Raw genomic sequence first — 72,089 nt, forward strand, 5'->3', positions numbered from 1 at the left:
TTTTAGAGAAGAGGTGTCCAGAGCCGGCCGAAGTGGCCGTGCGGTTAAAGGCGCTGCAGTCTGGAACCGCAAGACCGCTACGGTCGCAGGTTCGAATCCTGCCTCGGGCATGGATGTGTGTTATGTCCTTAGGTTAGTTAGGTTTAAGTAGTTCTAAGTTCTAGGGGACTGATAACCACAGCAGTTGAGTCCCATAGTGCTCAGAGCCATTTGAACCATTTGCCTGCACAAGTTGTAATCGGTAGGGCTTGTACAACAAACGCCGTCTCAGAACTTTCCCAGTTGGTTGGGGTATTCCAAGTTCTCGACTGGCTCTATTGGTAGACTTACTGGGACTGCGCACGAAACTTTCTTTAATTCGTCGGTTACCATCCTCTGACACCCACCGTCGGCTTGTGTTTTTTCCTTTGCACACACTCCCAGTCTGTTTAAATTTCTTAAACCAACGGCTAATGCTTTTGCGAGTTGATCGTTGAATACCGAATTTGGTACGAAATGCCCGCTGCAGTGCAGTTTGCGACTCAGTTTTCGCGAATTCAAGAGCGCAGAAAAATTTATGCTCCACAGTCACCATCTCACAACTGATAGTGAAACGGAATGACGGCCCTACTGCCGAATGAATTCTACCGGCCGCTTCTGAAACCATCATCACCCGCCCGCTGCCGACCGCCAAAAACTTTGAAACCTCCTCTTGTCAGTGGTACTTAAATACATACGAATTTAGAATCCCTGTATTTCAACCTGTCTGGAAAAATTCCTTGTGCTAGTGATACAATACGTATTATGTTACTAAGGAGGTTATTTATTAAGTTAAAACAACTTTTTAAAATACTATTTGAAATTCCATATGAGCTTTTACTTTTTAGAATTTTTATAATTCTATTAATTTCAGTGAAGGAAGTTGGTACTCCTTCTAGTTGCTTAAAATTCTGTAGAATGACACGTTCAGTATATTTGCATGCTACCTCAACTGAACCATTTAGAAAGTGAATGTTAAAGTACATGCAGCTTGTGAATTATCATTCACAATATAGTCGTTTACTTTAATTGTTATGAAGACGTGCGAGTTCACAAGACAGTTGTTGCTGGGCTCTCCCCAGGTGCGGATGTTCGTAGGCGATGTCAGCTACGGGTTTGAGGGTAGTAGTGTGCAACATCGGTGTTCCGATAATGTCTGCTGATGTGCTCCTACGATATGCAGAGTGTTGAGCATATCCGTTGTGTGACAGGGCACAGATGTGAATGTGTTTGTTGGGAACAGTTGTGCTAAGGCAGATCTCGGTCCACTGGATTCCTAAGGTTTCGGAATTTTGTATGTAATAGCGCAGCTCAGTTGTGGCGTTACACTGCAAAAATGCAACACACAATACAAGCCATTCATACTTGTCTCACCAATATAGTTTCTGCCGTTCCCTACAATCCATATTCCTTCATACTGGATATCCAGGCATCATTGATTTAGGAGAGGATAGGACAGACCAGTGTTTTGTAGGTGTGAAGTACAGTGGAGGGTCGCAATCCCATGTTCAGATGGTTAGTGGCTGCATTCCGTTGTGAGCTTTCTGTTGGGTGATTAGTAGGTGAGATTCCCACGTTAGTTGCCGGTCGAGGATTAGTCCACGATATTTCAGTGAATTTGTTAAATGGACAGGATGGATACAAATAGTGAGGCAAAAGTAGTGAACACGGTAACTATATGTGGTATGTACTCTAATTATTGCCTGGGTCTTGAAGGGGTTTATCTTCAGAAGGCACTGGTTAAACCAGGGGTAAAATTGTTTAAGACGAAATCCGAGGGATCGTTGAGATCTCTGGAGTGTTGTGTAGGTGGTTAGGAATAGATTGTAATTAGCATACTGAAGGAGGTGGACTGGAGGGTGTGGTTTTGGCACATCACAAATGTAGAGGAAATAAAGGAGAGGTCCTAGCCTTGGGACACACCTACGGTAGTATAGAAGGTGCGGGAACTGGTATTATTAAGAGTGACACTGGGGCAGAAGACAATCCACTAGGCAAAAGTAGTTAATTCGAGGTCAATAGTCTGAAGTCAGAACAGGAGACCAGAATGCCATAAATGGTCGTATACTTTTTAGAGGTTGAGATAATTGTTAATTTGATAGGATAGAAAGGTGTGTGGGTTGCAGGAATTGGTCATTAGGAGTGATGTAGGAACGGAAGCCACACTGTTTCTCAAGGAGAACTAGTTGTTTGGTCAGCTGTTCATGAATGTGTTGGGAGAGGATGGATTCTAAGCAATTACTAACCACCAAGTGCGATGGCGCAATGAGAGCAAATACTGCTAGGAGGTGTATTTGGTTTGAGGGACAAGTACGATTCTGGAGGATTTCCACAGTTCAGGATAGTAAACTGTCGAAAGCATCGTGTTGTATAGAATCGCAAGCGTTACTAGGAATGAATAGGGACATTCATTTAAGTATCTGTAGTTAATGCTGTATTGACCAAGAGCAGTTTTGCGTTTCTTTGAAATACTTGTTTTATGTTACGTGCTATGATGGGTGTATTCGGTTGTATCTGTGGAATGTTGCTCAAGTATTGGAAGCTGGAAGCATGTGGTGGGATAGTGTAATCGGTACTTTGATGGACTGTAGGGAACGCGAAGTAGTCGAAATGAACGTCATTACGTGAAGAGAGATAGGATGCAAATTGCTAAGTTTGGCTCAGCCCGTCAGATAGAGATTCGTTAGGTTCGTTATAGTGATGAAATGGATAACAAAGAATACAGGTGCTGCCTTTGAGTCAGTGGAGCTGGCCGTTGTGGCCGAGCGGTTCTAGACGCTTCAGTCCGGAACCGCGCTGCTGCTACGGTCGCAGGTTCGAATCCCGCCTCGGGCATGGATGTGTGTGATGTCCTTAGGGTAGTTAGGTTTAAGTAGTTCTAAGTCTAGGGGACTGATGACCTCAGATGTTAAGTTACATAGTGCTTAGAGCCATTTGAACCATTTGAATCGGTGGAAAATTTTCCAATACTTGAAGGAGTTAGTGGAGATTGTAGTGTTAGGTCTTGTCCGTGATACAGGCGTTTTATAGCGTCGGGTAACTCCATAATTTCCAGAGGCGTATGAGTGTTTCCTTGTTCCGAATCTGATCTGCAGTAAAGGGTAGTATAAGCGACAGGACGCATGTAGGAGGAGTCTGTGGAGGGAGAGTAGAGCGGTTAGGATGAACAGTGTCGTTAGGGACATGGGTGGATACAGAGTCTAAGAATACCTGCTGAAACCAGGAAGCAGTAAGAGGTACATCATCGGGGTGTTGAAACATTTGTGGCTGGGGTCTGATGTAGGTGTCTACAGATTCCCATTTGCCACTACAGTTGGTGCGAGAGCAGTAACTTTGTGTTGGCTACTGAGATGAGGTTGATGTGGGGATTTGGTGTGAGGCGAGGGGGTAGGAGATGGTGATTATGATGGATAGGTCGTCACGTCCAATTGTATCTAGGACGCCTCTGGCGATATGTCCGACGAGGCTAATAGATGCTAGAATGGCGTTTGAGATTATATTACTTTCAGGATTGGTACGTCGTGGGATTGAGTCTAAGTCATATTGGACGACTGCTGGAGTTCTGCTGGGGATCAGCTATAAATGTTGATTCAGTGGCAGTAATGTGGATGGACAAGGCTCGATCTATGTGGATGAGGAAGTCATAGGGGATGGGATGATGAGGTCAGAGGTATGAGATGGCACAGGAAACGGTTGAGATCTTTAAGAAGAGGATAACAACAAAAGTTTAGTGGTACTATTGTATAATTGTTGTGACCAAACAGTAATGTTCTTTCGGTGGCCGAAACAACTCTGTCTTTGGCCAGGGGAAGAGGATTATCTGAATGATGTAGTACAGGGCCGCCGACCGCGTGCCAAACTTCACATGAGCATGGTGTGCGGGCCAAGGACTGGCCTGTCTCGGCGTTGTTTGTAACTTCCCGGAAGTACTCGGTACCGCGCGACATATCTTCTAGTTAGTGTTCGGGTGTCGTATTTTTCGGTCAGCACAACTCTTAACATTTCGGCAGTGCTGTTTAAAATTCGCTATTTGTTTATGGTATGAAGCAAGTTCACACGTTCAGTGAATTTTTGCATGAAAATGGACAACCTAGCGATCTGTCGTCACTAGCATTTAATAATGAATGGGAACAACGGAAGAGAGGGATGAGATTTCTCAATATCTGTAATGCATAAGCGACAGGTACCGCAGATTTGCCATGATACGATATTAGAATACCATGCAGAAAGAAGGAAGGAAGGAGACTGCGTTTAACGTTCGGTCGACATCGAGGTTATTAGAGACGGAGCACAATCTCAGATTGTGTTATGGTTGTGGAAGGAAATAAAGCACGTCCTCTAAAAGGAACCATCCCAGCATTTGCCTTGAGCGATTTAGGGAAATCACGGAAAATGTAAACCTGGATGTCAGAACAGGGGTTGGAACCGTCGTCCTGCCGAATGCGAGCCCAGTGTGTTACCCACTGCACCACCTCACTCGGTCCATGCTGAAAGAATGTAAAGATCTAGTTGACAAAGAAAGAGTAACGAATTATGATTGGCAGACTGAACTCATTGTTCAGTACATCAAGAATCACTTTGTGCTAAATTTGCAGACATTGACCACGTGAAGAAATAGGTAGTATGAAATGTGAAATTAGTAAAGTCACAGGCATTATGCCACTACCAGTGGCAACAGTTTTCAATGGAACTGAGTGAATAGTATGGCGACTTCATGTATTACTGCGAAGTACGTTGGTTAAGTCAAGGGGAATGCCCGGAACGATGCTTCGATTTAAAACTCGCTATTGTTGAATTTATGAAGGAAAGAGGAGTGCAGGAACGACAATTAGAACATCCGGAATTGGTTGCAGACCTGGCATTTTAAATGGATGTGACTGCACACTGCCCACATCAAGACATTGCAAGCTGAGAGGCAACTTCTGTTTCGATGGGGATGCATTTATAAAGATAATCGTGTTACAGAATGTACACATTCTGAGAAACAAATTCCAGTTCTCTAAGCTTACTGGCGTTAAAGAAAACACTAAGTTTGAAGAATTCTTTGTGATCTTGAAAGAATTACAAGGATAGTCTCCTTAACGTTTTCAGGAGACTGTCAGCCTTACTTCCGTTTTCGAACTGTTTGCGAGACCATTTGCTGTTTCACTTGTAAGTGCACCTGTGCATGTGCAGATGTAACTGATTGACCTTCAAGGTAATTCTAGTTTTAATGAAAAATTCTTTTTACGTTAAAACTGTCCAGGACGTCTATACTGAGTTTCTCAGATAGAGTTTTGCGTCTCTCCTTAAGGAGGTTGCAAAATAGCTCCATTATTTTGATTGACATATTTGTGTGAAAAAGTTTTTTTTTCAGTTACGAAACTAAATAAGTTTCTGTTATGTGGCAACCTAAATGTGAAATACTGTGTAACTGTCTGCATCTGTCTGTATGGCTTCAGCGCGCCAAAAATAATTAAACATTACTGAAAATTTGTTTTGTTTCTGACCGATGTTGTTGAGGAATGTGAAATATAAAACCAAGTTGTATGTAGTGCGCCTACGTTGCCATTTAAATGCAGCACGTTTGCAGATTTCCCCTCTTCCCCGTCCTCACGCTGCAACAGCGTGGCGTGGTGGTGAGGTAAAATGTGCAGCGACGCTGAGCGCTCTAAAATTCATGCCCAGGCACGGCCTGCGAACCTAAATCTTGCCTGTCTCCGATATACTAAGAGGTTTGCATTGTGTGATAGGGTTAGGGGAACATTTCATTTAAAATGAAGGCATGGATTTTGTGTTGGGGCAGAGTACGTATAAATCGAGGTTTATTTTTTGGAAATGAAGAGATATTGTGGAACAGGATATTTTAGTGCTGTGTACTATGACATGTGATTGGTACACAGCACTAAAATATCCTGTTCCACAATATCTCTTCATTTCCAAAATGTAACCTCCATTTATACATACTCTGCCCCAACAAAAAATCCATGCATCGAAAACACGTGATGAAGAAAATGAAAAATGGAAAGGCCCTAGGGGCAGATCAAATCCCAATAGAAGCATGGAAAAGTCTGGGAGAACAGGGAACTGATATTCTCTGGGATCTAATGCAGAAGATCTGGAAAGGAGAAGCATGCGCGGAGAAGCAGTATACTGGTTCCCATATGTAAGGGGGAAGCGGATATCCAAACCTGTGGCAATTATAGAGGGATAAAACTGATTTCCCACACAATGAAGATCTGGGAAAGGATAATTTGAAGAGGTTGCGTCTAGAAACTGAAGTATGTGAAGAACAGTTTGGATTTATGCCGGGAAGAGGAACAACCGACGCAATATTTGCACTAAGACAACTGATGGAGAGGCTCAGAGAAGCCCAACTGCATATGGCCTTTTTAGATCTTGAGAAGACATATGACAGTGTGCCGAGGCAAGAAATATGGGTACGTCTGAGAAGTAAATGCCTGCCAGAAAAATATATCAGTGTGGCAGAGGACATGTATGAGGGTGCAATGACAGAAGTCAGGAGCAGTGCAGGTGCAACAAAGGCATTTCCATTGAGAGTAGGACTACATCAGCGATCTACTCTGTGCCTATATCTCTTTGACCTTGTCAAGGATGTACTTGTCAAAGATGTGGAAAAGAGGCAGTATGGAGCATGATGTTTGCCGATGATGTTGTAATCTGTGAACCCACCCAGGAGGTACTTCAAGACAAGCTTGAACAGAGGAGAAAAGCTTTAGAGGAAAGGGAAATGAGAATTAGCAGGGTGAAAACAGAGTATATGTGTACAAAGGATGCCAAAGATCTGTATATTAACCTGCAAGGAGAACAAATGACGCTGGTCAAGAAATTTAAGTACCTAGGCTCCTACATGCAATGTGATGGAGGACATCACAGGCTAAATAGTGGATGGATTAACTGGAGGAAACTGAGCAGAGTACTGTGTGATAAGAAGTTTAGCTGCAGAATGAAAGGAAAGCTTTACAAGTCTGTGGTGAGGCCTGCGATGCTGTATAGCGCAGAAACTTGGCCAGTTACAAAAGCCCAATAGAAAAAGATGGAAGTGACAGAAATGAGAATGTTAAGGTGGATGAGTGGGGTGACACGAAATGATACACTAAGGAATGAGTACATCAGGGGAACAGTGAGAGTGGGGCCCATAGGGAAGAAGATCCAAGAAAGTAAGCTAAGATGGTATGGATATGTGCAGAGAAGGGGGAAGTACTACATGGGGAGAAGAGTTGAAGACCTAGAAATCGAAGGATCAAGGAGAAGAGGAAGACCGAAACTGAGATGGAAAGACAAGGTCGCAGAGGACCTACGGGAGAAAAGATGACTCAGAGAAGAAACACTGGATAGGCATTTATGGGAGAGGAGGATCCAGCAAAGCAACGCCGACACGGCATGACGAGGGAAAAGGCTGAGCTGATGATAATGATGATGATGATGGCCATGATATGGGATTGTGAGAGGCGTTTATCTGAGACCAAGCTGGGCTTTAGATTAAACTACTGAGGCTGTTGAATATGAAGTACTTCTGGTTGTGGGAGTGGATAGCTTGCGTGTTTATATGGAAGTGAGGGGGATTTCTTGGAGGATGTGGGGTTGTTACAATGGATGGAGGTTTTGGAGTAAATCATCCTGAAATTTATAACATGTTCAGCAGTAGGAGTAGGGTATAGGGCACGGTTTGATAAATAGAATTACCGTGTACTGGACCAGGGCTCCAATCCAGGATCTTTGTTTTGACAGGCGAGTGCTCTACCGGCTGAGATATCAAAGCACAACTGATGACCTGCTCTCATAGGTTTACTTCTGCAAGTACCTCACGTCTTACGTTCCTCACTTCACAGATGCTCTCCTGCATACCTTGTGGGACTAGCACTTGTGGAATAAACGATGTTGTGGAGACATGACTGAGCCACAGCCTAGGGAATTGTATGTGGGAGAACTTCTGTAAAGTCTGAAAGATACGAGATGAGGTACTGGTGGAAGTAAAGCTGTGAGGGTAGGATGTCAGTCATGCTTCGATAGCTCAAGTCGGAGAGCCGTTTCCCATGAAAGGCAAAGTTAAACGTTGAAGTCACGGTGCAGCACACTGTTTTAATCTGCCAGGAAAGATTCAAATCAGTGCACATTTCGCTGTAGATTGAAAATTCATTCGGGAGTAGAATTATCAGTGGGATACTGCAGAACATATGGGGTACGATTTGTCGCTAGTATTGTAAGTAGGAAGGGACTTGAGGGAAGAGCGTTGCTTAAAAAAATGGGAGTGTACAGCGTGGGCAGATTTGTGGGTTTTTGCAAACAGCTGTGAGGCGATCATTGTAGTAAAGAAGATTTTGGCAGTGGAAGGACTGAGGAAGGGATTTGGAAGACTCAACTTTCTGGTGACTATGATATATCAAGGCTTCCTCGTTGAGGAAATCTGTTGTGGAGATAGATTCTGTTAAGCCACAGATGGGGTCAGTGGGAATAAGATCATTGTTGGTGTGGAGGGCCAATATGATTTCTGTATCAGGATAGGAGTTCAATTCAGATTCAATTTCCTGCTATGTGTCTTGAGGTTGACTTTTGTAATCGCTGAGGGACGGTGGGAGGATGGCAAAGAGGTCGGTGTCGTTTGGTCCAGCAGCATTTGTGTGAGATGCTAAAGAGTCTTTGGGATCAAGTAGGGATCTTGCGGAGGAGGTCAGTATCCAAGTAGGGATACGGGGATGTAACTAGGACTCAGTCTTTCCTCATGGTGATCTATTATATTTGTAGGCTTGGAAGATTTTTGAAATTTAAATGGTAAGGGATATGGTTTTGTTGAATTTTGAGTCTGGGCAGAAGAGTATGAAGGTGTTAATGTCAGGGGAAGATGTTTCAGGGGAAGAGTAGTGTCAAAGTACACAGCACTGCCTGGTTGAATTTGTTAGTGACTGTTAGATGAAAAGATGGTTGTTCGATGGAATGTGGTGGGATATGCCGATTTTGAGGATTACCTGTGGGTTGTGTAGGTTCTTCAGCATGGGTTGAATCAGTTGGTGTGCTGCAGCTTGTTTATGGAATGTTCGGCATAACAGGCGTTGCTACTTTTGCTCGGCAGGTTGTAATTCATGTTGCAATGGCAGATGTGGTGGCTCATGTATCTTGGCAGTAAAAGCAATGGAAGGGAGATGCTGGAAAGGAGGGACATGCGCGACTTGTGGTTGTGGTGGAAGAGGAAATAATAGTCGAATAGGATAAATGTAGGGTGGTGAGTGAGAGGACATGCTCCATGTAGTAACAATGGCAGCAGGAGCTGGAGAGGTATGGATTGTTGACGTTGTGGGAAGATATACGATGGCGGATGGTGATGAGCGTCGTTGTGTGACGTAGGTAGCTCCCGAGGCAAAGCAAATGGGGATGGATACGTGATGCTGCGGCTTTGTAGGTGACGAGCAGGTGGCCTGCAAGAAGTGTCGACACACTGCCGAGGCGGGAAGAGAATGGAGAAACACTCGGCAGAATCGATGAGGCGATTGACGTGGCCCACAGGTGTGCAGCAGGGAGACGAGACGACACTCAGTCAATAGCTAGCAGCAGCAACGGCAGGACGGGAAGACACACAGACGGTGGAACGCTGGTGATGGGAAGAGGAGACGAATGCCGAGAAACTGGCAATTAGCCAATTAGGAAATCCAAGCATTAGCACTGGCAGAGTGCGTATGACTCACTGTGGTATTCCACCTATCGGATGAATCCCATGTCACTTTTCGGCGGAACTTACATGGTGACCGCGAGCTCTAATTGTCCATCAGAATACTGTGCGTGCTACACTGGTGTTAATGATTGTAACACCTCCACTTAGCGGTGAAGGTCCAGTTCCACGTTCTCTGTTGGGCTCTCAAAGTCGTTGAGCTGGGGTAACAGAGCCTTCTCATGAGATAGTTCACCAGGAGGCTATCGGCAAATTTCTCATAAATTCCCCCTCTGGGAATTTTAATGCACACTATTCGGTAGGAAGTTCTTATAACACCTGCCTCAGAGGTCAAATTGGTGGGACTCTCTTGTTAGCAGAAGATTTATGTCTTCGAAATATGAGCCAGAACACACATTTTAGTACTGCTATAGGGGTGTTCTCTGCAATCAATATTTCGTTATGTTCACCCAATCTTGTCCGCAGCTCGTGGTCGTGCGGTAGCGTTCTCGCTTCCCGCGCCCGGGTTCCCGGGTTCGATTCCCGGCGGGGTCAGGGATTTTTCTCTGCCTCGTGATGACTGGGTGTTGTGTGATGTCCTTAGGTTAGTTAGGTTTAAGTAGTTCTAAGTTCTAGGGGACTGATGACCATAGATGTTAAGTCCCATAGTGCTCAGAGCCATTTGAACCATCACCCAATCTTGTGCACGCTGCTCAGTGGGTAGACGTCGATGATCTACATTCCAGCAACTCCTTTGCGATCTGGATACACCTGCCAGAAATATTTGCCCCCAAAACACTGCCGCCAAGGTGGGTGTTCAGCAAAACAAACCGGATGTTGTATAGCCAGCGAAATTGCAGAGTTTGAACATAAAGACAGAGTCCAGCAATGAGAGGAAACATCACCAGCATGGTCCACCACGGCCCTGACGTACTCTTTCCTAGGTCCTCAGTGCAGCCATGAAGATAGCCTGCTTAAAGAAGGGGGGAGGGGAGGGCAACATGTTGTTTCGTAATCAGGGACAGGCATATAGACCTGCAAATCTGTTTAAGGTGAAGTGGTCAACATTACTTCTAAACCTCGGAGCCTTTCGAGTTGAGAGAATAAAATGCCGCTGTACTATAAAAGAGAGCAAGAAAAAAATCGTAGAAGGCATTCATGAACTTTACAAATCATTCCACTAAGTTGTCCATTATAAGGGAGACCATAAGGAGGATTTCAGGCAAAGGTGCAAGATGACCAACTACTGCCAGTATTCTCCACGCTAACAAAGAACTGCCCAGACGAAACATTTCATTCACACAACGGCTACCGGCAGACAAGGTTCACCTTTACGTCAATATCGACTGATCACTGAAAGGGATGGTGTTCACTTCAGTTCTGCCAAAGATGAAATTTACAACCACTCTTCCTGAATGTGGGAGCTTAAGTCAGCATTGTACTTAAATGGAAACGTCGGTAGATTCCTCCTCAATCTTTTTGATTTTCTTTTTGGAGAACGACAATTCTCTGATTCATGAAAGGAAGCTATTTTAATCTCTCAGGTTGGAGCCAATCACCACTTTGGTTTATAAAGAGGCCCGAAGTTCTTTCAGGTGTAAAGAATTTTAAGAAAGAAAGTACGTCTAGTTTCGTCTTAAAATCCTTTTTTACAATAATGGACTCGTTTTATGTACTTTCTAGTACGCACACAAACAGTTGATTATAAGTGATGATTCCCAGGTACCATTTTAAGGACTCTTATTTGCACAACACATGGTAGCAAAGTTCACCATAATCCAGAGTCTCAGTAACAAACTGTAAGATCGTCCTGATCTAATATTAGCATGACGCAATCAAAGTCCAAAGTGACGTTGGTCGCGGTGGTCAGTACTAGGCACAGTACACGGTTTTAAGTGCACTGATATCTAGTGGCATCTGATCCATGGTAGGGCAGCGTCGGAGGAGGAGGATGTGAAGCCTTCGAGGGAGATGGCTGGCGGTTCAGTGTGGTTGCTGCGTAGTGTCATCCATGATGGAACGATGTCGCGGTACGGTGAAATTCCAGTCCCCGGAGCTGACGGCCAGAGCTTCGACTGGAGAGCAGCGGAATAGCCGGCATAAAGCGCCGAAGGTGAGCGTGTGCTGCTTGCTAGTGATCGAGACTTGTCTTACGCAGGCCGCAAACGGAAGGGTATCGCACATCTCCCGGCAAACACGTGACCATCAGATGCAACGAAATACCTGCGATTGCAGGGCTGCTGTCGCCGTTACGTGCGCCGCTTGAAGGCGATACTGACACCTCTGGTGATACCTGCTACGATTTGGCATACCAGCAGGCGACTTATTGTACATCAGTAGTAATTTGTCCAATACATTCTGGAAACATCCCCCAGGCTGTGGCAAAGCCATGTCTCCGCAATATCCTTTCTTCCAGGAGTGTAGTTTTGCAAGGTTCGCAGAAGAGCTTCTGTGAAGTTTGGAATGTAGGAGACGAGATACTGGCGGAATTAAAGCTGTGAGTCGTGCTTGCGTAGCTCAGATTGTAGAGCACTTGCCCACGAAAGACAAAGGTCCCGAGTTCGAGTCTCGGTGCGGCACACAGTTTTAATCGCCCAGGAAGTTTCACATGTGGACTGCTTCTCATGGCCGGCCCATGTATGTCTAGGGTGTATGGAGGAGCGCCTGCAGTACTGGATGAGACTACCCGCTAATCGAGGGTGCTGTGCCGGAAGCAGAAGGGGCCGGCGAGCGGCCACTTATAAGAACAGAAGCACTATCCGAACAGGTCCCGGAAGACCCAACGGTACTGACCGACTGTCGTGTCATCATCAGCCTATAGGCGTCACTGGATGCGGATATTGAGGGGCGTGAGGTCAGCACACCGCTCTCCCAGCAGTTGTCAGTTTTCGTGATCGGAGCCGCTACTTTTTATTCGAGTAGCTCCTCAGTTGGCCTCACAAGAGCTAAGTGCACCCCGCTCGCCAACAGAGTTTGACCGACCGAACCGTCACCTATCCAACTGTGACTCAAGCCCGAGAGCGCTTACATTCAGTGATCTTACGGGAACCGCTGTAAGCATTGCGGCAAGGCCTTTGGCATAAGAACACAAGCTCTACAATTTTATTTCAGTGTACATTGATGGATCTAAGCAGGGGGGGTGGTACATTTAGCTGCTTGGTGGTTGTCACTGGCCGTGTTCTCAAGATTCGCCTACGAATTGAATTTATGATTTCTATCGCAGAGATGTATGGGACCCTGAAGACACTGGAACTGATGAGGTGTGAGAGAGCGAAGAATTTTCTCACATTCTCTTTTGCCCTCAGTGCACTAGAAGCCGATTTCACAGATCCACCAACTGGAAAAAATGTTTCAGAGTTTTCGTGACTCCATGACCCATCTCCGTGACCACAGGAAGACAGTGGTATTTTGGTGGGTACCAGGAGACACAGGAATACATGGAAGAAGAGTGTGATGGTGTCGCAGACAAGGAAACTTGTCGTGCGCACATTTCAGAAACATGTGTTGTTCCCTTAGAACCCTTGTCCTACCAGTTGAGCAAGAAAGTCATAAGCCATTAGGAAGCAAAGAGAGTGAAAGTATCGGAAAGTAAGCTGCAGAATGTGAAACCAACTATCCATCCGGGTCAATCCTCCTTCCTGTCACAGAGACGTTATGAAGCGACACTGAGCTGTCTCTGTATAGGTCATTGTCATGAACCATAGCTTTTTGCTTCAATTAGATGACCCACCAGTCTGTGGTCTTTTATATTCTGACGAGAGGATCGAAGTATATTTTAATGGGGATGTGTTCTCTATTAGAGCCGATTAGAAGACGAGTGTGGTGCTCGTTTTAAAATTTTATGAATTGTCTCCAGCTTAAACTATTAGGTAGGAGGTTTTAGTGTGTTGCAGAGTGGCGGACACATCCTTTCTTGTTTAGTGATCAGCCAGCAACATACGAGGGCTATTCCGAAAGTAAGGTCCGATCGGTCACGAAATGGAAACGACTATGAAAATCCGATAAAGCTTTGCACAGATGTGTTGGGTAGTGTCTCTAGTATAACCCCAGTTAGCATCACGTCGCTCTTCTCATTTCTGAGCTCGCAGTGAGTGCGTAAAGATGTCTAGAAAATAGTGTCTGCCGCCAAGTACGGGGGCCTGGTGAGAAATTTCTCCTGAAGCTATGCAGCTAACATTACATAACTGTCGTGCTGTTTCGTCTTCAAGACAATTCTCAGCCGAATTCTGCAGGGGCAATGAAGATGCTCCTGCATCGTTTTCAAATGGAAATGTGAGATTACCCACAATACAGCCCGTAATTGTCTCCCTCTGAGTTTCAGCTCAGGTCACATGAACCGCTGGTTATGAAGACAACATTTCGGCACAAGACAACGAGCCGTAGGCCAGCGTAGAGAATTGGCGGAGAGCACTGGCGGCTGCCTTCTATAGCGAGGGTATGGGAAAGTTGGTACAACTCTACGATACACGTCTAAGTCGGGTCGGCGACTATGGAGATAAGTAGCTGCAAGGTGTATCTAACTGTTGCAAATAAAACATTTTTGATTTTTACCGTGGTTTCCATTTCGCGACCTATCGGACCTTACTTTCGGAATAGCCCTCGTACACTCCTGGAAATTGAAATAAGAACACCGTGAATTCATTGTCCCAGGAAGGGGAAACTTTATTGACACATTCCTGGGGTCAGATACATCACATGATCACACTGACAGAACCACAGGCACATAGACACAGGCAACAGAGCATGCACAATGTCGGCACTAGTACAGTGTATATCCACCTTTCGCAGCAATGCAGGCTGCTATTCTCCCATGGAGACGATCGTAGAGATGCTGGATGTAGTCCTGTGGAACGGCTTGCCATGCCATTTCCACCTGGCGCCTCAGTTGGACCAGCGTTCGTGCTGGACGTGCAGACCGCGTGAGACGACGCTTCATCCAGTCCCAAACATGCTCAATGGGGGACAGATCCGGAGATCTTGCTGGCCAGGGTAGTTGACTTACACCTTCCAGAGCACGTTGGGTGCCACGGGATACATGCGGACGTGCATTGTCCTGTTGGAACAGCAAGTTCCCTTGCCGGTCTAGGAATGGTAGAACGATGGGTTCGATGACGGTTTGGATGTACCGTGCACTATTCAGTGTCCCCTCGACGATCACCAGTGGTGTACGGCCAGTGTAGGAGATCGCTCCCCACACCATGATGCCGGGTGTGGGCCCTGTGTGCCTCGGTCGTATGCAGTCCTGATTGTGGCGCTCACCTGCACGGCGCCAAACACGCATGTGACCATCATTGCCACCACGGGCAGAAGCGACTCTCATCGCTGAAGACGACACGTCTCCATTCGTCCCTCCATTCACGCCTGTCGCGATACCACTGGAGGCGGGCTGCACGATGTTGGGGCGTGAGCGGAAGACGGCCTAACGGTGTGCGGGACCGTAGCCCAGCTTCATGGAGACGGTTGCGAATGGTCCTCGCCGATACCCCGGGAGCAACAGTGTCCCTAATTTGCTGGGAAGTGGCGGTGCGTTCCCCTACTGCACTGCGTAGGATCCTACGGTCTTGGCGTGCATCCGTGCGTCGCTGCGTTCCGGTCCCAGGTCGACGGGCACGTGCACCTTCCGCAGACCACTGGCGACAACATCGATGTACTGTGGAGACCTCACGCCCCACGTGTTGAGCAATTCGGCGGTACGTCCACCCGGCCTCCCGCATGCCCACTATACGCCCTCGCTCAAAGTCCGTCAACTGCACATACGCTTCACGTCCACGCTGTCGCGGCATGCTCTGTACATGGCAGTGATTATTCATAAGTGCAATGGTGCTCAAGGAGTTCACACAGATACTGTGTTGTACAAATGCTACTTATAGTTCCAATTGTCGGTGATGCTGTTTTACAAGCCAGTATATATATGAGGGAGTGCTGAAAAGTAATGCCTCCGTGCTTTGTGAAAACTATTAAAGGTTTTTAAATAAAATAAACGTTTTTGACATTCTACATCTTCAGTCTTCATGTCTACATATCTGTAGCCCTCTGCCGCAAGAGGGCTCCGAATTGTAGCGTGTAACATTTCTGTGAGTAACATAGATGTCGGTGGATGAGAAACAACATGCTGCAATCAAGTTTCGAATTCGATGAGTTCACTCATACATGGAGCACCTTCTCCTTCGTAGTGTCGAAGCGGTGCAAGCAGAGCTGAGGCAGTGGCTCCGTCAACAAAGTTAAACATTATACACTGACGGTATCAACAAACTAGTCTCCCGTCAGGAGAAATGTATTCGTCGCTAGGATCACTATGTTGGGAAATAAATATTTAGACTAGAAGAATAAAGGTGTACAGTTTTAACATAGTTTGCTTTATTACAAAGGTTTAAGAATTTCCACAAAAAGCCACGGAGGCATTAAGGCATTACTTTTCAGTACGCCCTACTAAAATCAGTACTTTTAATGGCAAGCAGCCACTATAGAAAGTTTCACACCTACGAAGGATGCTATTTCGTGCTCATAAAACAATTGACGCTCGTAAAATACGCTGCCACCTCTCCCTAAAGACTTGTGTAAAGAATTTCGCTTTCTCAGCTGAGTGGTCATTGCGTCTGCCTCCCACGCAGAGGACCCGGGTTTAGTTTCCGGTACTGCTAGGAGTTTTCGCTTGGTGCGAACAAGATGCAGTCAGGCTCGTGAGGAAAACTGAAGTGCTACTATAATCAAAAGTAGCAGTTCCAGATTTGGGAAGCCGACAACGACAGAGAGAAAGGGGTGTTGACTCCATGTCTCCCATCCGCATGCAAATGACGTCATAAGGCAAAAGATGAAATGACCGTCGATCAGCAAAGAACGTGGAGCTGGTATTTATCTAAAGAACAAAGTAAAAAAAGGGAGGCCGGCCGATGTGACCGAGCGGTTCTAGGCGCTACGTCTGGAGCCGCACGACCGCTACGGTCGCAGGTTCGAATCCTGCCTCGGGCATGGATGTGTGTGATGTTCTTAGGTTAGTTAGGTTTAAGTAGTTCTAAGTTCTAGGGGACTGATGACCTTATATGTTAAATCCCATAGTGCTCAGAGCCATTTGAACCAAAAAAAGGGACGAGGCGATCCATTGGTTTTTGTTTGATTTGGGTATAAGGCTTCTCTCGCTGTAAAAACGTAAAGAATGAGACTTCAAAAACATTTGATTTTAAATCAGAATTCACTATCCAAAACCTTTTTTAGTAAAGTAGGATAAAGCAGGAAAATTTCTAGTTGGTGTGATGAATGGCAGCTGGCTCTTAATGTAGAAAAATGTAAGTTAATGTGAATGAGTAGGAAAAACAAACCCATAAAGTTCGGCTACAGCATTAGCGGTGTCTTGTTTTACACAGTCACGTCATTTAAATACCTGGGCGTAACGTTGCGAAGCGATATGAAATGGAACGAGCTTGTCAGGACTGTGATAGGGAAAGTGAATGGTCGACTTCGGTTTATTGGGAAAATCTTAGAAAAGTGTGGTTCATCTGTGAAGGAGACCGCATATAGGACGCTAGTGCGACCTATTCTTGAGCACTGCCCGAGTGTTTGGGATCCGCATGACATCGGATTGAAAGAAGACATCGAAGCAATTCAGAGGCGAGCTGGTAGGTTTGTTACCGGTAGGTTCGATCAGCATGCAAGTATTACGGATATGCTTCGTGAGCTCAATCGGAAATCCCTGGGGGGAAGGAGACATCGATTTCGAACGTTACTAATAAAGTTTAGGGAACCGGCATTTGAAGCTGACTGCAAACTATCCTACTGCCACCAACATACATTTCGCGTAGCGACCACAAATGAGAAATTAGGGCTCTTACGGAGGCATATAAACAGTTGCTTTTCCCTCGCTTTATGTGAAAGTGGAACAGCAAAGAAAACAAGTTGTGGTACAGGGTACCCTCTGCCACGCATCATACTGTGCTTGCGGAGTGTACATGTAGATTTAGATAGCTCACAATACCGCTGCAGTTCAAAACTAGTGCAACAACGTCGGAATCACCAACCTTAGTTATCTACTGAGGTCATACGCCCTGATCCACATTAAGCCATTTTGTCTTTTCCTAGCATATCTTCTACAGAGAACCTTCCTGTTGCGCATTAGCTGATCAAAATTTAGATTGCTCCAATGCCGTCTGTAGCATTTGTATTTTAATATTACACCAGGAAGGAGCTACGTGTATCATAAAACATATTGAAAATGGTTAGAATTAAACAGGCTTTTACGGTTACTTGTTGCACTGTCGAGGCTTGACGACGAGCGTACAATTACACTGGTGTGAAAAAAGCTTAAGGACGGAAATAAACTTCGCGTGATTTATCACTGCCAAAAATAGTGCAGAAAGTAACTGAAAGACATACTCAATGAAACGAAGACAAAAGGTACTTGTTTTGAAAGACAGGAAGTCACCGGGATTCGTGATGGTCCGTTGTATATTAGAAAAGGCGGGAAATGGTTCTTAATGGAGTGTGTGGTCACCCTGACGGCAATGCATACTCTGCAACTATTCCCATGCTGGCCGCAATGTTGAGAAAGGGGTCTTCTGGTAGAGTATATCATTTCTCCACCAGCGCTGTTGACGACTGCTAGGAGATCGCTGGTGCATGTGGATGTGGATGTGCTCCGATACGTCTCCCCAGCACACGCCAAACTTGCTCGATGGGATTTAAATTGTTGTAACGGGGAGGCCGGTCCATTTGCCGAATATCCACCAGCTGCCCTGTTCGAAGCGGTCGCCCATTGTCATCCGTAAAGAAGTCGATGCCGAATGCTCCTGGAAAGAAGCACATGGGGAAGGAGTACCGTGTCACAACAACGTCGACCGTTGAGTGTAGTATGTTCAAAGATTCGGAGGTCAGTACGACCTGAAACGTTATACCTCCACACAACTTAACACCTAGACCATCTGAACGATCATGTACGACAATATTCCTGGGTGCATTACATGTTCCCACCTCTCACTATATGAGGGTACTCCTTCCAAGGTGTCACCATAAGGCGATAAATTGCATTTTAAAGGCAAACTTCCTCCATACTAAACAAGAAATCGTCCCTGCATCGGAACTACATTAGCAGCACGCCGTTCATTGGGACTCATATGAAACCAAATATTCTTAATGTATGGATGCATCATTAAAACACGCAGAAAGCAATGGTGGCCTTCAAATCGATACCAAGTAGCCCCGCTGCGCATTGTTTTCTGACCTGCTGATTTTTTTAATTTCTATTTAGTTTCAGAAATTAAAAATATATATATATTTGAAGCTACTCACGTTTCACGTTGTTCAGACAAATGTCAAAACACACCCATTTTTCGTTATTCACTGAGTATTCTGTCAGAATCAGTCAACAGAGAGAAGCGAGTTTGAAAAGGTCATGACTTTGGTGGCACAAATTTTTGTGCTTATTCTCATAGATATTTCATAGGAGTCACAGGTGTCTGGCCTGCTGGAGTAAACTGATGTAGTGAGTTCCTTACTAGTCTGCCTGGTTACTGTAATATCAATAGGCATGGTTGAATCCTATCCCGGCTCTCGTGATTGAGATTATCTGTTATTTAGAAAAGTACTTAAATTAATTGCTGATATTGTTTCTTAAACGAGCTATACCTACTAATTTCACTCTACTGCTATTGATCATATTCAGCCGGCATTCGAGCTCAATGAGACGTTAAAATGAAGGTTTCTTTTTATTAACGTAGCTGCTAATATAAAGTAGCAAACAGCTTATGACATAGTGTTTGTGACCCTAGCATGATAGTTTATAGACTAGGCTATCACATATTCCAGGCTCTTTACTCACAGCCGGCCGAAGTGACCGAGCGGTTCTAGGCGCTACAGTCTGGAACCGCGTGACCACTACGGTCGCAGCTTCGACTCCTGCCTCGGGCATGGATGTGTGTGATGTCCTTAGGTTAGTTAGGTTTAAGTAGTTCTAAGTTCTAGGGAACTGTTGACCTCAGCAGTTAAGTCCCATAGTGCTCAGAGCCATTTGAACCATCTTTACTCAGTTACCTGTTTACGAATGCTTCTGTTGCGTGTTGTGTAGTGGTAAAATCGATACAGCTAGCGGGGAACATTTGTCAGTCGAGTAAAAAGTTTGTTCAGTTGGAAGACAGTAACAACGAAAGAAATAGAAGAACAGGATTACGTTGGGTGGTGTTTTAATATCGGTTCTTCAGAGTTTCATCATCAATACTGTGTAGGCTGTGCAAAGAATAACAGTAAACACAAAATGCGAACGGAGCTTTACTGGATGCTTTCTGCCTGGGAAGTCTGTCTCTTTGTGTAACATACGACTGTATGCACCAAGAAATTGGAATATTGCATCAGATCAACTGCTGACAGAAGTTTTGGGTGTGATTTACCATACCAATTGCAGAAGCCTCAAGAAGCTTTTACGACATAAGGGTAAAACCATATGTACGGCATGACCAATAAGATGGTTAGAGATGGAGAAGAAGCTAAGATTGAACAATTATGGGGAACGAAATCGGGTATTTTTTCCGAAGGATGCATCACGTCATTTTCCTTGAGAGGTTTACAGAGGATGTAGGAAATCTCCGTGGTGTCTTATCAAAATCATACCTAATTTACTCTCTGTTAATAAAACTGGTATAAATATCACTGAAATAAAGTAACACATGTTACAAGAAAAGTCATAACATGTTTAAGTGGACCAGTTCAACGTCCATATAAACCATGGAGATCGACAATTGTGCCTACCACAATAATAGCTTATGGAAACTGATTGGGGGCTGGTAGTGAGTTCGTTTTCTGCCATATGGTTCGACTGAACAAATATCGGCGCGTCCGGATTGAAACATCAGTGAACAAATATTCTTTATCCGTAACTGGAAGGAAACACTCGAGGGCTCTGGCGTTTCGTCTGGAAACTGTTTCAGGAGCTTTGTTTCAGATCACTAAGCAATGTTGCAGGTACTTTTGAATTTTCTTTTCTTTTCAATAAAAAAATAGTCCACGCTATAGTATTAGAGGTTTCTGCAAACGGCTAAAGGACTTTTGTGTACTTGTTAAGCGACAAAACTTCGGGGTTTGAATTGCATGTTTGTGGAATCACTTCTGTCGTAGTATTTACTGTGTTAATCCTCCGCCATATAACGTTCAAAAGCTTTGAGACACACAGTACGGTTCCCATTATTGATGAGGGCCTGTCAGCAGTTACCTGAGTTTTTCCAGTCATTTGTAGGTAATGGCTCAAATGGCTCTGAGCACTATGGGACTTAACATCTTAGGTCATCAGTCCCCTAGAACCTAGAACTACTTAAACCTAACTAACCTAAGGACGCCACACACATCCATGCCCGAGGCAGGATTCGAACCTGCGACCGTAGCAGTCCCGCAGTTCCGGACTGCAGCGCCTAGAACCGCATGACCACCGCGGCCGGCTGTAGGTAATGTGCCCGGTATAAATGGCCGTTGTTCTCTCAGCAGTTGATCATCATTATATGACCAAACAAAGTGGTGCTAATGGTTGAACAGACGTGACAGTTAACTCAAACTTCACACAGAAATTCACATTACACAGAGCATACCTGTATCATAAATTGGAAGAACGAAACCTTTTCTCATTTTTACACAGTTTATATTCATTGTATATTCGGTCAGTGGGTTGTCAGTTTTCTAGTCTACCTCCACATGTACATTTTGCAAGCCACCATACGCTGTGTGGATAAGGCTACTTCTGATACCACTATATCATCCAACTTCTATTCGAGAATGGTGTGTGGGATGAATGACTATTTATAAATCTCCGTATGAGCTCTAATTTCTGTGATTTTCTTGTTGTGGCCGTTTTTAGAGTCGTATGTGGAAGGAAATACAGGGGGCAGTCAAATGAAAACTAGACAGATGGAAAAAAGTAAGTAAACTGTAATCGCCATAGCTATGATTACATTTAGTCCAATATGAGACAAGTAGGTCAGTGGCTTCATGGAAAAATGTTCTCAGTTGCCTACGGAGTTATTATTATATTCAGGCGTCCGAAGCATGTTGATGGCCACGAATGTCTACATTCAGGGCTTCAAAAATACGGAAACTGCATGTGGCGATATCGGGACTGCACGGAGAACGTGTAACGAGTTCCCAACAAAACTTTTGTAGTGTACACGAAAGAACTTTGGCAACATGTGGGAGGGAATTATTCTACAACAGAACCATGCCGTCCGTCAACATTCCTGGGCGGTTGAACTTGATGGCGTGCTTCAGTTGATGCAGAAGCTGGGAGCCCTCCGCACAGTCCTGATCTCTCCCTATACAATATGTATATTTTTGGAGCCCTGAAGAAAGACACTCGTGGCCGTCGATTTGCTTCGCACGAAGATGTGCACTCCTGGGTACAATCACGGTTGCGTTTGCAACCGTGAACATTTTCCCATGGGAGTACTGACTGTCTTGCCTCACAGGAGATAAATTTATTAATAGTTACGGCGATTATTTTTGAAACAATCAGCAGTTTACTTACAATTTTTTCAATCTCTCGTTTTCATTTGACTGTCCCTTGTATTAAGTTGCCGACTCTCCCCGGAATACACTCTCTCTGAATTTCAACAGGAAATTTCTCCTTAACACATAATACTTCCTTTGTAACATCTTCCACTGCAGTTTGTAAAGGATTTCCGTAATGCTCTATCACTGACGAAAAGATTCCGTAACGAAACGCGCCGCTCTTCTTGGGATCTTCTCCATGTCTTCTATCAACACAGCCTGATAAGGGTCACAGACTGATGTTAAATTCTCAAGGATCGATCATACAATTGTTTATAGCCCAATCATTGCGTAGGTGAATTACGTTTTCTTAAGATTATTCGAATGAATCTTAGCCTGGCTTCTGCTTGTCCTAAAACCAGTGTTAGGTCGCTCCAAATAGTCACACCTACGTATTTTAAAGTAGTTAACTGTTTCCAGAATTTTGTCGCTGATGATTCATGGAATAGTTTCAGATATAAGAGGGAAAACGCAACGCAATAGTCATTCCGTAGTAACAGTTATTCATTTTCAAAAAAAATGGTTCAAATGGCTCTGAGCACTATGGGACTCAACTGCTGTGGTCATAAGTCCCCTAGAACTTAGAACTACTTAAACCTAACTAACCTAAGGACAGCACACAACACCGAGCCATCACGAGGCAGAGAAAATCCCTGACCCCGCCGGGAATCGAACCCGGGAACCCGGGCGTGGGATTCATTTTCGTTTCATTCTTTTTTGGGTTTTAATTATTTCGAATATGTTCCACAGTTTAGTTTTCGGAGTTCTTAGTTCTATAAGCATTAATACTGTGGAAAAATATAGTCACTACCCGGGAACGCGAACCTGACCATGGTGGCCACCCAGTTATGTTTACGCTCAATCAGGAGGCAGGGGCGGCTGTAATAGCGTAAAGTCCAGGCTTCTTACAGTTTAACGCTGCGAAACTCTACAAGTCTGAATTTCAATGCCCTATATGAAACTGGCGTTTCTGTTTGGAATTACTCCTTGGAAACCATCACATCCCTACCATATATTCACAGTTAATGTGAACGAATCCACGTTATATCCAATTAAACAACTGGCCGCTTTAATTATGATGCTTCATATTTTCGTAAAAATTTAATGTAGTCTGCCTTTTTTGGAGTTATTTCGTCTTCTACGTTCATAACTTGTTTATTCTAGGACCTCTGAAAACGAACTTCACATACAATCAGTTTTTCTCACAAGGGGAGGACACGGGTAGGGGATGGGGACCGGAGCCCTTACTGAATGGTTGTGTAGCTGAAGATTGCATCTATCTCACAATAAAGCCGTTCACACTGGTGGTTCTTCGAACAGGAGAGATCATACGCTTGAACTGAACGTCATAAATTTCGATAGAATCCAGAAAAAAAGACACATTGCTAGCTGAGGTATGACAGCAAAACATGTATACTGCCTGACTGAGATGCTTCAATACTAGATTTAACGCTTGTTGCTTGATAACTTTTTCTATCAAATTTTTGTGGAGGGAATGTGTTCTTATACAGGGTGGTCAGAAAGTTTGAAAAACTCATAAAGGTGCGGCAAGGTAGTTTTTACTGAGAAATTACAGTTAAGATAAAAATTCGATATGTTGCGCTGTTTCCGAGTTAATTAGCATTGAAATTAGCCAATCAAGCCGTTGCGCGCAAATTCAAGCGGCTCACTAGATATGATAGGTATTAGTTGTTCTGATAGCGGATATCATAGCTCACAAGAGTCTCAGCCTTCGGCTCGGGTTCGATCCTTACTACCGTCCCACATGTAATTTTTGTACCGCCCTGTTGTTCTGTTTTAGGTTGGCCTCACGAAGAACGCGTTTGGTACGCCCTATCTGGCGGACAGCTTGAATATATGCTCGAACAGCATAGATGGCTAACTTCAATGTTAATTAATTCATGAACAGTGCAACTTATCGAACTTCTTTCTTAACACTTATTTCTCAGCACAACCTACACTGCAACAAATTTACAAGCTTTGCAGACCGTTTCTGACCACCATGTATATTACCGAAAATGCTATATCGGGCACATAGCCTACTAGCCTGATACTAATGCCCTACGGGTAGCACGAACACGAGCGCGTAGGGACCACAGCAGCGAGAACCAAAATAATAATTCTGTAATTCCAAACAATAGCAGCAACAATGGCCTACTGTCAACGGCAACTCTAGACGTCGCCGCTAAGGCCAGAGGACTATGGTATTCACCGGCTTCTTATGGTATTAATGCCGTTCGACAGTCGTACGGGAACAGTGGTCCTATTCCGGACATAGAATTTTGCCCGTGCGACATTCCGTGAACTTGTCTGATTACAGACAGCTAATGTAAACTTTTTACATACTAGTTACAAATAGGCAAATGTTTATTATGCCAATAAAAGTTGTGACTTACTATGGTGAGAGAATTATTTGCAACTCATGGAGCACTATGAAATGTTATTTTATATAATTTACGATAAATGCTTTATTGTTTCTTTTGTTCACTTGGAAATGAGTTCCTTTTTACCGAGCCCTAGCCTGGACACTTCAATTACAGGCGACGGGGATTTGCGGACTTTGAACTTAACCATTGTACTGCTCCCTTAGCAGACAGTGCATATAAGATATCTTTTCGCTTACTTGGCGTAATAATATACGATTCCCGTTTCAACAGCCGGCCGCGGTGGTCTCGCGGTACTAGGCGCGCAGTCCGGAACCGTGAGACTGCTACGGTCGCAGGTTAGAATCCTGCCTCGGGCATGGATGTGTGTGATGTCCTTAGGTTAGTTAGGTTTAAGTAGTTCTAAGTTCTAGGGGACTGATGACCAAAGCAGTTGAGTCCCATAGTGCTCAGAGCCATTTGAACCATTTTGAACCCGTTTCAACAGGTTTTTTGTCAACACAAACGTGATCACCCAAGTACTATTCTTGCAAAATATCAAAAAAAAAAAAAATGGCTCTGAGCACTATGGGACTCAACTTCTGAGGTCATTAGTCCCCTAGAACTTAGAACTAGTTAAACCTAACTAACCTAAGGACATCACAAACATCCATGCCCGAGGCAGGATTCGAACCTGCGACCGTAGCGGTCTTGCGGTTCCAGACTGCAGCGCCTTTAACCGCACGGCCACTTCGGCCGGCCTGCAAAATATCCGGCAGGCGCAAGAACTGAGGTTGAAAAAGATGGCCGCCACGACCATGTCGCTTGAGGCTACCAACCGACTGGCGCATATGGACTCAATGCTGAAAGGCATTCGGTGTTTGACAATAAGATGGAACCATAGGCTAGCTGTATTGTCCATTTGGACAGAAATTCATCACATACGAAATCTCAAGTGATACCCAGAAATGTGCCTTCTTATTACTTTATGTAGTTGCTCACGTCCATCGCCTCCTCCAACAGTTGAATCAGAAGTAGATCACATGACTTGTCCTATGATCAGCTCAAGACTAGACTGGTGGATTATTTTGATTCTCAAATCCTTATCTCCACTGCCCGACACATTTTTTTTTTTAATTTTTATAAAAAGTACGGACAGTATTACCAGGAATGAATCATAAAGTTGCACAGACTTTCCTGGGACTATCATTTCCAATGCACTAATCCCAAGTGTAGACAATATTGTGGTGACTTTAGTGAGTTATATGACCTTAGTCCATTCCTCTGACGAAGGGCTCAGAAATGGTCTTCTGAAGCTTAACGGCCTTTCATTGTCAACATATCTTTCCCTAATCCGGGCATTGTAACAAGTAATATGGTCCGCAACAGCCCTTCAGAAATCTTCTCAGGTGTTCTGCATCCACCCACACTGTAAAGTATATTCCCGGCCCTTCAGTGCTAGTTTCACAGCTCCACTAGATAAGGCTCCATCTTCACACGAGGTTTTGGGGGAACGGTGTATCCAGAAATTTCAGTCGCGTATTACCTGTTTTACCACTCCACAAAAGGCTATTTTAGCCAAGCAAAATGTAAGTTCTGTGGTAAATTAGGACGCAAGGCTGAAGGTTTTCAATTCTTGTTCAAGATGAATGTTAATAGTACCTACCTTGGAAGCATAGATTCGAATTTACGCACCGACGAACTTCGAGCAGGACCAGATGTCTTCTAGGTATAATTTGTGTTACCCATTTCAACAAGAATATTAACTTTAGAAGTGTCACTTAACGACGTTCCTGTCACATTAGAAACTGGCTCTGGATCCTACATCGAGATCGTTAATTTTTCAGCTTACAAACAGCCCCCCACTTCAGTTTCCTGCAAAACAACTAACGAGTTGTAGAAACGGTGATGCAGATGTGATATGATAATTTTATGCAATGGTTAAACATCACAAGTTCTCCCTGTCGCCTGACATATTGGTGGTCAGGGCAAAGGGAGTTACAAATATCTTAGGTTGGATTTTTTTTAATGACCTCAGATTGTAGGTGCATGATCTGACTCACCAGATACAGGCTTTTCTACCCAATACCCACCTCAAAGGAACTGATGCCCATTAGATTGCACGTATTACTAACTATGATGCATACGTTACTTTGTGAGCCTTTCTAACATTCTGCGTAGTGTCTGTATGTTCTAAGTCGTGTCTCCCTACCACATTCGCGCAACGACGTTCTGGGCGTGTTTTTTAGGGAATTGATTAGTTTGAACCTGGGACTTGCTGCTGGTAAGGAGACGCCAGACCACACATGACATGTAGAGTTCAGAAGAGTTCAGTGTGACTAGCGATGATATAATCAAATACTTAATGATTTCAGCGTCAGCTCCACTGCACTCCCTGTAAAAGAATATTAATACTAACTAAATTTAGTGGAAGGGGGTTCAGGCTTTCCTATTTTTAGTTAGCTGGTAAAATAACGTCGAAAAAGCAGTTTAGTTTACAACTGGAAATTTTATTCTACTCACAAAACATTATTTATAAATTGCACTATTGATAAAAGGAAATATTTTAATAAAGGATGATAAAAACCAACTGCGTTCAACAAAAATGTGAACGAACATTCCCTGAATGGGTTTCCAAGTTCGACAATGGATCGAAGGATGACCTATGCCATATCACATCTATAATTGAGGTTTAAATTGAGTTTCAAAAAAGAGAAAACTATCAAAATGGTATACAGTGACCCTCAATTATCTTAAATTACTTACTTAACTTGTCGTAAATTACAGTGGCTGATGTGGCTTCTCAATAATTATATAACAGAAAAATCTTTGCGTTTCAGATTTTAATTTCATGTAGCAAATACACTCCTGGAAATTGAAATAAGAACACCGTAAATTCATTGTCCCAGGAAGGGGAAACTTTATTGACACATTCCTGGGGTCAGATACATCACATGATCACACTGACAGAACCACAGGCACATAGACACAGGCAACAGAGCATGCACAATGTCGGCACTAGTACTGTGTATATCCACCTTTCGCAGCAATGCAGGCTGCTATTCTCCCATGGAGACGATCGTAGAGATGCTGGATGTAGTCCTGTGGAACGGCTTGCCATGCCATTTCCACCTGGCGCCTCAGTTGGACCAGCGTTCGTGCTGGGCGTGCAGACCGCGTGAGACGACGCTTCATCCAGTCCCAAACATGCTCAATGGGGGACAGATCCGGAGATCTTGCTGGCCAGGGTAGTTGACTTACACCTTCTAGAGCACGTTTGGTGGCACGGGATACATGCGGACGTGCATTGTCCTGTTGGAACAGCAAGTTCCCTTGCCGGTCTAGGAATGGTAGAACGATGGGTTCGATGACGGTTTGGATGTACCGTGCACTATTCAGTGTCCCCTCGACGATCACCAGTGGTGTACGGCCAGTGTAGGAGATCGCTCCCCACACCATGATGCCGGGTGTTGGCCCTGTGTGCCTCGGTCGTATGCAGTCCTGATTGTGGCGCTCACCTGCACGGCGCCAAACACGCATACGACCATCATTGGCACCAAGGCAGAAGCGACTCTCATCGCTGAAGACGACACGTCTCCATTCGTCCCTCCATTCACGCCTGTCGCGACACCACTGGAGGCGGGCTGCACGATGTTGGGGCGTGAGCGGAAGACGGCCTAACGGTGTGCGGGACCGTAGCCCAGCTTCATGGAGACGGTTGCGAATGGTCCTCGCCGATACCCCAGGAGCAACAGTGTCCCTAATTTGCTGGGAAGTGGCGGTGCGGTCCCCTACGGCACTGCGTAGGATCCTACGGTCTTGGCGTGCATCCGTGCGTCGCTGCGGTCCGGTCCCAGGTCGACGGGCACGTGCACCTTCCGCCGACCACTGGCGACAACATCGATGTACTGTGGAGACCTCACACCCCACGTGTTGAGCAATTCGGCGGTACGTCCACCCGGCCTCCCGCATGCCCACTATACGCCCTCGCTCAAAGTCCGTCAACTGCACATACGGTTCACGTCCACGCTGTCGCGGCATGCTACCAGTGTTAAAGACTGCGATGGAGCTCCGTATACCACGGCAAACTGGCTGACACTGACGGCGGCGGTGCACAAATGCTGCGCAGCTAGCGCCATTCGACGGCCAACACCGCGGTTCCTGGTGTGTCCGCTGTGCCGTGCGTGTGATCATTGCTTGTACAGCCCTCTCGCAGTGTCCGGAGCAAGTATGGTGGGTCTGACACACCGGTGTCAATGTGTTCTTTTTTCCATTTCCAGGAGTGTATGTATACCATGAGCTTTAATTGACGATCGACACTAGTATTACCCAAAACGGGGGTGTAACAGATGAGACTTCTGCAGTTCTGAGTGAAGGCGTATGGCGGCACCGCGTGCGTTCATTACCTTGTCGTTGGTTAGGCAGCGTCAGGGGGTGGCGGGCGGCGCAGCTCCACACCTCGCCGTCTCGGAAGCAACTCTCTCCTAACTTCTCCTTACTACAATTTACCGAAGTTGGTTTTAGAAAAGCTATCTGGCTGTGTTTTCAACTGACCAATCAGGGTCTCAATGTTAACCTTAAGTTCCGCCTACAAACATTCTGTCCATCCAATGCGAAACGTTATACATTTCGTGGTGGGGCAATGTTTTTAACGTTTGCAACGTAACAGAGACGCGAAAAAGTCTCACGCTAAAACTTGCAGCTGGTGTGGCCCTTTTAGTGTTATCGTAAGATCTATACTGTTCTTCTGGAGCGCTCTACCTTTTAACATGGGCTGGGGGGTGGTTTTGGCGGTCAGCTGGCGACGTGGGTGTCCGTCCCTTATCGTAGGGCCTCCTAGCCTACACGATTCTGCTCTCAGCTTCTGTTCTTGTTTCTCCCCTCGGAACTGCGTCTGTTTCACGGTGGGAAGGTATGACATGCATTCAGGCCTTCTTGTGTTAGTCTGTGGTATTCCATTTGCTCACTCGTTGATTTTATTACTTTGGTTAATTTAATGTCAGGATTTATTTGGAGCTGTGTGACATACTGCCGGATTTGCTATCATGTCAGGGTTTTCATGGAAGGTGTTGGATTTGCCTGACACCTTACACCTTCTGTGATTTCAAGTCAACAATGAATATGAAATCAGTTATAGACATTTATTCTAGTCCAAAGGTGGAGGATATCATGTCAAAACTCTCCAGAAAAACTGTGTTGATGAGGACTGTCATCTGGGAGGCTCATTTGCAACTATCAATGGATGAAGAAACCGGCACATATTGTGATTAAGACTCCTTTTTGGTCTGTTCTAATACAACCGTCTACCTTTCGATATAGCCAATCTGCCAGCCATTTTTCAATGTTCCTTGGAGCAGCTAACTTAGGGAGACCCAGATACCGCTAACTACCTCAATGACATTCTGGCAATGGGCAGAAACGCCAAGGATCTTTCACAAACCTGGAAGGTATCTTCCGTGCTTATGAAACAGTCAACTTGAAATGCAACAAGGATAAGTGCTGATTTTTTACCCTCATACAGAATTGAGTTATATTGCTAGTGCTTCCAGCATACAAGACACTCCACACCATGTCGAAGCAAACCCAAACTTGCTGGCACCACAGAACCACGAGTTAATCCGTCATGCCACCATATCGCTGAAATGTTCCACCATCTGTTATGCAAAAACGTCTCTGCTTCACCAAAGCCTTCCAAGACTTGAACGGTGGAGTGCTTTTCAAGCAGCATGGGTAATGCCATATGACCTTACCAAATTAACTGATACAGCAAACTGGCTGAAACATATATCCAATGGTCGACTCTGAAGGGTAGTCATCCGCCGCCAATGCTCACAATCCCATGGATTTCACACACATTTGAACATTTTTTTCAACAATCCCATGGACGTTGAGGCCGAAGGCTCCAGGTCGCCATTTCCTCTGGACTACATCAATAGCGAGTACGCGACATCTTGATGATCAACTGTCGCTCCTCCGAAAGAGGGGTGTGGGGTGTTGCTATACCAGGCCATATAGCCCACCAGCATGACAGCACATCTCTGCAAATAGCTGAAACATGATCTCATAGGGACCACAGCAGCGGCAGCCAAACTAATAATAGACAACAGCATGTTATCAAGGGTGGGGCTGTACACCACTGCTGCGACCAGAAGCCCTCGCCTCGCTGAGAGGCGGCCACCACACCGCCAAAGGAGTCGCAGCCAGTACGGGTCTGTTTGGTTCCATCCTATCACATGTTCCCAAATAGACCACTACATAGTCTTCTTTCAGCTCGGTATTTAAGACGCCGCACGGTCAGTACTCAGCAGCTGAAGCACCAACCTGGAGACTGCTACTTTATGTAGTCGACCTCGAGCTTCCAGCTGTGTCCATCGCAAAGCAAAACTCCAATTTCGGCTTCACGGAGTTCTGCCTCAAGGTTTTTCCATCGGCAGCTTGTTATCGCGTTAGTGCTAATGGACAGCCATTAGTCGGCCGGTGTGGCCGAGCGGTTCTAGGCGCTTCAGTCTAGAAACGAGCGACCGCTACGGTCGCAGGTTCGAATCCTGCCTCTGGCATGGATGTGTGTGATGTTCTTAGGTTAGTTAGGTTTAAGTAGTTCTAAGTTCTAGGGGACTTATGACCGCAGCAGTTGAGTCCCATAGTGCTCAGAGCCATTTGAACCATTTTTTTTAGGTTCAAATGGTTCAAATGGCTCTGAGCACTATGGGACTTAACATCTGAGGTCATCAGTCCCCTAGAACTTAGAACTACTTAAACCTAACTAACCTAAGGACATCACACACATCCATGCCCTTGGCAGGATTCGAACCTGCGACCGTAGCGGTCGCGCGGTTCCAGACTGGAGCACCTAGAACCGCTCGGCCACACCGGCCGGCGAAAACCATTTTTTGACAGCCGTATAGAAACAGTGGTCCTTTTTTGTGCGTGTCACTTTCAACGAATTTGTTTAGTTGTGGTCAGCTAATAAAACTTTTCCCAGACTACTTACAAGCAGACAATAGACAGTTTATTCTGTCAACGAGAGTTGTTGTGACTTCTCCCGGTAACTGAATTATTTGCAACTTACAGAACGTTATGGAGTATTATTTTATGATGTTCACAACACATGTTTTCTATTCTTTATCTATTTGGGAGTGAGTTCTCGCTTACGAAGCTCTAGACCACATACTTTAGAAAATTTGTGAGAAGACCACTCTGTTCGCTAGACGCCTGTTTATGGCCGAAAAGTAATATACAGGATGTTACAAAAAGGTGCGGCCAAACTTTCAGGAAACCTTCCTCACACACAAATAAAGAAAAGATATTATCTGGACATGTGTCCGGAAACGCTTAATTTCCATGTTAGAGCTCATTTTAGTTTCGTCAGTATGTACTGTACTTCCTCGATTCACCGCCATGATTTCATACGGGATACTCTACCTGTGCTGCTAGAACATGTGCCTTTACAAGTACGACACAACATGTGGTTCATGCACGATGGAGCTCCTGCACATTTCAGTCGAAGTGTTAGTACGCTTCTCAACAACAGATTCGGTGACCGATGGATTGGTAGAGGCGGACCAATTCCATGGCCTCCACGCTCTCCTGACCTCAACCCTCTTGACTTTCATTTATGGGGCATTTGAAGGCTCCTGTCTACGCAACCCCGGTACCAAATGTAAAGACTCTTCGTGCTCGTATTGTGGACGGCTATGATACAATACGCCATTTTCCAGGGCTGCATCAGCGGATCAAGGATTCCATGCGACGGAGGGTGGATGCATGTATCCTCGCTAACGGAGGACATTTTGAACATTTCCTGTAACAAAGTGTTTGAAGTCACGCTGGTACGTTCTGTTGCTGTGTGTTTCCATTCCATGATAAATGTGATTTGAAGAGAAGAAATAAAATGAGCTCTAACATGGAAAGTAAGCGTTTCCGGACACATGTCCATATAACATATTTTCTTTCTTTGTGTGTGAGGAATGTTTCCTGAACGTTTGGCCGTACCTTTTTGTAACACCCTGTATGAAAAACCAGTATTACAGAACGTTAATGACGAGTTTATCATTAAATTTACTGATAACTAATGCGTTCATGGTGTAAGAACAATTAATATTACGAATGTTTCTACGACGATTATCATTCTAAAAATTATAAAATATACCATCGTAAATAAATTTGTATGTGCTTGCTGCATACTAAATATGAAATCAGTTATATGAGGGTTTGAACTTTAAAAGCGGCAACTATTTATTTACAGCTAGTACAAGATAAATACGTGTTTCAAAGTTTTACTGACCTTCAAAGTAGTCACCAGCATTGTGTATAACGCGTTTCCAGCTATGTGGAAGTCGTAGGATACTCTTAGCAGTGCCAATTGTGTTGAAAATTCTAGCGGCGCGGTCTACTGCCCGACGAATTTGTAGCAGTTCTGAAGCGAATGCCGTGAAGTGTTTCCTCCAGTTTAGAAATCGAGTTGAAGCCCCATCAGTCAAACAAATCAGTAACAGCTTGCACTGTACGTGCGTGAGCATTGTCCTACAAAATGATGGTAAGTTATTGGAGAAAGTGTCATCACTTCGCTCTAAGGTGGTCGTAGGTCGTGTTCCAAAAATGAAGAGCATAGAGACAGAAGTAACTCTCAGTTTAATAAGTTACGGCTGCAAAATACTAACGCGAATTCTTTACAGACGAATGGAAAAACTGGTAGAAGCCGACCTCGGGGAAGATCAGTTTGGATTCCGTAGAAAAATTGGAGCACGTGAGGCAATACTGACCCTACGACTTATCTTAGAAGAAACATTAAGGAAAGGCAAACCTACGTTTCTAGCATTTGTAAACTTAGAGAAAGCTTTTGAAAATGTTGACTAGAATACTCTCTTTAAAATTCTGAAGGTGGAAGGGGTAAAATACAGGGAGCGAAAGGCTATTTACAATTTGCACAGGAAGCAGATGGCAGTTATAAGAGTCGAGGGACATGAAAGGGAAGCAGTGGTTGGGAAGGAAGTGAGACAGGGTTTTAGTCTCTCCCCGATGTTATTCAATCTGTATATTGAGCATGCAGTGAAGGAAACAAAAGAAAAGTTCGGAGTAGGTATTAAAATCCACGGAAAAGAAATAAAAACTCTTAGGTTCGCCGATGACATTGTAATTCTGTCAAAGACAGCAAAGGACTTGGAAGAGCAGTTGAACGGAATGGGCAGTGTCTTGAAAAGAGGACATAAGATGAACATTAGCAAAAGCAAAACGAGGATCATGGAATGTAGTCGAATTAATTCGGGTGATGCTAAGGGAATTAGATTAGGAAATGAGACACTTAAAGTAGTAAAGGAGTTTTGCTATTTGGGGAGCAAAATAACTGATGATGGTCGAAGTAGAGAGGATATAAAATGTAGACTGGCAATGGCAAGAAAAGCGTTTCTGAAGAAGAGAAATTTTTTAACAAAGAGTGTAGATTTAAGTGTAAGGAAGTCGTTTCTAAAAGTATTTGTATGGCGTGTAGCCATGTATGGAAATGAAACATTGACGATAAATAGTTTGGGACAAGAAGAGAATAGAAGCTTTCGAAATGTGGTGCTACAGAAGAATGCTGAAGATTAGATGTGTAGATCACATAACTAATGAGGAGGTATTGAATAGGATTTGGGAGAAGAGGAGTTTGTGGCAGAACTTTACTAGAAGAAGGGATCGGTTGGTAGGACATGTTTTGAGGCATCAAGGGATCACCAATTTAGTATCGGAGGGCAGCGTGGAGGGTAAAATCGTAGAGGAAGACCAAAAGACGAATACACTAAGCAGATTCAGAAGGATGTAGGTTGCAGTAGGTACTGGGAGATGCAGAAGCTTGCACAGGATAGAGTAGTATGGAGAGCTGCATCAAACTAGTCTGAAGACCACAACAACAACAACAACAAAAAGAGGTCAAGTATGGTTTCGTAGCCATTTACGCTTCGAGTTGGCTCATGAACTAATTGTTCATTGTTTCTTTGGCTTTTCAGTGTATAATACAAACAGTCATGATGGAATTACATAGTTTCTTTCATAATATGTGTAACAAAATAAGACGTTTGCATTTCCTGGATAGAATGGTATAAATGCACTCACTGTCCTGTTGTATAACCGTATTTCAGCACTTTTCCCAACTTCAGTTTTTCCTAATTACTTCAAACATTCTCTTCCGCATTGGTTTTGTTAACGTTTGTAGTGCCTGCAGCGACACTGTCTCCCACTCTTCTCGTATCGCACTTTTCAGCTCACATACTGCCTAAGATTGCCTTCCACTGTGATAAACACGCTTTCCAAGTAAGTGTGCCGGTATGCCACGGGGTTCATACCAGATCTACGTGCATGACAGGGCAATATGTCGATATCTTCAGCTTCAAACCACTTTAAATTGTAGCAGAAACTTTTACAGATGCAGTACGCTTTTGAAACGTTAGACTTTCATTCCCTGGGTCCTCATTCGTTCTAATCAGTTCTGTCTCTAGCATCTCAGTGTACATGTTAGAGTTGATTGTAGTGTACAGCCAAGCAATGCGTGATTTATCTGTAGCCTGGGAGGCTGCCCAAATCATAAACTTCCACCAAAATTTCAGCTCATTCTTATAGGCTGCTGTGTTCTCAGATCATGTCAATAATATTGAAATCCATCCGACCCTTCTAAATTAGACTTCTTCTCACCACTGAGGATCACTTTACCCCATGACATATGTTTTTCAGCAACCTCCGGTCTAGTCTATTTAAGTTTGAGTTTTGCGGCACGTTTCTGAAGTCGTTTCTTGAATCGAGATGATTGGCATTTGACCATATTTGTCATACACGTGTGGCAGATACTGACAACTGTAAATCAGCAGCTAGTTGTGGAGAATAACGGTTTATGAACCTTGCTTTGCCCAAAAGGATCCGTTTCGGTGGCACAAATAATTTTCTACTTAGCCCACATTTTGCGTTCTGTCACCATATCGTGCACCGAATCTAGCGAAATTATCAGTCATTGTACTCGAACTGTTCAACTTCTTGGCGATTTGATGATTAGAGTGTCCCATTTTCTTACACGCATCAATTTTTGCTTTTCCATCACATGATGTCTGTTTTCCGTGTGGCATTGTCACAATCGTGCTTCATGTACACAACACGCACTGTCACTACTGGTGTCTGTTTCTTACCTACAGTGGAATTACATACGCGCACTAACATCACACTGAGCCGAGTGCCTTTACACTGAGTTCCACACTCTACCACCAGAATCAATGTATTGTTATATGCTGCTCTACTCACATCAGATACGATACCATTTGACTGCATTTGCCAGAAAACTGAATCTCGTATTATTGGATATACAGTTTGCACAGCTATTACAACCAACAATGACAATTTTCCTACAAATATCCATGCCCTAAAACTGGTTTCCACTATTGTATGTACAGTAGTAGAAGTTGATATGCCAACTAGCTCCGTAGATGAAGAGATTGAAGAAATGTATGATGAGATAAAAGAAATTATGCAGATAGTAAAGGGGAACGAAAATTTATTAGTCATGGGGACCTGAGCCGTGTGGAGTTAGAGGTACCATGTCACTGACAACACGGCTTCTCCCGCCGGAGGTTCGAGTCTTCCCTCGGGATGGGCGTGTGTGTTGTTCTTAGCATGAGTTAGTTTAAGTAGTGTGTAAGTCTAGGGACCGATGACCTAAGAGTTTAGGCCCTTAGAAATTCACACACATTTGAACATTCATGGGGACCTGGAATTCGATAGCAGGATAAGGAAGAGAAGGGAAAATAGTTTGTGAATATGGTATGGGGGAAAGGAATTAATGAGGAAGCTTCCTGATAGAATTTTGCACAGAGCCTAATTTAATCACAGCTAACACTTTAAGATTCAGGAAAGAAGGTTGTAAACGTGGAACACACCTGGAGAGACGAAATAGTAAAGGGATCAGAGGATCAAGCAGGTAAAAAGACAAGGGGCAGTCGAAACCCTGGGTAACACAAGAGATATTCAGTTTAATTGATGACAGGAGAAAATATAAATATACAGTAAATGAAGTGGGCGAAAGGGAACAGAAACGTCTAAAAATGAGTGACGGGATGTACAAAATATCTAATAAGGAATGGCTAGAGGACAAATATATGGATTTAGAGGTATGTATCACTAGCTGAAAGACAGATTCCACCTACAGGAAAATGAAAGACATCTTTGGAGAAAAGAAATCACCTATAAACATCAAGAGCTCAGATAAAAAACCAGTCCCAACCAAAGAAGGGAAAGCAGAAAGGTGGAAGGTGTATATAAAGGGGGTATACAAGGGAGATGTACTTGATCCAATATTATGGACATGGAAGAGAACGTAGATGAAGATGAGATGGGAGATGTGATACTGCGTGAAGAATTTGACAGATCACTGAAAACCAAGTCCAAACAAGGCCCCGGGAATAGACAACATTCCATTAGAAATACTGATAGCCTTGAGAGAGCCAGCCATGACAAAACTCTTCCATCTGGTGAGCAAGATGTATGAGGCAAACGAAGTATCTTCAAACTACAAGAAGAATATAGTAATTCCAATTGGAAAGAAAGCATGTGCTGACAGATGTGAAAATTACCGAACTATCAGTTTAATAAGTCATGATTGCAAAATACTGACACGAATTATTTACAGAAGAATGAAAAAACTGGTTGAAACCGAACTCAACGAAGATCAGTTTGGATTCCAGAGAAATGTAGTAACAAGAGAGGCAACACTGACAACGATTTCTCATAGAAGATAGGTTCAAGAAAGGCAAACTTACGTTCATACGATTTGTAGACTTAGAGGAAGCTTTTGACAATGTTCTCCGAAATACTCTCTTTCAAATTATAAAAGTGGCAGGGGTATAATGCAAGGAGCGAAAGGCTTGTTACTATTTGTACAGAAAACAAATGGTAGTTATAAGACCCAAGGGGCATGAAAGTGAAGCAGCGGTTGAGAACGGAATGAGACAGGGTTGTAGCCTACCCCGATATTATTCAATCCGTGTACTAAGCAAGCAGTAAAGGAAACAAAAGAAAAATTTTGAGTAGGAATTAAAGTCCAGGGAGAAGAAATAAGAACTTTGAGGTTTTTTGATGACATTGTAATTCTGTCAGAGACAGTAACGGACTTAGAAGAGCAGTTGTACGGAATGGACAGTGTCTTGAAAGGTGGGTATAAGATGAACATCAACAGAAGCAAAAAAAAAAAAAAAAAAGGTTAATGTAATGTAGTCTAATTAAATCTGGTGATGCTAAGGGAATCAGAATAGGAAACGAGAAACTTAAAGTAGTAGATGAGTTTTTCTATTTTGGCAGCAAAATAACTGATGATAGTCGAAGTAGAGAGGATATAAAATGCAGAGTGGCAAATGCAAGAAAAGCGTTTCTCAAGAAGAAATTATTTGACATGGAAACCGGAGCTGTTGAAAGGCATGATGTTAGGCAGAGCTCTGCTTGCAGCTGGTACAACTGTTGCTTGTTAAAACACGATCAGTTTCGCAGCTTTAAGGCGCATCATCAGGTGGCTTCTCTGAATAGTTAATTCTCACTAGGAGTGATGAGTAATACAATGATCTTTTAACGTTGTTCACCTGATGCGGCTTAAAGCTACGAAACCGGTCGTGTTTTAATAAACAATTTTACCAGCAGTAAGCAGAATTGTTCCTAATATGATAGATTTGAGTGTCAGGACGTCTTTTCTGAAAGTATTTGTATGGAGTGTAGCCATGTGTGGAAGTGAAACGTGGACAATAAACAGTTTAGACAAGAATAGAATAGAAGCTTCTGAAATGTGGTGCTACAGAAGAATACTGAGAATTAGACAGGTGGATCACGTAACTAATGAGGAGGTACTGAATAGAATTGGGGAGGAAATTTGTGGCACAAGCTGACTAGAAGAAAGGTTCGGTTGGTAGGACATATTCCAAGACATCAAGGGATCACCAATTTAGTACTGGAGAGAAGCGAGGGGGGGGGGATAAATACCATAAAGGGAGACCAAGTGGTGAATACAGTACGCAGATTGAGATACTGGAACTGTTCTGGTATTCACCATCCTTCCAAAATGTTTCCAGATTTATTTTTTCCTAGGGTATACGTGACGTCAGTGCACCAACTACGGTGGCAGCTTTAACTGACAACTGTAAAGGGCAGTTGTGCATTCGGCCAGTCAATTGCGAGCAAGCAGTGTCAAACAGCACTCATATGGCAGTAGTGTGTGAACGTCGTTGTGTGTCAATTCACAATGGATCAACATCTCTAAATCAAGTGTTCATGACATTTTCAGAATATTTTGAAGAGAAAGGTGTGCAAAGTTTATCACGTACACATTGATTCCTAAACAAAAACAACGACACTTGGACATCTGCCGCGACTATATTAAGTTGCAAAACGCTGACAGTTCTTCTATGGGAAAAATTACCACGGCTGACAGGACTGTGTTATGAATACGAACCTACCACAAAACGTGATGACTGGGTGTTGTGTGATGTCCTTAGGTTAGTTAGGTTTAAGTAGTTCTAAGTCCTAGGGGACTGATGACCATAGATGTTAAGTCTCATAGTGCTCAGAGCCATTTGAACCATTTGAACCAACCACAAAACGGCAAATAGGAGAAATTCAGAAGAAGGGTGAACGCTTTGACATATCCGATATTCAAGCCAACGTGACGCGTGAGTTGAGCAACGCCTCAAAGAATGGCTTTTCTAACAGTTTCACATGGTTCCGTCCATTGTACGCAGGTGTGTGTGTGTGTGTGTGTGTGTGTGTGTGTGTGTGTGTGTGTGTTTTTTTGGGGAGGGGGAGGAGGCATTGTAGAACGGCTTAAGAATTAAAAACATCATCGTAACTGTCCTATATATTTTGTTAATCGAGTCTTTAAACTTTTTGGACTGACGGGGTAAGATGGGCCCGTAAGGATCTAACCTTTTCGACCCAAGTAAATAAATATATAGACGAAAAATCAGTTGCTGACGACAAGGCAAAGGACCCCATGTTCCAATCATAATTGGTGACGTGGGAAGCGTTGTCGCTCTGTAAATATGGAACAGATTTGGAGGGCACATTGTTGAATAAATAACTTCATCTAGTTCCATTAACAGTACGGAAAAAATCATCATATTCGCCGTTGACTGTAGAAGTTATTTATTTCAGAATTGTAGATCCGGCCTTCCTGCCACTTTCAAATGAAACTGCAAAAGATTTGGCTTCAGCAGATGTCGGAGTTTGAAATCCTCCGACATGTATGCATATCATCGTCGAAAAATAAACGTATTCATTGTAGAAATACGGTAGCATCAGTCGGATGCGAAGCTCCGTACATCATGAAGCGATGTAAATTACGTGAAATGTTGCCAATGTTAACACCCTTCATATAAATCACTACACATCAATGTTTTGACTCACTGTTAACATGTGAACTAAGGCCGTTGGCGCGAAAAGACATGACTATATTTTCGAGTCAAAGGTCTTAGTTCACATGTAAACAGTGTCTTCGAGCATTGATTTGTAGCTGTTTATGTGAAGGATGTTTACTTTGGCAACATTTTACTTAATTTACGTCATTTCACAAAGTACAGAGCCTCGCACTCGCCTGGTGTTACTGTATTTCTGCGGTGGAATGGCTTGTATTTGACTATGACATGTATGCATGTCGTAAGATTTTACAGTGTGATATGTGCTGAAGCACACTTTAGTACCACTTGAAAATTGTCCAGTGGCCGACATTTCAATTTTGAAATTAATAACGTCTACAGCCAACGGCGAAAATTCCACATGACTGCGAACCCCGACTATAAGAAATTAATAACCTTAAAATCAGTTTCCGGGGCAGACGAATTACACTTCCTGTAAATATCACACTGATTGTCGTACCAAGAAAAACTTTATCTCAGAGGCTAATTACTGATCGATACCCACACATAAAACGTACACACATCAGGGTGACAGTATTGTGCACGGGAAAATACACTCCTGGAAATGGAAAAAAGAACACATTGACACCGGTGTGTCAGACCCACCATACTTGCTCCGGACACTGCGAGAGGGCTGTACAAGCAATGATCACACGCACGGCACAGCGGACACACCAGGAACCGCGGTGTTGGCCGTCGAATGGCGCTAGCTGCGCAGCATTTGTGCACCGCCGCCGTCAGTGTCAGCCAGTTTGCCGTGGCATACGGAGCTCCATCGCAGTCTTTAACACTGGTAGCATGCCGTGACAGCGTGGACGTGAACCGTATGTGCAGTTGACGGACTTTGAGCGAGGGCGTATAGTGGGTATGCGGGAGGCCGGGTGGACGTACCACCGAATTGCTCAACACGTGGGGTGTGAGGTCTCCACAGTACATCGATGTTGTCGCCAGTGGTCGGCGGAAGGTGCACGTGCCCGTCGACCTGGGACCGGACCGCAGCGACGCACGGATGCACGCCAAGACCGTAGGATCCTACGCAGTGCCGTAGGGGACCGCACCGCCACTTCCCAGCAAATTAGGGACACTGTTGCTCCTGGGGTATCGGCGAGGACCATTCGCAACCGTCTCCATGAAGCTGGGCTACGGTCCCGCACACCGTTAGGCCGTCTTCCGCTCACGCCCCAACATCGTGCAGCCCGCCTCCAGTGGTGTTGCGACAGGTGTGAATGGAGGGACGAATGGAGACGTGTCGTCTTCAGCGATGAGAGTCGCTTCTGCCTTGGTGCCAATGATGGTCGTATGCGTGTTTGGCGCCGTGCAGGTGAGCGCCACAATCAGGACTGCATACGACCGAGGCACACAGGGCCAACACCCGGCATCATGGTGTGGGGAGCGAGCTCCTACACTGGCCGTACACCACTGGTGATCGTTGAGGGGACACTGAATAGTGCACGGTACATCCAAACCGTCATCGAACCCATCGTTCTACCATTCCTAGACCGGCAAGGGAACTTGCTGTTCCAACAGGACAATGCACGTCCGCATGTATCCCGTGCCACCCAACGTGCTCTAGAAGGTGTAAGTCAACTACCCTGGCCAGCAAGATCTCCGGATCTGTCCCCCATTGAGCATGTTTGGGACTGGATGAAGCGTCGTCTCACGCGGTCTGCACGTCCAGCACGAACGCTGGTCCAACTGAGGCGCCAGGTGGAAATGGCATGGCAAGCCGTTCCACAGGACTACATCCAGCATCTCTACGATCGTCTCCATGGGAGAATAGCAGCCTGCATTGCTGCGAAAGGTGGATATACACTGTACTAGTGCCGACATTGTGCATGCTCTGTTGCCTGTGTCTATGTGCCTGTGGTTCTGTCAGTGTGATCGTGTGATGTATCTGACCCCAGGAATGTGTCAATAAAGTTTCCCCTTCCTGGGACAATGAATTTACGGTGTTCTTATTTCAATTTCCAGGAGTGTATATCAACATCTCCATATGACCTTCGGTTGTTGTAGACGACAGTATTAAAGCTAAAGAGCCTCTTTTCAGTCTGTAGGGACTGTGTGAATATGTGATTCCATTTTGCTCAGCCTACATGACGAAGATTTATGAAGACTGTGTCCTGACGAACTGCAGGTATTTCACTTGGTAGAGAGAGACCTGCGTAGTGTAAGGTAGAAGGTCGGAGTGCTGTGTCTGATCTGCGTAAGTATCAAGCTTACTTATGGACAAAGTAAGAGCATATGGGCTATCAGACCAATTATGTGGTTGGGTTGAAGAGTTTCTAGATAACAGAACGCAGCATGTCATTCTCAATGGAGAGAAGTCTTCTGAAGTGAGAGTGATTTCAGGTGTGCCGCAGGGGAGTGTCATAGGACCGTTGCTATTCACGATATACATAAATGACGTGGTGGATGACATCGGAAGTTCACTGAGGCTCTTTGCGGATGATGCTGTGGTGTATCGAGAGGTTGTAACAATGGAAAATTGTACTGAAATACAGGAGGATCTGCAGCGAATTGACGCATGGTGCAGGGAATGGCAATTGAATCTCAATGTAGAAAAGTGTAACATGCTGCAAATACATAGAAAGATAGATCCCTTATCATTTAGCTACAAAATAGCAGGTCAACAACTGGAAGCAGTTAATGCCAATAATTATCTGGGAGTAGGCATTAGGAGTGATTTAAAATGGAATGATTATATTAAGTTGATCGTCGGTAAAGCAGATGCCATACTGAGATTCATTGGAATTATCCTAAGGAAATGCAATCCGAAAACAAAGGAAGTAGCTTACAGTACGCTTGTTCGCCCACTGCTTGAATACTGCTCACCAGTGTGGGATCCGTACCAGATAGGGTTGATAGAAGAGATAGAGAAGATCCAACGGAGAGCAGCGCGCTTCGTTACAGGATCATTTAGTAATCGCGAAAGCGTTACGGAGATGATAGATAAACTCCAGTGGAAGACTCTGCAGGAGAGACGCTCAGTAGCTCGGTACGGGCTTTTGTTAAAGTTTCGAGAACATACCTTCACCGAAGAGTCAAGCAGTGTATAGCTCCCTCCTACGTATATCTCGCGAAGAAACCATGAGGATAAAATCAGAGAGATTAGAGCCCACACAGTAGCATACCGACAATCCTCCTTTCCACGAACAATACGAGACTGGAATAGAAGGGAGAACCGATAGAGGTACTCAGGGTACCCTCCGCCACACACCGTCAGGTGGCTTGCGGAGTATGGATGTAGATGTAGATGTAGAAAAGGAACAACATGTGCTTCAGTAGCATCGTGGAATAATACAGTAAGGTATCAAATCTAAGACTAGTAGGGAAAAAGGAAGACTTGGAAACGGGAAGTTGGATAATAACAGCAAATGACGCTCACGATTTCGCCACAAATCAGAATTTTGCTGTGTGAATAGTAAAGGAGAATTCTCCGCTCCGATTAGGCACGCGAATCCTTGCAATTTAATAGACTGATAAATGTTCGGTCGTGTCGGGATATCCATCTGGAGCAGCGTGTACTCCCTTAGTGAAGTTTACAATGTAACACTCTAAAGAAGCCCTCTGGTTTATGTTTTAAAGTGTTAAATCATTTGACCCCTCGATCCAGGTAAGGGAAGTGCCGGAGCTTCAGGAGCGTCTTATGTGTCATGTCAGGTCTTTGGCGGCGTTTCCCAGGAACAGGAAATGTTATCCTCTGACGACTTCGAGGTGAATATTTATCTATTGAGTACATATCAGAAAGTCTCAAACTGATAAATGATGTCAGAAACTTAAGAGGTTTAGTAAATTAGGAGTAGTTCAACGCTGTATTTCCTGGAGAAGAAGAGAGAGAAAGCGACAGACAGAAAGTGAGTGACTGAGTGCGTACCGCTGACGAGAGCCGCGGCAATTATACTGTTGTGGTTGGATTCTGCGTTAGAATTCCACACGTGCCTCCTTATTTGTAGAGCTCCTTGTTGCATTTTTGCTCACCAGCTTTGAAACCTGTTGGAGATCGCGGGTGCAGTATTTCTTTTGACTCTGTGGTTCTGATTGTCGTGCCTCTTCGTAATTGATCTGTTGCAGCCACTTAAATACCCGCTACTCACAGGTTGCGACTGTCTCATTGTCTTAATGCTCTTGTGAAGTATAGGCCTTAGTTGTTCCGACATCCTGGTGTAACTCACTGTGTGATATTTATCTGACGTATGTTGGATGGTATGCGAGACACTTGTTAGTGTATGTTCCCTTCAAAGAAGTGCCCATTTATTGCGGAAACAACGAAATCGATAGCGGACAACAAAACAACAGATGAATGTACTCCTTGTAGATGTTTACAGAGTACCTATTAATCTAATTTATGCACAAAGGGGTTGAAATATGCAGCCATAAAACTCATTTGTAGTCTACCCATGAAAATCAAATATCTGACTTATTAGAAGTATTTTAAAATCCATTATTAAGGGTTAGTCCCTTAACAGATATTTCTGTACCATAGAGGGATTCTTCAATAGAAGTAGTAGTACTCCTTTATATAGAAAGAGATTTTAAATGGTCAGACTGTAGTCATATAAACATTTCAAACCTTTTTTTAAATATGTGTTCCATGTATCTTCAGTTGACTCGATCCACTTCAAAACGTTTATCTCGGACGTCATCGAGCGAGGTGGCGCAGTGGTTAACACACTAGACTCGCATTAGGGAGGAAGACGGTTCAAACCGGCGACCGACCGTCCTGATTTAGGTTTTCCGTGATTTCCCTTAATCGCTTCAGGCAAATTCCGGGATCGTTCCCTCGAAAGGGCACGGCCGATTTCCTTCTCCATTCTTCCCTAATCCGAGCTTGTGCTCCGTCTCTGACGGCCTCGTTCTCGACGGGACGTTAAACACTAATCTCCCCCTCTTCCTCCTCCACGTTAAATGTCATCTATGGGCACTTAACTGCGTGTTACATAAAAATAATTCTTCTGATTGAACACTGCAAGTTTCCTTATTTTCTTTAGTAAATTATAATTCTGTGGTAAACAGAAGTTATTGTTTGCCATGCTGAAACTTTAGTATGAACAAACTACAGCTACTGGTCTCAGCACATAATTTTCGTCTGCTACCCGTTCTTCGAAGCTATCGGAGCTAGTTTCCACTACCGCCAGCGGTAACGGTCGAAAGCAAACTACGGAGTCAAGTATGTACTTATTAAATCTTCTGTACAAAGTATATATTTCGTGATGCTGCTTCGTGTTCAATCTACAAACAATTAAATTGGGAAGCCTTGTTAACGATTTTATTTATATTCGAGAGTTAGGGCGCAATGTCTGCCTAAGAACGCATTGCTACGAACACTGGCGCTAGACGACGCAGCGATCACGGCGCCTTGCGTGAGAACACGTGTTCATCACTACCGCGGCACTCGCTTGTTCTCGGTAGGATAAACACCTCCCTGTCACGCCGATTGACAGTACAAAAGAGCAGAGGTGGCGGATGAGCCTGCAGCGAGCAGCACGCAGCACGCAGCGAGGGAAGAGGCGTCACTTGCGCTTCCACTGGACCTACCTCACCAGCCGAATGCTAGCGCCACCAGTTCATCACGTCTAACCTCACCGAAACTTGTCTCCCAACAGAAATGACGTACGGCACTTCTTAAGATGCAGAAAATAGAGTTAAGTCTTCATAACAAAACCCCTAATCGAAAGTGACTTGTAACTAGTCTTGAATTAAGCGTATGATGTTAAAAATAGTTTCTTATTTGTGCCGTTAGAATAAACTTAATGTCATATTATGCCTCGACGTATAGCCTTGAACGAATTTAGCTTTTATCCAGATACGCAGCATAGCATTACAAGACAAAACTGCAGAGACGTGATGCACTGTGCAAGAATATTATCGTTTCGATGATACGAAGAGCGTCAAAATATTTCTAATCTTAGCTCAAGAATGCTGTATTTGTGAGCACATCCTGCAATATCTGAACATTTTCCATCTTTATGGAATTTAAGTGATGACCGCTTCGGTCACTGTAACCCACACAAATTACATTTATTAGCACTCACTGAATAACGTGCTCCTTCTAGTGTGCACAGCTTTGACATGGACTGTCGTTATTCGAAAAGTAATGCTTACTTAGTTAGTGTAGGCATTTGTTATTTATGAGTGAAATTAAATGAAAGAGAATAAATTCACCAATTTCAGGCACTAATTCCCTTCCTTAAGTAGTAATCACTGACCCACGTTAGTATCCAATGTTGATAATAAACAACATTCCCTTGACACTTGACGGGAAGATAGCCGCTTTGAGTTCCGAAAGAGGAAAATTGTTATATATTAGCTCTATTGCTGATGTCCCGGATTATATTCCAGACCTTTACACAAACACGTAAAATCAGTGTTATCGAAGACAGAAGCAAGATTTAATTTCGATAGATGGATTCTGGAAACGAGCAGTCCGTCAGTAAACCAAATCAAAATGTGACGCTTGTGCAACCAGTCCTAGAGTATTGTTCCTGTCTCTCAGGTCCTTCTCAAATAGGTATGAGAGTACATCTGAAACGAATTCAGAGATGTGCTACTAATACACTACTGGCCATTAAAATTGCTACACCAAGAAGAAATGCAGAAGATAAACGGGTATTCATTGGACAAATATATTATACTAGAACTGACATGTGATTACATTTTCACGCAGTTTGAGTGCACAGATCCTGAGAAATCAGTACCAAGAATAACCACCTATGGCCGTAATAACGGCCTTGATACGCCTGGGCATTGAGTCAAACAGAGTTTGCATGGCGTCTACAGGTACAGCTGCCCAAGCAGCTTCAACACGATACCACAGTTCATCAAGAGTAGTGACTGGCGTATTGTGACGAGCCAGTTGCTCGGCCACCATTGACCAGACGTTTTCAATTGGTGAGAGATCTGGAGAATGTGTTGGCCAGGGCAGCAGTCGAACATTTTCTGTATTCAGAAAGGCCCGTACAGGACCTGCAACATGCGGTAGTGCATTATCCTGCTGAAATGTAGGGTTTCGCAGGGTTCGAATGAAGGGTAGAGCCACGGGTCGTAACACATCTGAAATGTAGCGTCCACTGTCCAAAGTGCCGTCAGTGCGAACAAGAGGTGACCGAGACGTGCAACCAATGGCAGCCCATGCCATCACGCCGGGTGATACGCCAGTATAGCGATGACGAATACACGCTTCCTATGTGCGTTCACTGCGATGTCGCCGAACACGGATTCGAGTACCATGATGCTGTAAACAGAACCTGGATTCACCGAAAATATAACGTATGGCCATTCGTGCACCCAGGTTCGTCGCTGAGTACACCATCGCAGGCGCTCCTGTCTGTCATGCAGCGTCAAGCGTAACCGCAGCCATGGTCTCCGAGCTGATAGTCGTCGAACTGTTCGTGCAGATGGTTGTTGTCTTGCAAACGTCGCCATCTGTTGACTCAGGGATCGAGCCATGTCTGCACGATCCGTTACAGCCATGCGGATAAGATGCCTGTCATCTCGACTGCTAGTGGTAGGAGGCCATTGGGTTCCATATTCAACAGTCGTTGAACCTTGACCAACGTGAGCAGCAATGTCGCGATACGATAAACCGCAATGGCGATAGGCTACAATCCGACCTTTATCAAAGTCGGAAACGTGATGATACGCATTTCTCCTCCTTACACGAGGCATCACGACAACGTTTCACCAGGAAACGCCGGTCAACTGCTGTTTGTGTATGAGAAATCGGTTGGAAACTTTCCTCATGTCAGCACGTTATAAGTGTCACTACCGGCGCCAACCTTGTGTGAATGCTCTGAAAAGCTAATAATTTGCATATCACAGCATCTTCTTCTTGTCGGTAAAATTTCGCGTCTGTAGCACGTCATCTTCGTGGTGTAGCAATTTTAATGGCCAGTTCAAATGGTTCAAATGGCTCTGAGCACTATGGGACTTAACATCTGTGGTAATCAGTCCCCTAGAACTTAGAACTACTTAAACCTAAGTAACGTAAGGACATCACACACATCCATGCCCGAGGCAGGATTCGAACCTGCGACCGTAGCGGTCACGCGGTTCCAGACTGATGCGCCTAGAACCGCACGTCCACCTCGGTCGGCTTAATGGCCAGTAGCGTACTTCAGGATAGCCCATATAAAAGTATTCAGTGATTTTCGGGAAACTTATATGCGAGTCCTTCGAAGAAAAGTTATTTAGCTTTCGCAAAAACTTATTGCGTTAAATGGGAGCTTCAATGATATACGGTGATGGAGCCCATTAGGGAAATCGCTAGCATGTCTCTAAGAAGAACTAGTGCCTGAGACGTGGAGGAGACTCCGCTGGCAAATCGAAGTTTTTGTCGACACGAGTTACGCCTACCGCTTGGGTTCAGAGGCCAGCCTCTGTTCCTACTGACGGCTGGCCGCCTGGGTGAAGAAGCTACTATCGCGCCCGGTGAAAGCTGACTTAGCGTTTTGAAACATTGTGCCCTGGACTGATAGCGGTCCTCTAGTTAGGAGCAGAATGGAAGTGTGAAGCTCAGACGATTCTACTTGTATCCGGATTTGTCAGCCTACGCTACCGGTTAGAGAACTATAGGACTCCCATTAATTTGTCGGGCTTGCACTGCACGCAGGAAGCAATTATTACGGTAGAGGAGTACGTGTGGCAAGCACATGTCTGATTTTTAGGATACAGAAATCCCCTTACAGGGCCGAAACTATACAGTCTAATCTCTGAGAGAGAAGAATACTATCCCCATTAATGAAAGAGAATAACATTCATGATAGATCGGGGGAGAAATGGGACTATAGTATTAGCTAACTGCAAATGAGTGTATGGAAGTATCTCAGAAATAGTCTCGTTTGAAAACGGTAACAACTCCCATATAGTACTATGGACTGAATCCTGTCTGAAATCAGGTGTTGACAGCAGTGAAATTGCGAACTGCGATTGGGACGTACATCCCAAAGACAGGTTGAACGGGAGTGGTGGAGGCGTGTTTACAGCTATCACAAATAGGATAATATCGAGTGAGGTTAGGACAGATTTCGAATGCGAAATAATTTGGTTGAAGGTAAGTGTTAAGGCGGAATGAAACATGATCATCCGATACTGTTATAGTATCTCTGCCTCAGGAGCAGTAGTGGAGGAACATTTAAAGGAAGAGTTGGGAAAGATTTCGGGTAAATTTCCTGGTTATATGATAGAATTAGCTGTAGACTAGGAGACTCAAGCGATTGAGGTGTCTACTAACAACGGAGGAGCATGTGAAATTTTTCCAAATGTCTTTTCCGAAACATACCTTGAGCAGTTAACCAGAAGCTGGCTGGTGAAGGCAACATGTTAGATTTCCTGATCACCCAACCACTTCGACTCAGCGTAGAACAGGGGTATCAGCGATCTTGAGGTTCTTATAGCATCACTGAATTTCAAATAGTATAAAGGAAGGTAAGAAGATATTTCTGCTTAGCAAGAACAACAAAAACAGATTTCAGATTAACTGAAAGAGGCAACATGAAAAATTCACCTCTAGGACTGAAAATGTTGAGCATCAACGAACAAAGTTCAATGGTACTGCACAATACGCCTTAGACAGGTATGTGCCGAGCAAAGCAGAGGGATGTGAAAGAACAACCGTGGTTCGACAACTGTATCAGAAAGCTGCTATGAAAGCAAAGAGCATATTTGACCTCACAAACAAACAACTGAACGAAATCAAAATTAGCATAAGGAGACCCATACGTGATGTATTTTACGAATTTGAAAGAATAATTTTGATTCCAGGAAGTTCGTTTCAACAGAAACTGCAGCTGGTTTCGCTATTTACGTCGCTGTTTAGCTGACGAATCTACGATTGACGCTACAAGGAGGCAATGTTTATTGCGGATGGTGCTAGATTAGGCGTAAAGTGTTTGGACATGAAATTGCAAAATGCACTAACTGTCGGTGCAAATTCTGGTGGCGACAATACTTTTTCCTCCTCTGTAAAGTAGAACCTCGAAGGCAGATCAACCATCAGTAAAGACATAGAATGAAAACCTCTCCGCCATTATATCTCTACCTCTATTCCTTAGTCCGTGGATTTATAGACACAACATTTAAAGAATTGCACACATGTTAATCCCTTTTTTTCGGCTTCTGTCAATAATATTGACTTAAGTGTAGCGCTGAATGATTTTTTAACTTTCTCTTGCAAATTCGTAAAGATTTTTGGTATTTTGGAGGAAGGCGACGGGAGCAGGACATGTTTTGCTGACGCGAAACTTCCTGGCAGATTAAAATAGCGTACCGGACTGAGAGTCTACCTCCGGTCTTTATCTTTCGTGTGCAAATGTTTTACCAGCTGAACACGAATCACAATTCCCCTTCACAGCTCTTCTTCGGCGAGTACATCATCTCAGGTGTTGTTCATGGTTCCCTCCACCATTTTTCACAACCTTGGCGTTGCTGAAACCTGCGGACGTTTCAATTCTCCTCCAAGGATATTGTGGTGTTGCATCCCCACTGAACGTGATTGCACCCCTTTGGACTACAGCACTATCGCGATTTATGCTCTCATGTGCAGACTGGACCGTTTAAAATCATTATACGAAATTTGACCGTGATCTGAAGCAGCGAAAGATCGTTATGATTTTTCAGCCCTCCTTTTTCACGCCATCCTGTGACGTATTCACGGAGGGGTGTAACATTGACACATGTGTGAATTACATGGCGAAAAGTCCCTCTAATACTGCCTATTTTGGCAAAACCCACCACCTTAGTTAAGAATTTTAAATGTTTACCTTTACAGAGACAACCTGTCAAGTAGATGATAGGCACCTGTAGGCAGGAAACAACTTGACACCCCTCTGTTTCCAGTGCTTGTCTGCAAGGTGCCTGGAACTACTTTTCTCTGCACAGGCACATTTTTAATATTCTCAGTAAAGGTGAGCGGGTGCCATTGGGAATGTTGCCGAACTGAGGAGGGTGAGGGGTTAAGAGGGACAGTTGGCCGTTTTATTCAGACATATTGTCGCTAACTCGACCAGTAAGAATCTCCGAAACAAACTCCTGCGTATGCTGGCCTCTTGCTGCTGAATCAGCGTTAAAGATTCCCTCCTTGCGTTAAAAGCGCCACAAGGCCTGGTCTCAGCATCTGAAACACACACGCTGTCCACGGTAGTGTTATGTGATTTTGCTGTTTACACAAGGCCCGTGATGCTGCATCTTGTTCTTTCGTCTCGCATAAATCCAAGGGCCGCGTCCATTGTCCACTAATTGGCCTTGCTGCTGCGGCGGTCGCTCTACTATGGCTCGCTAAGTGTATTTCCCTGTCGCACTTTCCCGTTGTCAGCTGGCAAAACCCCTATCACTTCAGTTCCACTTTGCTACCAAAATATTAGGTATTTATCGGCATGCTAAGGAGCTAGGCATTGTTAGTACCATGTACATGCAAGACACATATGTTCTTATTTCACTTCATACTATGCAAATTACCTAACTGCGTTCAAAATATGGTTTGTGACACATAAAACGAATTGGCTTAAGAAATAGAATCGACCTAACGAAGAAATTAACATGTTAAGTGGTAAAAATTATCCTGCCACCTTACACACTTTACAAGAACTAGTGGGCTCTGGCCTTTTTTTGGCATATGTCAACACGCTGCTCGAATTGTCGCCGAGCCCCAGGGTAAAGTCACTGGGCACCATGCTTTTTCACAATTAAAAAGGAAGGTTATAAGCAGCTTTGAGCAAATTTCGAACCTATACGTCGCAGTAGGAGACAATTATGGCATTTTGAGGAAGTGTTTCCTTAATCGTGTTGCACAGTGTAGTGTATTCTTTTGATGTGGTTACATTAGATGACGGAAAAAGAGGTAGACCTAGATTATGCTATTAACATGCATGATATAGCACTCCGTCTTCAGGCCACGAATGGCCTACCGGGACCATCCGACCGCCGTGTAATCCTCAGATGAGGATGCGGATAGGAGGGGCATGGGGTCAGCACACCGCTCTCCCGGTCGTTATGATGGTATTCTTGACCGAAGCCGCTGCTATTCGGTCGCGTACCTCCTCAATTGGCATCACGAGGCTGAGTGCATCCCGAAAAATGGCAACTGTGCATGGCGGCTGGATGGTCACCCATCCAAGTTCTGGCCACGCACAACAGCGCTTAACGTCGGTGATCTCACGGGAACCGGTGTATCCACTGCGGTAAGGCCGTTGCCGTGTGTGATATAGAAGAAATATTTTTTGTAGAAAATAAAACTGGAATTAGAATATTATCAGAGAACAAGCAACACGACACCAGTTAGTTACTAGGTTATTGCCAACATAACATCAGAAGCAGAAGAAAAATTAAAGTAAATACAAATTCTGCAAAACATTAGCTATTATATCACTAATCAATAGTGAACCACTTCTAACAATGCGAAATCTCTCTTATCTTAAAAATTTCTTTCCCAGCAGGTCTCGAACACAATTCCTACGAAGGAATTGCCTCCGTGTTGATTGAGCTGTGATACAAAAAATGAAATGGTAATTTTTTTGTATTTATTTGAAACTGGAAGCCAAATCCGTACCTCCACTCAGACCGTTTTTAGACGCTGGTATTGACGCTTATACAAATTTCACACACGTTTTTGATGTTCAGCTCTTGTACGTTTTAGTCACATTATGCGTTGGTGCTAAACCACTGATAACAACACAGGTCACATCAGGCAGCGGAGCAGGTTGCGCCTCGATACACTTTTCAGTCTTTCGCTTCTAGTCAATCCTTTAACAGATGTTTAATTTATTTCCTTATTCCATTTTGAAATAATAGCATTCACTTTGTATGTGCCACTGTGTTTTTCTGAATTTACAGAAATAATTCTGGAAAAGTGAGGTTCTTCCAAATGTGAAAAATTGCTCAAAGGTACAGCATAGCCATGCACTTGGGAATCATTATTAGATACATATTTAAAGTAGTTGCAATCGATGAAAATCTTGTCAATGATGTATTTAGTAGTCTGTTTTACATTATTACTATACTACACACCAATAATCAGTCAGGGAAATCAAATCATGAAATATCAAAAATCAATTACAAGTTAAAAACATTTCAAAACAGAAGTAATTGACAAATAACACAAATTTTCAATTTCATGACAATGGAAAGAAACTCAGTTCCTTTGCAAATGTCACGTTTTCCATCGTATAACATTTCGTTTCAAGGTACAAGTCGATGCACAACTGATGATATAATGTGTGACTTAAGTATCCACATGATATTTGCCTAGTTTTAAAAAGATACAGAATCTTACTCACAATAAAACTCTAAATGAAGAATTAACAATATTCTAGAAATGGTTTTAATGTATTATAGAGCATTTAAATATGTAGAACTCTAAATATTTACAAACACTGCACAAGACACAACGCCGTGTCTCGCAATAACAAAATCACTAGAAAATACCGGAAATTTCTTATTGCGGCATGCAGTGGGCATTCCCATACGTTTCTAGGGACACTATCCTCCAGGTAAAACATTTAAAACTGATTAGTTATACAGTTTCCATTTGGTGTGTGGTGGACTGTGAAGGGTGTGGCTGACTATGGCAAAAACTAAATGAAATATTACTGTTTGCTTAGTGGTCGAGTCAACCACAGCACGCTATGTCATATGATTTTAATATCAAACTGCATAGTTTAAACGACTGATAGAAATTATCAGTGGAGCCACCAGACTCTTTTGAAATCAAATAAGAGGATAAGCTGCATTGTAACAAACCACATCGCATAGTATATTACTACTCCTACTACTGGTGGACGAATAGTCAGTTTACTGACGTCTTCTACATATTCATCATTGTCACTGAGACCATAGCTTCCTGCAGTAACATTCAAAATATATTACTAAAATCTTCCGAGAGAAACCTAAAACACTTGCCCTACCATGATATGCGCTTTAGTAACGCTTAGGATGGCACCAAGGAAGCTCAGATGATAAAATTTTCGAATGAAACATTTATTTCGATGAAAACTGGCATTAGCATGCAAGAAAGAACAGCCTAGCATTAACGATTTCAGGTGAATGAATTACTCCTGAAATAACAGTAACTGACGACATGTTGACAATAAATAAAACAAGCACTAATACGGGTTGTAATAAGTGACTGGAAAATATTCACACGCAAAAATGAAAGAGAGTCCACGTAGTTGAGTGGAAAAATAAAGGCAGCAAGCACACGAATGATCATAAAAGTTGAAAATTCAATAACCAACACATTCGAAAAAAGTAGAAATATAGTAATGGCGGTGAAATATGGATAGGATAAGCTGAGTACTCGAGTTCTAAGTAATAACACGTTGTTCACAGGAACAAAGTAAATACAAGCAACACAGAAAATTCAAGATTGATATCATATGGATAGTAGATAGAACTCACACTATTCAATGTAACGGAACAATATAAATGAAAATAGGAAAAGATGGTGCTGAAGGCTCACTGTAGGAATAATGAACACGTGAGACTAGTAGGACAAAGCACATGGATAGAGAATAAAAAGGAAACTCGAATAAATATTGAACTGCAGTGAGAAAGAGGATTATATCCACACGAAAACGCATTTACACACGCATTCATACTAGAGGAGGAAATATTCTAACATAAACTAAGCCTCCTGAGGTAGATCTTTCCCAGATCTCTTAGTTACAGTGGAACGAAGCAAGTCCCTGAATAAATCAATAAATTATAAAAATTCTACCATTGCCTACTCTAAACGAATCATGGAATATGATTCAGAAAACAAATCTGCAAAAGAAAATGATTAAATTAATTTGACTTTGTAAACCATGTGCCAGCAGCATAGTGCACAACGAACCACCAAGGCAAACAGAAGTCACCAGACGGCTCTCTCTGCCACCAACCTAACAGTCGAATGGTCTATGCAGAGGGGACAAACCTCTACCTCTTTGCTTTTTGAGAAGCTACCCGTTGGTCATACTGTCACCACAGCAAACAGAAAATTCTTCAGTACTAACAACATTGGAAGTACAAAGCAGACACACACAGTCACTCACTATTACATGGAAGAGGGGATGGAAAGGGAAAAATACAGGAATATAAGGTACAAGCAATATAAAATAGGGGTGTGGATTACGTTGGAAACAATGGATAATAGTAGCAAGTACATAAACACATTTTAAACTGCTGCAGAATACATGTTGTTTGCTTCATTCAGTTACCTGCGGTTGAAGTACTGTATATCACTGGTCATTTTCCACCTGGGTTAAGTCAAGTAGCGCAAAGAAAATCACAGGTGTCAATATGAGACGTAATGATATGGTAAACCAAGCAAAATCTCTTACAGCGACGTTTAGTCACGCCACATGTTGGGGTAATGACTCCGCATGGAGTGTTCTTTGTCTGCTAAGACATTCCCAAGCGGGCTTTAAAAATTTAAAAAAACCCACACACGGTACGTAAATCCTAGCAACAGGCACAGGCTGTCAACATTACGAAAAATAAACAATGTATATTATCTAAGACTAGTAATGACATTTGTAACTGAATTAATCTGTGGTATTGAATTCTTAAAGTAATATAGGCATCAGTGAGACTGCAAAGTTATGCAAATGTTCATTGTGTCGTTTAAATGTAAAGTATGATAAAGGTGTTTGTTACTCTTATGAAGGTCACCACTTTATGCTCAGCACAAGGCCAAATCGTCCACAGGCCTATCAAATTTAAACTGAGATACAAAATAATAACAGCAAACGTGCCACAACAAAACAGATTTAAGAAAAAACGTGCATGTAGTACAACATAAACCATATGTGACAACATTTAACATTAACAAATAAGAAAAAAATACCTAATAAGAAAACAAGGTATAGAAAATCATCAATAAAGCAAATATCAATTGGCAGATAATTACGACGGTACTAGGCAATACGCTCTGTAGATTTGTATAATTAGCTCGAGCCCCCACGTGCTATGGCACGAAAATATATATATTTGTTACACTCAACTAGATTCAGCGTCCCAGAGATGTGGCTGGTCTCAATGTTTGGCTACGTTTTTCGTCATAGAGTGCCAGCTCACACCTGTCGCAAACTCAATTTTCAATCTGAAATAAGATATTAAAAAACAATGCAGGCAGGTATTGCGGCGAAATTTATAAATATTGAGTCACTCACGTTGATTTATAATTTTAACAAGTAGCTTATTTCTATTCCTCCACGTAAGTCTTCCATATATTCTCTAAACACTTAAAATGCAGTCTGAGGAGCATTTACGTAAGGGCGGCCGTTAATAAATGATACTACAACAGTTCGCTATAAAATTCATATGTCGGGATCACTACACTCGACAGTCTGTTCACAGTTCACAAAATACACTGTTGTCTGCTGTCCTAATCCACTATATTGCGCTCATCTTGATCGTTTTGGAGCGCCGCTACATACATACTTGTCCCGGAACGTGGCTACTAACCCACTACTTCACCCAGGTGCGTGGCACGTCTGGCTCTTAGCGTCACTCAAAACCATCCCTCCTGTCATCAAAGGTGGCCGCCGTATGAATGCTCGAAACGATTGCCGAACTCAAAACAATGTTTGACAAAAAGAATTACGAATATTGTAAAACTAAACACAAAAACACATATGAAACATTGAAAAATATGGAAAATTTCCGGGAAATAACAATTTAAGGTCCAATTTTCTGTATCTGCCACCGTTTTCTCATAAATAATCTACTTGCCGTGATATTGCTTTTCCTAGATTTTTATACTAAACATAAATAAACAAATAAAAATACATACTTACTCATCTACCTCTTTAAACCTTCGAATCCTGCCGCTAGTTTCATCTCTTTAAATTGATTTATTACCAAAACCACAGTTTATCTCAGTGGAATACCATATTCCGACCTCTCATGGTACACATTCAGCTAAATCGCCTATGATTTCTTGATGTAGCTCTACTAGCCGCATCCGTAAACACTTTCTTCATATTAATCGGCCAAAGTATTGGCGAGATATTAGCTTTTGAACTTTCATAAGATTTACAATTTTTAAGACGGAATAACTTTTAAACTATTACATATTTTTGTGGCACGTCTAGATAATTTAGCTTTACATATTTTTCTGACCATGACTGCCAACTCGCACCTCCGTGTCACTCTTAGTTTTGTTTTTATCAATTTTTCTCTGGCATATAAAGTTCTCCAAGCGCGGAAACACGGCCATACACGCCCCTGCCAAGCGTCCATGCTAGCCGCTCGCCACGGCCCCGTAGCAACCGCCAGCCACGTCCTCTGCGGCGGGAAATTGCAGCACTAATCTACCTCCACAGCTTGTACGCTCACAAAATCATAAGACTGCAACATAATGTTCCAATAAAACGAGAACAGAAAATGTTACAGTAATTTAAAAAAGATGAAATTAAATTGGAGTCTCATAATTTAAAGTTTATGTTCAGAGTACTCTTCCTTAAAATGATTTCCTTATTAAACGCTCATAGAACAAGACAATGGATGGAATAACAGAAATTTTGAGGAAAATTTGATTATTTAAAATAAACAATCGACACACACTATACAGGGAGGTCAGGAACAGTCTGAAACGCTTTCAAGTGTGTTGCAGCGTAGGTTGCGCTGAGAAATAATTGTTAAGAAAAAATTCGATACATTGTGCCATTCCGAGTTAAAACATTGCAGTTAGCCAATAAGGCCGATATGCGAGCAAATTCAAGCCAAAGATCGTGTTTCCAGTTGTGTTCTTCATTTGATTTGTTAAAACTGAAGAGAGCGATAAGAAAATGCGATACGGGGTGGTAGTAAGGATAGAACCTGAGCCAAAGGTTGAGCAGTGGTGCGCTGTCATCTACTCTATGGAACAAATGGTTCAAATGGCTCTGAGCACTATGGGACTTAACATCTGTGGTCATCAGTCCCCTAGAACTTAGAATTACTTAAACCTAACTAACCTAAGGACATCACACACATCCATGCCCGAGGCAGGATTCGAACCTTCGACCGTAGCGGTCACGCGGTTCCAAACTGAAGCGCCTAGAACCGCACGGCCACACCGGCCGGCTCTATGGGAACAGCTGACACTAATTGTATCTGTCAGACCGCTCGAATTTTCGCGCGCAAAGGATGATCGGCTAGCTTCAATGCTAATTAACTCACAAACGGCGCACTGTATCTAATTTTTTCATAATTAATTCTCAGCACAACCTACAATGCAACACCCTTACCAACTTTTCAAACTGTTCCTCATCACCTTGTATATACAATCTCATTGAAAGAACCTCAGGCAAATTTGTAAGTCTCAGTGTAAACAAACACTCAGACACTATATTTTAACACACACGCAGTAAGTAGGTCCACTATCGAAAGACAAGAATGGGGAAGAGCTCGTCGTTGCAGTTGTCAGTTTGGGTCATACTCTCCATCTGCGTTGCGCGGCGTCACTGTCTCCATCGTCCCAGGAAACCTCCTCAAAGTGGCCCGTGTCATCCCATGCAACTCACTGACGTGGCGCATGATGATAGCCGTGGTTGAGAGTCTCCACACATCGTCGGCATCCTCCCAAATTGGTGTGCTAACGGTCGTTTGGATAGTCCTCGAAAAGGTGGCGTTAAGGCTCTCCTGTGTGTCCCCCTTAGCAAGAAGAGAACATTTACCAAGGTGTACTGTTACACGGCGGCAGGTAGCTGGCCAAACGTGATCACTCATTCCAGTGACATCTCATGGAATTGCTGTATCAGATCAGATCTGTCGTGGGCTAGCATTCCCCTCTGGTGACCCAGCCAGTGTAGTTGGATGTCACCACTTATTTGGACTGATCACATGCTACTCAAGGGGTAGTGAGCGATACATCTTCATCTTGTTAAAAGCACAGACAACTGGGTCAGGCTCCTGCACTACCACGAAGGCCTGTCAGTCAGGCCGCCAGTCGGTCACACGTCAGTGCAACCGTTTAGATGCGCTCTCCAGCCATGTCGATAAAACACGGGGTCGTCGACCTCTGGCGCAGTGCGACGAAGGCTGGTGGATATGTCCGTGTGGCTGACGGCTCGCCATTCAATATCTTTAGCATGTCACAGAGTCACATCTGCCAGAACCAGTGGAACCGCCCATCGACTGATGATGGAGGAGAGATGGAATTTTCTGCAACGTTCTGTGTTGACCAGCCTAGACGCAGCTAGCTGAATCCAGCAAGTGGCATATGTCCTATGGGATCCCGCAATACCTGCAACTAATCCTCAGTCCTTCAACCATAGCTCCCACAACACTGAATACTGGCTCATGAAGTACCTCTTGTGTCGGCTGTACTCAGAGAAATTGTCCACTTAATACCACAGTTAACATCAACGCATTCTTTCTAAATAGATACTTTATACAACTGCTACTTTTTCCTTTGCTCTGCTGCTCTTTCTGAAGCTTGTGGTTCACATCTGTTGTCACAAGATAAATATCCAGATCCTTCCCTTGACCATATATGGCTAAAAGAGTGGTTATTTATGTAGCAAAATGTGTATACCAAGTAACACGCCTGAAAATAACTCATAAAATCGTATTCGTATACAAAACATGCAAATTTTATGAACAATAAGACCAAAAAATATACAGCTTAAAGTTGCCTTGTGACATTAAGAAAATCAATTAAATGCACAGGGTGCCAATAAAGCTGCATCGTCGAGGCATTTCCGCCGTCCATTAGGGTACCATTTACTCGATGTAGCGCTTCTGATTTGAGATGTGGTGCACGGCCTTTGACTTCCACCATCAAAGAGTTTCCACCTTGACTGCATTCGGATGGAGGATGCGGCTTACCTGATATGGACCCCGAAAAGGCTAAAACAATTTTTACACAAGACGGACCACCTACGTGACAACTTGTTACATCTTACTTCTGTCCCACGTGAAACTATCGTCCTCACTCTCCTTTTACAGGCCTTCACTTCAGCGGCATGCTCGATGTTGCGCAATGCAAGATCAAGAATTGCAGTGCGCCGTAGCCTTGCTTCCGATAGCCAAGGAAACACTACCTTGCTTTGGAGCTCCTTGCTTTTGAGAAAAAATGAAATGATCGTATGGCATTGTTGGCCGGGAGGCTCCATGCGGGGAAGTTCGGCCGCCATATTGCAAGTCCTTATTAGTTGACGCCATTTAGGCGACTTGCGAGTCAATGATGATGAAAGACACACAACACCCGGTCATCACGTGGCAGAGAAAATCCCTGACCCCGCCGGGAATCGAACCCGGGAACCCGTGCGTGGGAAGCGAGAACGCTACCGCAAGAACACGAGCTGCGGACTGATTTTGAGAATTAAGACTTGAGAGAACACTGTCGTGGCACTTGCTAACTCGTTTGAGATACCTTTAAATCAGCTCAATTGCACGTCGCATCTCTGGTGGTCACGGCTAGAATATAAGTGGTCTGCCAGTACGTGCTCGCTGTGATTGGAAGTGGGCTGAAACAGATAAATATGGATTTAGTTCTTCTACTTCTCCCGAATATCTGCTTCCAGTGCTACGACCTAAGTACTGTGGCTCGTTATCAAAAATAACCTGTTTCACATAGAGAAGGCTTCTGCTGCAACTGTTGCTGTCTTTCCTGCGGCTCTATAGAACGGGGTCAAACATACAAACTTAGATATCAACTAAACAACTAGAAAACATAAGCAGAGCCTGACCTAGAGCACAGTAATGGTCCAAAAAGGTCTATGCCCGCGAGGTTGCTGACTCTGCTTGGTACAACTGTATTCAAACAGAAAAGGTTAAAAATAGGAAGAAATTAGACCATCAGCATACACACTCAAATATGGAAAAGATTTTCATACCGCCTGATCAAATGCTGATGATAAATAGAACAAGAACTAATATGGGATGTAATAAGTGCTCTGAAAATGTTCACATGAAAAAAAACGGGAGAAAATGTCCATGTGGTTAACTATTGAAGAATGGTGGCGAGCACGTGAATTAACATAAATGGTTGAAAACTGACTGAGTAATCAACAAACGTTCGAAAAAGTCTAAGAGGAATGTAGTAGGGCCGGTCAAATAATGAACAGGAAAGGCTTTGGACTTGTTCGTACTAAAACATGGTTCACACGAGCAAAGTAAGTCTCATAAACGCAGAAAATTCAAGATTAATGTCACACAGAGAGCAGTTCAAACACAGATTATGCAATGTAACGAAACATTATGAATGGAAACAGGAAAAGACGGAGCTGAAGTCTCACTGTACGAATTATGAATACGTGAGACCAGTAGGACAAAGCACGTGGATAGAGAATACAAAGAAAACTCGACTAAATATAGAACTGCGGCAAGAAAAAGAATTGCATGCTCACACAAAATCACATTTACACACGCATTTATACTGGAGAAGGAAATATTCTAACATAAACTTAGCATTCGAGGCAGGTCTCACTCCCACATCTTTTAGGTACAGTGGAACAAAGCAAGTCATTGAATAAATCAATATGTCATAAAAATCCAACCATTCCGTACCCCAAATAAGTCATGGAACATGATTCCGAAAACAAACCAGCAAAAGTAAATTACTAAACATTCAATTTAGGCTGAAGGCTTACACAACCTCAAAATGATTTTAAGTTACCAAGCTCGCGCTAAACAGACGATGTTCACTCACAGAGTTCCAACAGCATAGTGCTCATGCAAACTTGCTGGCCAACGAACCACACGGTTAAACGGAAATGACCAATGGGGTATTTTCCACCACGAATTTGAAAAACAGTCGAATGACTTGCGCTCCGCAGAGAGACAAACCTCTTTGCTTGGTGAAGCTATCCAATGTTGGCCACACTGTCACCCCAGCAGACGGAAAATGATCCACTACGAATCACCTTAGAACAACAAAGCGAACACATACATTCACTCACTCTTCCACTGGAGAGGGGAGAGAAAGGAAAGAACATATGAATAAAAGATAGAAACAATATAAAATGGTGGTGTGGATTATGTGTACAGCAATGGATAATAGACATGAATACATGAACGGTTTTTAAAGTGTTAAACAACACATGTCGTTTGTATCAAAAAATTAACTATGCTTGAAATTATATATTTCACTGCTCAATCTCCTCTCAAGTTAAGAGCCGCATCGAAAATCACACGTGCCCATATGAGACGCAATAACTAGGTGAACGAATCAAAATATCATGAAACTGTTGTTACAGAGTCGTGTCACACTCTGCCTTATATTTAGAGCTCAGATAGCTGCCGTTCAATACCACCCGAGAAGGCTGTTGAATGATTCGCACTACAGAGCAAACGCTTTAAGCCGTATTGTCGAACTCTGTATAAAAACTTTACAACACATTGGCCGAATGCCGAGCAAAATGCAGTGTAGTTTACCTACATTTCCATTCGGAAATGAAACTGCAGTATCGAGAAGAGGGAATTGTCAAACAGAAGTGAAGTGATGTAAAGTATTTAAACCTAATTCACTATCCATTGATACCTTTAGTTAGTAAGGAAGATCATCAAATAATTTTACACCTCCAAATATAGCTCGAGCAATCAGACACACAGTGAGAAAACAGTTACATTTGTTATGTAATCTTTTATCTGTTTTTCCTTTCCTTATTTAAAATAAACTGTGAATAATGTAATTGTATTTTCGCGCACTGTGTAACGGATCTTTATGATAGAAAAATACTAGCCAACTTGCACTGGTGCATAACCTGTTGATTTTATGTAATTTCTAGCTCTCTGCGACACATGATTCAGCTAACTGTTAGTATATAGCTCTCATGAGGTCTGTCAGTGAAGTGATTACGTGTCACCTCAGCATAAACTCACCATTCTAGGCTCTACCTAGTATGCATCACGTATGGAGACAACATTTCATGTTTATCTTCACATGATAGCATGCAAATGCACCATTTGCCTATAGTACTCTTTCTCTTCCTTCATTCTGCTCTTATGTTTTTTTCCATGGCTTTAGGTAACCCTTCTCTCTTCATATTAATTGTCCTTATAATCGGACTATTCTTCTACCAGGTAAATGGAAATGCCGTGTGGCTAGGGCCCCCCGTCGGGTAGACCGTTCGCCTGGTGCAAGTCTTTCGAGTTGACGCCACTTCGGCGACTTGCGTGTCGATGGGGATGAAATGATGATGAAAGACACACAACACCGAGTCATCACGAGGCAGAGAAAAATCCCTGGCCCCGCCGGGAATCGAACCCGGGACCCCGTGCGCGGGAAGCGAGAACGCTACCGCAAGACCACGAGCTGCGGACTTCTACCAGGTGAACTGTGACAAAAGTGCCGGAGAATAGACTGTCTGCGTAGATATAGTCTTTCTAACCAATATAGTATCTATCGATTTCCTGAAGATAGACTAAAACTTTTATTAACAATGATTTTTTCCAACATTTATATCAGAAATGGTAAATATAATGTTAATTTTACAAAGTAAATGCGGTTACCTACTATTTTTGCCTAATTCTTCCTCAAATAATCTGCAGCCACATTTTATTATGAACGGTCGTATGTCCTTACACACAGTTACTTTGCCACGAAATACTACAATTTCTATTTAAAGTAAGAGATGTTATTTATTTTGTATTTCGATTCCCTTTTTTTTCATGAAAGTAGTATTTCTACTTACATGTAGCATGAGCGTCAGTAATGTAAATCGGTTTCCGATAGACAATATGATAATCCAAAAAGAGATATTAAATTGATCTGTTGGGCAACACTCGCAAGTTTTTGGCGGTTGTAGGACACACATGTGATAAATCACGGAAAGTAACTAACAATAACTTATCTGATGTCCGCCAACACTATAGTGATCTGGTTGCGAGATAGTCTTTTCTTCAAACGAATTCTTTCCCTTGGAATATTTTTTGGTGTTTTTGATTAACCATTTTATTTTGCCATACTAAAAAACGCAGAGGCCAATCAAATCTGCTGTCAATTTTGCGTGTCAACACAAAAACGCCTTTAAGCCTATTGAAAGAAGGGAAAGGTAGACTAATTGTCACCTTCCTACCAGTTTCATGTTTTTCTGTATACGATAGTCGGAGGTAGACTGCGATTCCAACCGTGCCTTTCTTCATCATCTAGCAATAATGAATGAGTCATATATTAATATCGTCCTTGGTTGAGGAACAGCAACAATCTTCTATAACAAACAAACACTATTAAATTTCTTTATTGTGGGACCTGCAGCATATATTATGTCACGGTAGGACGTTATGCAGAGAGCTGGAAAACAGTGTGCTGCTTGATATTTTATTTTACTATATCAGCTTCTTTCGGCTTTATTGCCTTCCTCACTACATTTGCAGACAATCGCAATTATATATAATTTACATAATATATAACTTATGAAATTTTTTTGTATTTGATATTGTACTCGCATTCTGACGTTGTAGATGGACATATTTCAACCATATTGGAGTGGTTACTAATGGAAGACCAGATTAACGTATAGTTTCTGAAGAAGGGTAGCAGTCTTTCAGTAGCTGCAGGGGTAACAGCATAGATGATCGACTGATCCAGCCCCGTAACACTAATCAATATGGCTTTTCTATGTTGATAATGAGAACGACTGTAAGCAAAGGAAAACTACAGCCGTTATATTTCCTGAGTAGATGTACCTATACTGTAAGATGTAATGATGGAGTCCGCTTTAGTGAAGTAATCTGCAGGTAAAATAGTTCCCCATTGTGGTCTCCAGGCAGGGACTACTCTGGAGAAAGTTTTCATCAGGAAAAGCAAATCTGGCTTTCTGTAGGTCGTAGCGTGCAATATTGGATCCATTAATCGTATTGATAGGTTAGAGAATTTAGAAAGAGAAATGGATTAATGAAGTTAGGTACAATTAGAATCAGTGGATAGTGGTGTGGTAGAAGGAACATATAACACTACTAGGACTGCGTGGTGGCGCAATGTTTACGTAGCTTGCGTAATCAAATACCAAGTTTGGTATATTACTTATTATGTCCCAACAGAACAAGTAATCCTGTCAAAGAAAAGCCACATATAACACTACACTCTGCTACTATTACACCATAACCCCAAAGTAGGAGTCAGTTTACAAAACAAAATTATTTTGTTATAATAAATATGGTATTACGCAATCAGAACAGTGTTACCCTCTGAGAGGAATTTTGTTGTTTGACCATGTTGTACCTAACGGAAGTGGCTTATCGGAAATGAAAGTCAGAATTACGTAACTAATTAAACAGTGACTAACGAAGAAATTGCCTTCCTGCACTGTTAAACTGATAATGGTAAAACGGCCGCCAGCCTAACTAGGCAAAAGAATGATCAACATTCTCGTTGAAGAAAATAGTAATTAATAATTTTAACAGATAAACACAACCTATACTTGACCACAAGCGAGTGCAATTAACTCTGATACATATATATACATATGATAAGGTTGAAACCAACAACTAGAGCAGCAGAAGCAATTTGCAAAATTATAACAGCTCCCAAAACACACTATTACTTTACACAAAGTGACTTGTCTTTATAACGTTATTATTAATATGCACTTCTAATACACGAGAGAGAGAGAGAGAGTAAACCTGAATATATAATTTCCTACTATTGCAGTTTTCCACTTTTACTGCAGTGAGACACAAAATTAACATATATGCAAGACACTGACTCACCTTCTGCGATTTGCAATAATAAGCAGTAATGTAATCATTTACTAAGCAAGAAACATTATAAGCCTCAGTCTTAAGAACTTTTACTTGAAGTTGGCAACAACACGTTAATAAGCAGTTTTCACTAGGAAAATTATTTTTCAGTTCAAGAGGCTTTAATTAATAAAATCACTCTAGGCTCCAATGTACTTTCAGTAAGGACACTCGGTAATCAGTATAGTCCAAACGGTGAGGATCCTAAGAGGTTATGATGAGGAGAAAAGTCAAGGTAGATACACAAATTCAGATTTAAATTACCTTATATTTCAGCACATTAGCACATCCTTTAAGCTGATCCTTCACCGTACATCATAATGTCACTATGAAGCAATGATTGCGCAATGTGGTGGCAACTGCATGCAGGTAGGTGGAATTGCAGGCCGATTTCTTGATGGCGATGATAGAGACAAATTCCAGAATATTTCCAACTATTCGAGCCCTTGGAGAGAAGCATGAAAATCCTCTCTTGGAAATCAGCACAATATGCGTCTTTCCCATGGAATAGCACGGACTCGTAACTCGTGTCCGTCTGGTGACTCGTCTCCGACGGCTTCCGTCTCCGTCTCCGTGTGCTTTCCGACTGACTTCCTCGCCTACTTCCGTGTCCGTCTCCGTGTGCTTTCCGACTGACTTCCTCGCCTACTTCCGTGTCCGTCTCCGACCGGTGGCTACCAGTCCCACCTTTTTCCGCAAGGCCAAACACAATTTGCGCATTCTGATGCAATACTGTTCCCGTGGGGAACCACTACACCTTATGGTGCAATAATTGCTAAGATTCCTAAGTGAGGATCAGCAGTTTACATAACAACAAACAAACGCATTGGATAACACAGAACTTTTGCACATATTAACAAATAAAGAAATATACAGTTATGTGTTACCCATTCAATCACACACACATTTACAGAAGTAACATTAAATAAATAAAAGCAAAATAAATCAGTAGATCATTAGAGCTATGGTGTTACACATGCCCCATGTTTCGTTGAAGTTTCCTGTAAGGGACACTTCAAGGAAACATCCATAACACCTAAGTGGTGGTGGCTACAGAAAAGAAATTATACCATCCAACTTCAGTTGGGAAGAAAAAAAAAATACATATTACAGACATACAGCATATACATTAAGAAAAATTGAGACATTTACACTAATTTTCATCCACAGACTGGTTTAAGGAAATTAATTTTCATCATTACACAGGATACCTTTAAGCATGTTCATTTCACACACATATAGTTTAAATAAAATACAAACAGTACACAAAATAATCTATACATTAGTAGAATAGGTATAGCTTTCAAAAAAAATAAACACACATACAATAGCACACAACATTTTAACCTAACAAAGCAGAAATTTATCATTCAATATTTTTAAAGGAATGTAAATATTCAAACACACAAGCATGTTAATGATTATAGTATTTTTTCAAGGTTTTCTCAAAATAGTTAACTTTAAAGCTGCTCTTCATTAATAGCAGTCCAAAATGTTTGTTGCACATAAACACATTAACCTGTTCAGATCCTATCTTTAATCATCACTGCTGTAATTTTAAAACAAGGCAGTCCAAAACAAACATCTACATCCATTTGAATTATAATCCATTTTTATTTTATAATAACTTCTCACTGACTGCAGAAAGAATAGTCAGTTCATAGCTCATTGAGCAAAAAAAACCTAACTTACTTCACTGCTTGCCTCAGCACTAGCAGTCCAAGTTATACACATTCTGCCCATTTTTGTTTTGGCAGTCTTTATAAACATTTAGGCACAAAAACACACTTTAGGTTTGGCAGTTCATGCCCACGTATCAGCTCCTTGCCCCACAATGGCAAGTCCTTTGGCTACTGCTCAACACAGCATATTTGGTAGTCCTTAATTTCAGGACCACAGCATTTTTATTCATTTATCTTGTTTCATTGCCCAACAACATATTTTTGAGCAGTTCATTATCATCATCTTCATGTTTTTCATCATTCTGTCACACTTTTGGTACAAATTGTATTAATGGTATAAAACATGATACCTGCAACTTTGAAACAGTTATTAGACACTGGAAACAAAAAAAATTTCTTTTCAAATGACAACTTCAGAAAATATATACATTGGTCAAGAAAATTTTAAATGACATTTTTGGCATAATGACAATGTTCAGGGATTATTTAAGTCCCTGATTTATAGTTTTTCTCCCCTCTTTCTTACTCATCAATATTTCTTCTAAAGTCAGTATTCAGTATAATTACACATTTAGGTTATCAAATATGTCAAAATCATAACAGTAACTTTACGTCCTTCTGTAAGTGACTTCTGCCTACTCTTTGTGGCACTATACACATATATCTCATATCTACTTTACACATATTAATCAGGTTTCTCTCCTCAATTTTGACACAGAACATTTTTCAAAACATTTACATTTAGTCATATTGTGGCATTTATTTACCTTGTTTTCAGTATTCTTACCATTTCTCATCCATATTTTTCCTTTTAATTACTTTTCCATTACATTTTTTTCTTTTACAATACTCACTATACTTTCATTATTCTTGGTCATTTTCTAGTGTACCCATATTATTTATCCATTTCTATTTGTTCACAAACAATACACAGTATGTTACATTATTTCTACACTTTTCATTTTACTCTGATAGAGAAGAAGGAAAGAAGATAGTAAAAGTTCTGAATGAGGAAGAGGAAGATTGGCAGCACGAAAAGAAACGGAAGTAGTGCTGGCAACAACTCGGGTCCCTGGTGCTCGTCAGGCACCTGACAATGCAAAGAATGCATGTCCCCTGAGGCTTACTACATTTTATTCATCATTGGTTTCTGTGTACATACAATTTCAGGTCGACTATATTTCTAACTCCTAAAGGCTTCCTTGACCTAGGGTACACAAGAAAATAAGCATTTGCATGTGGAGTTCCTTGCACTTCAAAAGGCCCATTGTAAACGTATTTGAATTTAGAAATTTCATTATTAATTTCGCTAGATTTTTCATGTGTCTTCACTAAAACATAATCTCCAAGCTTAAATTTAGTTGTTTTGAGATTATTATCATGCCTTTTAGATCTAGCGGTCGCTTTATCTTTCATTCTTTTCTTAACTAACTCTTTTTTATCATGCAGGTTAATTCCTACAATAGGTGGGAATTGCAAGATCTCTTCAATAATACTTTTACTTTTACGGTCCAACAGAATTTCTTCAGGGGTAAAACCGGTGGTTTCATGGTATAAGGTGTTCATGGTCTTTTCAAAGTCCTTTACAAATCTGCCCCAAGCCTTATGGTTACGGTGACAGTAGGTTCTACCTAACCTTCCTAATTCACGCATATACCTTTCGACAGGGTTACTAGCCGGGTGGTAAGCTGAAATATATTTAACTTGAACATCATGTTGCTTCATGCCTTCCTTCCAGATTTTTGAAATAAACTGTGGTCCATTATCAGACAAAACAGCTTTAGGTTTACCAATGGTGTTAAAATACTCAATCATTTTGCCAAAGACTGCTTTAGCAGTGGCTTTCCTAATTGGATATAATTTAACAAATTTGGAGAAAACTTCCAACACTACAACAATGTAAGACCAATTACCTGACGTTTTAGGTAAAGGACCATACAAATCCACTGACAGCAATTCTAATGTGTCCTCTGGTACTGTATTCTGCATGAAACCTTGATTTACTTTATTTGTCACTTTTGCCCTCTGACATACATCACAAGATCTTATTCTCTCAGTAATTTTCTTAGTAGCACCTACATTAATTATAACCACATCAGTCAACTTTTCAATACACTTCTTGGGACCACAATGCCCTAAGGCAAGATGAAAATAATCAATCACTTCAGTCTCAAATTGCCTAGGCCAACACACTTTCCATTCTTCTGTACTGGTATTCTTTCTCCTGTACAAAACTCCATTAAATATCTTGTAAAATTTATTTATTTGTGGAAAATTAGGGTTACTAAAATTAACTTTCACTGATTTCCAAATTTCATCTTCATTCTGGTGGAATCTCATACTTTTACAAATTTGCTCAATTCTTTTTCTACCTGGAACCTCCTTAATATATCTTATATAAAATTTGCCATCTTCATTACATTCCCTTGGTAAGTTGTTCATACCCTCAGGCAATCGTGATAGAGCATCAGCTACATAATTGTAACTACCTTTAATGTATAATATCTCATAATCAAACTGTTGTAAGTACAGGGCCCATCGACTCAACCTGCCGGTAAACAGTCGACAGTTTTTTAAAAAGGTTAATGCCTTGTGGTCTGTATGAATTATGGTTTTATGCCCCCATAAATAAATCCTAAATTTCTTTAATGCCCAAATGATTGCTAAGGCCTCTTTCTCTGAAATAGTATAGTTTTTCTCATATTTAGTTAAAGTCCTACTAGCAAAAGCAATAGTCTTATGTTCTGTTTCCCCAGTTTCTGTGTTTTCCTGAAATAATTCAACACCAATACCATAAGCACTACTGTCTGTAATGATGTGGAAAGGCTCACTTAAAACTGGGTGATATAAAATGTTTTCCCTTACTAACTCAGTTTTTTCAAATTTTCAAAATCTTTCTGACATTCAGATGTCCAAATATATACACTATTTTTCTTCAACAAGCTATTCAAATGTGGGCTGTTGAAAGCTTGCCCCTTCGCAAATTTGCGGTAAAACCCACAAAGACCTAAAAACGCTTTCAACTGTTTCTTATTCTTTGGAGGAGGGCACTTTTCAATAGCATTAAGCTTTTCTGGGTCCTTGGTAATCCCAGATGTGGTTACTATGTGCCCTAAAAACTTAATTTCTTGTCTCACAAATTCACACTTTTTAAACTTTAAAGTCATGCCCCCTGCTTGAAGAGCAATAAGGGTTTTGTTTAACAGGTCACAATGCTCCTCCCAGTTATCAGTAGCAATCAATAGGTCATCTACATATACAGTCAATCTGGCACAAAGTTCTTTTCCTAATACAGAATCCAAAGCCCTAATGAAAACAGAAACAGAAGTATTCAAACCAAATGGTACAACTTTGTATTGGTAACATTTTCCTGCAAACAAAAAAGCTGTATATTTCCTAGAATCTTTGTGTAATGGGATCTGCCAATATCCAGCAGTAAGGTCTAAACTGGTTAGATATTTTACATTATGGAACTTTTGTAATAAATCATCTAAATTTTCAGGCCTGTCTACTCCCTTCCTGACAATTTTATTCAAAGTTCGTGCATCAACAACTACTCTTACACCTCCATCCTTTTTATTGACTATTATAAGTGGACTATTGTATTCGCTATTGCTTCTTTCTATTACCCCCCATTCCAACATTTTATCAATCTCAGCTTGTACTGCTTCTTTCTTAGCTATAGGTATTGGATATGGTCTGACAAAGAATGGTTCATGTTCTAGGATATCCATACAGTATTCAAAGTTAGTTATGACACCTGGTTTATCAGAGAAAACTTTCTTATTATTATTCAAGATATTAAATAAATCACCTTTCTGTTCACATGATATTCCTTGGATAACATCAACAATTTCCCTAAAGCTGTCAGTTTTTTGATCATCCTGCAATAATCCTCTCACATGGTATATTTCATATAGTTGGGATAAACCATGATTTTCAGATTCTATTTTTAACAAAATGGGTTCTACATTCACAGCTTGGACCTGGTTGTCACCTTCAAGTTTAATTTCTATTATTTTGGTTTCCCTATTAATCTTAACAGTTCCACTACTGCAATCTAAAATTACGTTCTCCTTGTCTAGCCAATCAATACCTAGAATCATTTCAGCACTTAATTCAGGGATCACTAAAAAATCATGTTCAAAGTTTTGGCTTCCTATTTCAAAGTCCATCAATACTTGTTTTTGAATAGGCTTGCTGGACCTACCAGTAGCTCCTATAATTTTCACTCCACTAACAGACATTATTACTAACCCTGGTTTACATGAAATATGATCAAAGAATGATTCTGATATGGCACTGATTTGGGATCCTGTGTCTAAAAGTACTTGCAGTTCAGTGTTACAAACATTTACAGGTATTATAGTTTGATTAATCATCCTCTGTTCCTTTTCCTCCTGTTCTTCCCATAACAAATCCTGCTCAACCATAATGTCTTTCCAGGAAATATTACCTACTGATTTCAGTTGTATATCAGGTGGCTTTTTGGGTTTTGGAATTTCAAAGTCTTTAGCAAGGTACAACATCTCCTGCTCTGCTATTATTTTATCAGGTGGTCCTTTTTGTTCCTGTAATTCACACTCAGTTAAAACATTTATTAAAGCTTGCCCCAGTATAGTATCATCTGGGGGTTCCTGTAAATTATGCCCCTGTGTTACATTATTGAATAATTCATTCGGTTTTGACCCAGTTCTACTTTCTATATCTTGCTTTGGAAAAATGTCACTAATTTTCTCATACCCTCTTTCAGTAAAAGTATATTCACTTTCATTTACACCTGAAAATTCATCTTCACTGGAGTCATCACTACTCCCTTCCT

This window comes from Schistocerca nitens, chromosome 3 (assembly GCF_023898315.1).
Source record: "Schistocerca nitens isolate TAMUIC-IGC-003100 chromosome 3, iqSchNite1.1, whole genome shotgun sequence".
NCBI lineage: Eukaryota > Metazoa > Arthropoda > Insecta > Orthoptera > Acrididae > Schistocerca > Schistocerca nitens.